The sequence below is a fragment of the Chanodichthys erythropterus genome, chromosome 13 (genome assembly GCF_024489055.1).
Source record: "Chanodichthys erythropterus isolate Z2021 chromosome 13, ASM2448905v1, whole genome shotgun sequence".
NCBI classification, from domain to species: Eukaryota; Metazoa; Chordata; class Actinopteri; order Cypriniformes; family Xenocyprididae; genus Chanodichthys; species Chanodichthys erythropterus.
The window spans coordinates 18,804,701-18,876,789 of NC_090233.1; the positions used below are offsets into that span (position 1 = coordinate 18,804,701).

The 72,089-nt window shown below is 37.4% G+C and overlaps 3 protein-coding genes across 4 annotated transcripts; 2 read left to right on the forward strand and 1 right to left on the reverse strand.

Moving 5' to 3' along the window:
- Positions 1 to 655: 655 nt before the first annotated feature.
- Positions 656 to 45,003, reverse strand: adamts12 (ADAM metallopeptidase with thrombospondin type 1 motif, 12). The gene is made up of 24 exons (XM_067407235.1): positions 44,892 to 45,003; positions 43,950 to 44,308; positions 32,535 to 32,715; positions 32,158 to 32,405; positions 31,982 to 32,065; positions 31,662 to 31,786; positions 30,146 to 30,295; positions 28,355 to 28,498; positions 28,077 to 28,221; positions 25,067 to 25,159; positions 24,836 to 24,981; positions 23,113 to 23,282; positions 21,101 to 21,234; positions 18,181 to 18,301; positions 17,759 to 18,003; positions 16,832 to 16,973; positions 16,524 to 16,650; positions 14,795 to 15,005; positions 13,278 to 14,192; positions 11,569 to 11,721; positions 11,321 to 11,494; positions 8,155 to 8,301; positions 3,702 to 3,855; positions 656 to 771 (listed from the first exon to the last, which is right to left on the reverse strand). Exons 1-24 carry the CDS (start codon positions 45,001 to 45,003, stop codon positions 656 to 658), a joined length of 4,596 nt encoding a protein of 1,531 aa, XP_067263336.1.
- Positions 45,004 to 48,865: 3,862 nt separating this feature from the next.
- Positions 48,866 to 62,151, forward strand: agpat9l (1-acylglycerol-3-phosphate O-acyltransferase 9, like). 2 transcript variants are annotated; one of them, XM_067407686.1, is made up of 13 exons: positions 48,866 to 49,000; positions 49,249 to 49,430; positions 50,643 to 50,709; positions 53,614 to 53,908; positions 55,300 to 55,374; positions 56,217 to 56,306; positions 57,152 to 57,245; positions 58,783 to 58,898; positions 59,612 to 59,667; positions 59,801 to 59,886; positions 60,756 to 60,884; positions 61,017 to 61,096; positions 61,686 to 62,149. In XM_067407686.1, the coding sequence occupies exons 2-13, from the start codon at positions 49,287 to 49,289 to the stop codon at positions 61,783 to 61,785; spliced, it is 1,332 nt and encodes a 443-aa protein (XP_067263787.1). In that variant the 5' UTR covers positions 48,866 to 49,000; positions 49,249 to 49,286; the 3' UTR covers positions 61,786 to 62,149. The 2 variants fall into 2 exon arrangements, with proteins under 2 accessions (XP_067263787.1, XP_067263788.1); XM_067407687.1 differs by lacking the exon at positions 55,300 to 55,374 and having other exon boundaries at positions 61,686 to 62,151.
- Positions 62,152 to 64,944: 2,793 nt separating this feature from the next.
- Positions 64,945 to 70,748, forward strand: pimr123 (Pim proto-oncogene, serine/threonine kinase, related 123). The gene is made up of 13 exons (XM_067408190.1): positions 64,945 to 65,074; positions 65,575 to 66,327; positions 66,669 to 66,763; positions 67,033 to 67,080; positions 67,256 to 67,631; positions 67,775 to 67,951; positions 68,134 to 68,222; positions 68,491 to 68,527; positions 68,904 to 68,998; positions 69,513 to 69,891; positions 70,023 to 70,202; positions 70,368 to 70,456; positions 70,731 to 70,748. The coding sequence occupies exons 1-13, from the start codon at positions 64,945 to 64,947 to the stop codon at positions 70,746 to 70,748; spliced, it is 2,466 nt and encodes an 821-aa protein (XP_067264291.1).
- The last annotated feature ends 1,341 nt before the right edge of the window (positions 70,749 to 72,089 follow it).

A 72,089-nucleotide genomic window follows, 5' to 3' on the forward strand; every position in this document is an offset into this window, starting at 1 on the left:
CTACTTTTAACTTAGGTGGTGTATTTTTAGAATGGCGTGTCATGCACGAGATGCTGCAAAAAGATGAGATGCGAGCGCAAAGGTTGAACGCATCGTTCTAGCACGCGTTTACATAGAAAAACAACAGAAAATCGGTGTTCCCTTTCCAGTGGTCACATGACACATCAGATAATAACTACTGTTTTTAATGAATAACCTGAATCTGTACGTGCAAAAGTTTTGCTCCCTTCATGGCAGTTTCCAAATGATCCATGATTTTAAAATAATGGTTCCGTAAAAACAGGTGTCTTTCTATGTTTTCAACCAGTTCTTGACAGGTAAACCTGTCAAAACACACCTTTTTTGGTAAAAAAAAAAAAAAAAAAAAAAAAAGACAAAATTTTCCAAAATGAGTGCAAAAATTAACGTATAGATTAATTGTTTAACTGATGATAAATCCTGTAACAAAAGCTTGATGTGTCCGGATGCATTTCATGATGCACTTGGAGGGAAAATGGAGGGAAACATTTCCAGGATTCTTAGTTCAAGTAAAATCCTCATGTTTTCATATATTTCAGAGGGATGTCTGCGTTTCTAGAGCACCATGAACCTTGCCTGCAGCATGTCCAGTAGTTTGCGCTTTTGGTCGATGACCCAAGCCTGACCTCTGCAAGTGTTACATCATACAAGTGACACAACACTGCTTGCGGATGGAGCGCAGGGAGCAGCGACCCAGCAGCTTGAGTTTCTCACAGAAAAGTGTTGACATGCTGTTTTTCTTGCAAACCAGACCTGCAAAGAAGAGAATCAAAAGCCCCTTAAATATTTTTTGTTGTTTAACATTAAAAATAAACTATAAAGACATGGAACGGCACATTAAAATAAGTGATCTACAATATGTTTTCCAGAATGTCTTTTTGTATACGTATATCTAGGGAAAAACAGATCCATTTTTGGTGTCTTACACAAAAAAAGATTTCATACAATGGCACACGTAAGCCATGCTTAAAAACGTATAAACTGTCATTGCATTAGAGAGCAAAACATTAAATCAAATAATTTATTTTGTAGAAAGACAGCTCAAGCACACTTTTCAAGCAAAACATTTTACAAAAAGAAGTTATAACTAAAATAACATGTTGACCGGAGTTTCAACCGCATTTAAAGGGATAGTCCACCCAAAATGATCCCATAATTTATGAAATGAAAATTATACCATAATTTACTCACCCTCCAGCCATTCTAGGTGTATATAACAAACACAACTGGAGTTATCTTGAAAAATATCCAGGCTCCTCCAAGCTTTATAATGGTAATGAATGGTGCCATTTTTTGAAGCCCAAAAAAGTGCACCCATCCATCATAAAAGTAATCCATACGGCTCCAGGCGGTTAATAAAGGCCTTCTTAAGTGAAGCAAAGGGCTTTTGTAAGAAAAATATCTGTAATTATATATTTATAAACTATAATCACTGGCTTCTGGCAAACAAATAGAGCTGGGCAACACTCAAGCTCCTCTTCTCTTATTTTGAACTCCTCCGACATTTCCCTCTAAAACTTCTTGTTTTAGACTTTCAGTTCATGATCAGTGTTTTGTTTTGCTCTATCCTCTGAGCTTTCGCATTCGTCAATACGTCATGCATCAGTCAGGGGTCACTCTTCAGCCGGAACTAGACTCAGTCGTTGCCGGAAGCTAGTGATTATAGTTTATAAAGTTATAAATACGGATATTTTTCTTACAAAAATGCATCGCTTCACTTCAGAAGGCCATTATTAAGCCCCTGGAACCATATGGATTACTTTTATAGATAGGTGGATGCACTTTTTTGGGGCTTTAAATAAATAAATAACTAAATAAAGGCACAATTCATTCCCATGCTTGGTTTATAATGGGAAGAGCCCAGATAACTCCGATTGTGTTCGGCTGAAAAAAGAAAGTCCTATACCCCTAGGATAGCTTGAGGGTGAGTAAATCATGGAAAAATTTTAATTTTGGGGTGAACTATCCCTTTAATAGAAGAGTGAATCTTCTCAATTACATTCACTCTTGAAATTGTAGCTATTGACAGTGTGGTCACCATAGCAGTGTTCTGGCGTCTCGCTTGTTTGGTATCAGCAATTTTTGACAAAAGTAACATTACAGCAACTAAAGACTCGTTATGTTCTTCAATTTTAACTAAACCACCTACAGAGGCATCGTGTTTTGTTCATGATTGTAGGGCTGCTACGCAGAGAGCGCACTTGAAGTGTTGCCATGTCCACTTATTATACACGTTTTACGACTTGTTAGTGCTTGGCTCATAAAGCAATCCAGTTTATGGAGTTAATAAAGTAGGCAGATGCAGGTTGCAATATTTAAGCATTTGGATTTATCTAAAAATATCAATTATCTTTTTTCTAGCAAGATCTGGCAAAACGAATGCAAGGCTCATACCTCGTTCCCTGTGGTTTTTTTACACAGTGCATACAGAAGAGAGACATCCCTGATGTGCGTTTAAATACGTTATTAACATCTTTTTGTTCACTTTTTTGTAAATGCTGTTGTCACTGCCTGCATTTTTCGGGAGTTAATTCGGTTGTCACTCCCGTAAATTACACAACGTTTTGTGTACAGAACAGGATTAAGCACTAAAAGTAGAGCTGCACGATTCTGGACAAATTGAGAATCGCGTTTTTTTGTTTGTTTGTTTGTTTGTTTCAAATAGAGATAATGATTCTCCCATGATTCTGAACAGACAGGTAAACAAAATAAATAACATGTAATCTACTAGGGGTTCTGACAACAACAACAAACAGTTGGTTTGAATGAATGATTCAATGACTCACTCATAAATACTTCACTTGTTCCATTACTGGATGAATCAGAATTTCTGAACGAATCTCTTGAATTAATGATTCCATGACAAATACATTTTTAGCAGTCACTTGTCGCCACCTGGTGCCATAAGAATGTAATTGATACAACTGTTATTTGAAGCATCAAGCAGTGTTGCCAAGTCCATGCTTTTCCCGCGGAATTGGGCTACTTTAACACTGTTGCTGCAGGTTGTTTTTCATGTCCAACGGTTGAAGCGACCCCAAATAACATGATATTTAGCCTCTGGAATGCTAATTTTACCAGTTGAACAAACACAGATTTACATGATTTTTACCGGGGGACCCCCAAAACACAATTGGGCTAGTTTTGAGTAGAAATTGGGCAGGTTTTGTTGCGAAAACCTGGCAACATTGGCATCAAGTTACTTTCAAAAGGTGATTCACTCAATTTTAATCGCTTCTGTAGACATCAGTGTTTATATCTGAACTATGAACTTGTATGGCAGTACTTCTGTGATAATTTGAATATTTGTAACATGGATGGAAATAATGATACTGTGCAGTTGAAAAGATTGTTTATGAAGCTGTTTCATAGCCTAAATGCTCTCTGTGGGTCTGTGACAGTGCAAACGCAGATTTGAATGTTCCTGTGTGATTTGGTCAAAGGTTTAATAGACATGGCCAATGTCATTTAAGAATGAGATCATGTGGGTGTTTACGATTAAAAGATCCTGAGCAAAAATAATGAAGAAAGTTTAAGAGTGAAGAGAAAAGATCTTGCAGTATTTGTCTCATATTTTGTTATCTAATGCAATGACATTAAGGGACTATTAAGTGTCCAAAAACATTTAGGGGCCACTGTATGTTTATCATATATTATGAAACAAACAGGACAGGATACTTTACCTAAATCAGATTTACACTCCTCTGGGTTGCAGTTCTGCACACTGTCAGGTTTATTGTAATTTCCACACAGTGACGTCTTTTCATCCTTGCCGGATTCCTGGTTTACGCACCTCACTACTCTCTTCTGAACTCCTCCACCACAACTTCTGGAGCACTGTCAATCAATAAAAACCTTGATAACATCATGGATGCTCAGGGAGGGAATTATACCAATTTTTGTCCAAAAAAATGCTCTCTGGATTTGGAACGTCCTGTCCACGTGATTATAAATACCACATACTTCAGACTAGCAAGTTGCAAATCATGGATTTTAAATGAAACCTGATTTGGCTTTACAAAAGGACAAGCTCTTTTTATACATCATGCCCCAACTTCCTGTTTAAATAGGAAATAAACTACTGTTCAAAAGATTGGGGTCAGTTAAATTAAATATTTTTTAATGAAAGAAGATTCTGTAACACTTTATAATAAGGTCCCATTTATAGGTGACAATATAGCAATATATTTGTTACAGTTTTTATTATAAAATTAAAATATAAATTAACATTAACTGAGGTTCATAAATGCTTTAGAAATATTTTTTATTGTTAGTTCATGTTAACTAATGTTAACAAATGGAAACTTATTGTTAAGTGTTACTGAAAGTGTTACTTTATTTAATCACTTACAGTAAAAACAGTAATATTGTGAAATATTATTACAATTTCAAATAATAATTGTAATATATTTTAAAATGTAATTAATTCTTTGATCAAAGCTGAATTTTCAGCATCATCACTTCAGTCTTCAGGTCACATGATCCTTCAGAAATCATTCTAGTATGCTGATTTGCTGCTCAAGAAACATTTCTTATCATTATCAATGTTGAAAACAGTTGTGCAGATTCATATTTTTGTGGAAACAGTAATACATATTTTTCATGATTCTTTGATTAATAGAAAGTTCAAAAGAATAGTATTTATTTATAAAAATGTATGCAACATCATGTTGTTACAGATCCCTTGTTTCCCTGGACTCCATTTCCCAGAATCCTCCTGTTCTCCACACCTGCACTCACTTCCCTCGTCAGCTCCTCATCGTCACTCATCACCTGCACCTGGACTCTATTGTCAGCACTCCCCATATATTGCACGCACTCCCTTCACTCCTCGTCCGTTCTCTGTTTTGTTAAGATGTATGTTTGGTGTTCCCTGCTTTTTGTTGAATAAACGTATCATTCGTATTGTGGAAATCCGTATCAGCCTCATCTCTACCAGCATCCGTAACAGAAGAACGGACCATATACGACCGGATTTTCCACAAAAAAAAATATGGAGACTTCCACCAGCTCCCTGGCTCCTGCTCCTCCAGCGCCTCTCACTCTCCTGACAACCGGCGATCGCCTCATCGGGCTCCTACAGGTGGGTCGTTCGCTGGAGAGGTATGTGGAGGAGTTCGTGGAGCTTGCTTTCTTGTCTGACTGGCCTGATGCTCAGTTGATCTCCTTGTTTTTGGATGGATTGGATGACGACACTATCCGTTTTGATGAACCTGTTTTTTGTTTCTCCTTAAGCGATACTATCAATTTAATTTTGTGGTTGAATGGCTCCAAATTCTTGGTAGAAGAGGTTCAGGATCAGTGTTGTCGTCCGGTCCATCCAGAAACACGGTTGGCCGGGCCAGTCAGTCAACCTCCGGCTTCCTCCGCATACCCCTCCAGCGAACTCCCTGCCTGCCCCAGGCTGGACCCATATTCCGCTACTGGGCCCAGTAAGCGGAGGAGGAGGAAGAAAGCGGCCCCAGTGTCTCCAGAGCCCGCTCCAGTGTCTCCAGAGCCCGCTCCAGTATCTCCAGAGCCCGCTCCAGTATCTCCAGAGCCCGCTCCAGTATCGCCAGAGCCCGCTCCAGTGTCTCCAGAGCCCGCTCCAGTGTCTCCAGAGCCCGCTCCAGTGTCTCCAGAGCCCGCTCCAGTGTCTCCAGAGCCCGCTCCAGTGTCTCCAGAGCCCGCTCCAGTGTCTCCAGAGCCCGCTCCAGTATCTCCAGAGCCCGCTCCAGTATCTCCAGAGCCCGCTCCAGTATCTCCAGAGCCAGCTCCAGTATCTCCAGAGCCAGCTCCAGTCCCCACAGAGCCAGCTCCAGTGCCTGTGGGGATTTTAATTGTATTTGAGGGGATGAAATGGCCCTCAACCCCAGGCTCCTCCGAGCCAAGTTCTCCAGTCTCCGCCGAGCAAGCAGCGCCAGTCTCCGCCGAGCAAGCAGCGCCAGTCTCCGCCGAGCAAGCAGCGCCAGTCTCCGCCGCCGAGCAAGCAGCGCCAGTCTCCGCCGCCGAGCAAGCAGCGCCAGTCTCCGCCGCCGAGCAAGCAGCGCCAGTCTCCGCCGCCGAGCAAGCAGCGCCAGTCTCCGCCGCCGAGCAAGCAGCGCCAGTCTCCGCCGCCGAGCAAGCAGCGCCAGTCTCCGCCGCCGAGCAAAGTTCTCCAGTCTCCGCCGCCGAGCAAAGTTCTCCAGTCTCCGCCGCCGAGCAAAGTTCTCCAGTCTCCGCCGCCGAGCAAAGTTCTCCAGTCTCCGCCGCCGAGCAAAGTTCTCCAGTCTCCGCCGCCGAGCAAAGTTCTCCAGTCTCCGCCGCCGAGCAAAGTTCTCCAGTCTCCGCCGCCGAGCAAAGTTCTCCAGTCTCCGCCGCCGAGCAAAGTTCTCCAGTCTCCGCCGCCGAGCAAAGTTCTCCAGTCTCCGCCGCCGAGCAAAGTTCTCCAGTCTCCGCCGCCGAGCAAAGTTCTCCAGTCTCCGCCGCCGAGCAAAGTTCTCCAGTCTCCGGCCGAGCAAAGTTCTCCGGTCTCCGACGCCTACGAGCCCTCAGCTCCAGCCGCCGCCTACGAGCCCTCAGCTCCAGCCGCCGCCTACGAGCCCTCAGCTCCAGCCGCCGCCTACGAGCCCTCAGCACCAGCCGCCGCCTACGAGCCCTCAGCTCCAGCCGCCGCCTACGAGCCCTCAGCTCCAGCCGCCGCCTACGAGCCCTCAGCTCCAGCCGCCGCCTACGAGCCCTCAGCTCCAGCCGCCGCCTACGAGCCCTCAGCTCCAGCCGCCGCCTACGAGCCCTCAGCTCCAGCCGCCGCCTACGAGCCCTCAGCTCCAGCCGCCGCCTACGAGCCCTCAGCTCCAGCCGCCGCCTACGAGCCCTCAGCTCCAGCCGCCGCCTACGAGCCCTCAGCTCCAGCCGCCGCCTACGAGCCCTCAGCTCCAGCCGCCGCCTACGAGCCCTCAGCTCCAGCCGCCGCCTACGAGCCCTCAGCTCCAGCCGCCGCCTACGAGCCCTCAGCTCCAGCAGTTACCCATCAGTCCACCAGCGTCACCAGTATCCATCCTGCCTCCACTCACACCTTGTGCACTCGTCAGCCTGCCCTTCCCTCTGGACTACACTCCTCCGTCTCCGCTCCGTCACTCCGTCCCTCAGTTTCAGTTGGCTTCCTCACTCCCCCCGGTGTTCTTTTTGTTGGCTGTCCTACTGCTTCTACTGCGGCCTTCTGGAGTCCCGGCTGCGCTTCGGTCGGCAGAGCCTTCGGTTCCGCCATCACCCGCCAGTCCTTCAGCGACGCCTGGGCTCAACGCCTCGAAGGCTTCGGCTCCTGACCCGCCATGGCTGCCCGCTGCACCTGACCCGCCATGGCTGCCCGCTGCACCTGACCCGCCATGGCTGCCCGCTGCACCTGACCCGCCATGTATGCCCGCTGCATGTCTGCCCGCTGCACCTGACCCGCCATGGCTGCCCGCTGCACCTGACCCTCCATGGCTGCCTTCGGCCCCTGACCCTCCATGGCTGCCTTCGGCCCCTGACCCTCCATGGCTGCCTTCGGCCCCTGACCCTCCATGGCTGCCTTCGGCCCCTGACCCTCCATGGCTGCCTTCGGCCCCTGACCCGCCATGGCTTTTGAGCCCGCCCTGGAGACCTCCACTCCAGTCTACTCATCCCCCTGCTCCGGTTTGAGGTCTCCAGGGCGCCCGCCCCCCTCCCGGTTGTTACATCTACGGCGCGAGGACGCGCCTACCGGGAGGGGGAGGTACTGTTACAGATCCCTTGTTTCCCTGGACTCCATTTCCCAGAATCCTCCTGTTCTCCACACCTGCACTCACTTCCCTCGTCAGCTCCTCATCGTCACTCATCACCTGCACCTGGACTCTATTGTCAGCACTCCCCATATATTGCACTCACTCCCTTCACTCCTCGTCCGTTCTCTGTTTTGTTAAGATGTATGTTTGGTGTTCCCTGCTTTTTGTTGAATAAACGTATCATTCGTATTGTGGAAATCCGTATCAGCCTCATCTCTACCAGCATCCGTAACACATGTCTCTTTTGATTAGTTTAATGCATCCTTGCTAATCTTACTAATAGTGTGTCAACACATTGCATTCATCATGATCTCAAGCCAAATACTACACTGACTCCTTTCTATAAATGAACAGTGAGGTTTGTGCAGTGTTTTACCTGACTCCAGGCTTCAGCCGCCCAGCTGGTGCAGGGCTGCAGATGGCAGGACTCAGTGCTGCTGGGTTTGAGCGTGACATTGCAGCGCTGATACTCGGGGCAGTAAACAAGCCTCTCCTTCACTCCCTGCCCACAGCTTTTAGAGCACTGTCAATCACAGATGAAAAACATTGATCTTGATTAGACATGTGTTTATGTACAGTAATATGATATATCATAATAACAACGTTTATGAACATACACAGTATTGTTATTGTGGGCACTTCAAAATTCAATGAAAACTTCAAGGAAAGCAGCGCATTAATAAAGAATGGTAATTAAACTGACTAGAACTCCCTGTGCATTAAGTGTACAGTTTTAATGCACACCTTCTAGCCATCCAGAATCGAGTATTTAGACAGACAATGGTATAATACAAATTATTTAGAATTTTAGAATGCATTCAAATACTTTTCCATCATCCGGTTTAAAAACTCTGCATCTGTGCTGGTTCAAAGATATATGTGCGCACTCTGATGCAAGAGTTCATTGTTAGTCCAGACCGGCACACACACTCAAAACTGTCCCCTTACTATAGCTAACATTACAACAAAAGCATCTTGGTTCTGTGAAACAGAAAAACCAATGTTACTTAAGTATGGAGCAGAAACAACACAACATCGGTGTCTGTTTTCAGGTTTTCCAGTGCTGGAAAGCTTTTCTAATATTACCGCGGATACTAAAGCTCTTGTCTGATCATAACTCTTCTTTTTCCAGTGATATTCCTCTTACATTTTCTCTTTTGTAATGTCTCTCAGCCATCTCTTTTTCTACAGTCTTTCTTCAAGTCTCTCTCTCTCCTCCCCAATCATGAGTGGACACGCCCCCTACTGCTCATTGGCTACAAGTGTGATGTGCTGTTTGGTCCAATCAACTTTGAACAGTATTTTTCCAGAAATCGCTTACTGCACCTTTAAAGGGTTAAAGGGTTAGTTCACCCAAAAATGAAAATGCACCTTTAAAGGTTTAGTTCACCAAAAAATTCTGTCATTAATTATTCGCCCTCATGTCTTTTCACACCCGTAAGACCTTCGTTCATCTTCAGAACACAACTTGAGATAGTTTTGATGAAATCTGAGAGATATATGACTCGTCCATAGACAGCAATATAATATAATATAATAAACTTTCTGAACACTTTCCTGGTCCAGAAAGGTACTAAAGACATTGTTAAAAGTCGACGTGACCGCAGTGGTTCAACCTTAATTTTATCAAGTGACGAGAATACTTTTTGTGCCCAAAAACAAAACAAAAATAATTATATTAAAATTAAAAATAACTACTTTATTCAACAATATCTTCTCTTCCCTGTCATTACCCTTACGCAGGTGATGGAGTAAGCACAGTGAAGGCTTCCGTGTTTACGTCCGAATGCCGGCTCAGAATTGGCCAAAGCTGGACACGTGAGCACCTCGACGCATTCAAGTGATTCTGACGCAGTAGCCGGCCAATGAGTCGGCATTCTGACGTAGAACCTGGATGTGCTGAGCATAAACAGCGTAAGAGAATGACACAGAAGAGAAGGGATTGTTGAATAAAGTCATTATTTTTGTTTTGTTTTTGCGCACAAAAAAAAACTGTCGCCGGATAAAATTAAGGTTGAAACACTGTAGTCAGATCGACTGTTTTAACAATGTCTATATTTTTGAACCTTGAAAGTGTTGATTATATTGCCGTCTATATACGAGTCATATACCTCATTGATTTTATCAAAAATATCTTAATTTGTGTTCCGAAGAAGAACGAAGGTCTTACGGGTGTGGAACGACATCAGTGCGAGTAATTAATGACAGAAATTTAATTTTTGGGTGAACTAACCCTTTAAATGTTTTAAACAGTCATTCAGATTTTTGTATTCGCAACGGTGCTCATTGCAGCACCAAATACTTAATACTTAAAAATTTAATAGGCTATTTATTTGCAAACTTAAATTTGTACATTTTAATCTGGACTAAAACATTCCCTAGATAGGGACTGGAAATGTTCTGATTCTTTTTTTTATAAGAGAAACATAAATAAAAAGTTATTAAACCTGTTAAGAGGACAACACTAAAGTTTTTCTAACTTAAAGGTGCCATCGAACATTTTTTTTTAACAAGATGTAATATAAGTCTAAGGTGTCCCCTGAATGTGTCTGTGAAGTTTCAGCTCAAAATACCCCATAGATTTTTTTTAAATTAATTTTTTTAATTAATTAATTAATTAATTTTTCAGGCTGCGGCCCTTTAATTGCTCATGCTCTCCACCCCCTCGCGAGCTCTCGAATCTATCATTGCATAAACAAAGTTCACACAGCTAATATAACCCTCAAAATGAATCTTTACAAAGTGTTCGTCATGCATGCTGCATGCATACATCGGATCATGTGAGTAAAGTATTTATTTGGATGTTTACATTTGATTCTGAATGAGTTTGAGGCTATGCTCTGTGGCTAAAGCTAACATTACACACTGTTGGAGAGATTTATAAAGAATGAAGTTGTGTTTATGAATTATACATAAGTGTTTAAAAAATAAAATAACGACGGCTCTCTTGTCTCCGTGAATACAGTAAGAAACGATGGTAATTTTAACCATATTTAACAGTACATTAGCAACATGCTAACAAAACATTTAGAAAGACAATTTACAAATATCACTAAAAATATCATGTTATCATGGATCATGTCAGTTATTATTGCTCCATCTGCCATTTTTCACTATTGTTCTTGCTTGCTTACCTAGTCTGATGATTCTGCTGTGCACAGATCCAGACGTTAATACTGCCTGCCCTTGTGTAATGCTTGAACATGAGCTGGCATATGCAAATGCTGGGGGCGTACATATTAATGATCCCGACTGTTACGTCACAGTCTGTGTTATGTTGAAATTTGGTCTTTTAAACAAATGAGATTTATATAAGAAGGAGAAAACAATGGTGTTTGAAACTCACTGTATGTCATTTCCATGTACTGAACTCTTGTTATTTAACTATGCCAAGGTAAATTCAATTTTTAATTCTAGGACACCTTTAATTCAATAAAAGCTTCAGCAATTATCATATGACAATTTCATACCGTCACATGCCTACTCTAGGCTAGACAATTTTCCATAATGCAACATTAGTATGTGTATCCTCAGTTCAGTACCTCTCCCCAGGGTGAGTACGTCCACTCCAGGCAGGGCCAGCTGTTGCAGGGCAGACTGCTGGGTGGTTTGTATGAAAGAGCCTGACAGTGAAACGGCCTCAATGGACGTCTGTTCTGAGTATCAATGCACTGCACTTCTCGATGCTTCATGTCAGTCACACAGCCTTCAGGACACTAAGCAGAGGGAGATCTCACAGTTCAGAGCAGCACACAGAAATTAAGGTTTCTTTTCTTTTTTGTGGCTTTACCTTGGTCCAGTTACCACTCTTCCAGATGGCACAGGGTCGCAGGTTGCAACGTTGGGCAGGTTCTGGCTTTTTCACACTGGTGCAATCTTCCTCACGCTCTGAGCTGCAGGTTACAGACCGCCACACTGCTCCAAGACCACACGTAGTAGAGCACTGGGACAAAGAATACACATTAGAGACTAGAGTGAGTGCATTGAATGCATTATTAGAACTGCATTTTATTACCTCAGATGTACATGGCTAACTCTAAGGCCCTGTTTACACCTGGTATTAAGTTGCGTTTTGGTCGATCGGATCACAAGTAGACGAGGGAGACACATTTTTGAACGCATTTGACCACATGAGCGTTTACACTATGAAAGCAATCTGCTCGTATACGTTTCCTACTACCTCTGGAAGTGGTCAAAAGTGGACAAGCTCAAACGTTTACACCTGTATTTAGCGTCGTCCACTTTTGATCCGATCGACCAAAATGCGTCTTAATACCAGGTGGAAACAGGGCCTAAGTGATTCAAGTGTAAATAAACAGGTACACTAGTTTGGGGTCAAAAAAAATTTATTTTAGTTTTTTGTAAAGATATTAATATTTTATTAATAAATTGATCAAATGTGACAGTGAAGACTTTTCTATTTATCAAAAAATCCTGAAAAAAATCTTGTTTTCTGAGAAATGTATCAAAATTGTACGGAAGAGGATTAGGGCCAAGCAATAATAAAAAAATAAAACCATCTCGAGATTAAAGTTGTTAAATTTCGAGAAAAAAGTTGAAATAAAATGTTGAGAATAAACTCATTAAATTACGAGAAAAAACTCGTTAAATTACGAGAAAAACATTGAGATAAAATGTTGAGAATAAACTTGTTAAATTACATGAAAAAAGTCGTTAAATTACGAGAACAAATTTGTTAAATTATGAGAAAAATTTTGTTAAATTTCGAGAAAAAAGTCGAGATAAAATGTTGAGAATAAAGTCATTAAATTATGAGAAAAAAGTTGTTAAATTATGAGAACAAATTCGTAATTTAACGACTTTTTTCTCATAATTAATGAGTTTTATCTCGACCTTTTTCTCATAATTTAACAAGTTTATTCTCAACATTTTATTTCGACTTTTTTCTCGAAATTTAACAACTTTAATCACGAGATGGTTTATATTTTTTTTTATTATTGCTTGGCCCTAATCATCTTCCGTAAAATTGTGTTTGTGCTTAAAACAAGAAAAAATAATTGCCAATGGTGTAAGAAATATAAAATGTATTCAAAAAGAAAAAATAATTACCAATGGGATGAGAAAAACTTTACTTTATTCAAAAAATAAAATTTAAAAAGAAATTTTTTTTTTTAACCCAATGGCAGATATTTCTTTCTAATTTTAAGCAAAACTCTCTTATTTTTTTATATAGTTATGAGTAAACAAGACTTTTCTTTTTGCTCCTCATGTAAATATATCTTGATTCAAGAATATTTAGAAATTTGTACTGAAAAACAAGACAAAAATACTGATGAAGAAATTCATGACAACGTCAACAGCATCATGTCTTCCAAAGTCTAAAACTTAAAGTCACCTAAACCTTTAACACTATTCTTTTGCTGCCACACAAGCATTGCCATTTCCTTCTGGAAACGCACATCTAGTCATAATTCTTTACAGGTAATACAAAAACAGGCAGATGATCACATTAGACATTGACTAAGTTTGCATTCTTACATCACTCCAGTTGCCCACTTCCCAAAATGCACTCCTACTGACGGGATCTCGTGCATTCAGATTCCCATAGTCATCGGTGCTGGTTGCCGTCTCCGGCCTCTGCCTGACAGCTTTAGGCGTCTTGCCTTTGTTGGGACCTTTCGGTGTTTGTGAGGCCTTTCTCAGTATCTTCACTGTTGGCAAAGTTACTTGTGGACTTTGAGTATGTGGCACTTTTGGGTTCGGGGTGGTATTTAGTTTGTATGGGCTTGTTTTAGTGCATTGATGTGTTGTCAAATCAATGTATTGGGTTCTGCTGGTAGTGGTTGGTTTTATTGTGCCAGTGTTAGTATGCACTGGTGCTTGAGTTGTGGTTGGTCGGACAGTGGATGTAGGTGTGCTGGTATACATATTATCATCACGTGCCCTTTCTTCTCCAGTTGGATCTTCAACTATGTAATCATAACCCATTTGTGTAGTTTTATTTGGAGGCTGCAGGTCTGTGCTTCCCTCCTCATCCTCAAGAGCTCCAAGGACTTTAGTATTTGTGGGAACTGCTCCCTGACCACCATTGTCTTTGTTATCATCCTTCACCAAGATAAAGTCTCGGTCATCTTCATGGATGATGTCAGATGTTGTGGATGTTGGGGAAGTGTTGGTATGTTTTGGAATGGGAGTAGAGGTGTTTGGAGGAATGATTGTGGTGCTATATCCAGGTGTTTGGGTCCTGGGGGCCTGCGTTGGGATTTTAGGAGGAACCCTAGGTCGGAATCGTGGTCGGAACGGAGAACTCGTCCATCTGTTGCTGGACGAGCAGCTCTGGAGGTTACAGAGGATTGTGGAACGAGGTCGACTGGATGGGCTGCACAGGCTGGGTTGTTTTGCCACGCATTTGACGGTTCTGGACTTTATTCCTCCATCACAAGACAGAGAGCACTGCGGGATGACACAATCATATATTCCAACACAAAAATGAAATAATATGACAATGCAACTTATCCATCCATCTGTTTTATATTTTATGACTTACTGTGATCTCATATGGTTTGGAATAAAATGAGGGTGAGAAAATATTAACAGTATTTTAAATTTTTGGGGTGAAGTTTTCCTTTAAATCCTGAACAATTCCAAACAATCTACAAAACATGCATATGATACGAAGCCCCTAAAGGGACATGGTGAAGGAAAAAATAATTGAGATTGGGAGGAAAAATTATATATCAGTGCTATTGCGTTCACTCACAAAACTGTGAGTTCTCTTGCAAAAGAATTACATTCAACCAACAAACTTTGCATTTGCTCGCAAAAGCACTGAAATATAGTTTTTTCTCCCACCTCATTATTTCCATTTCAAAAGTTTTGCAAACGCAAAGTTTCTTGGGGGAAGGTGAACATTTTGCGAGCGAACACAAAAGCATTGATATATAATTTTCCCTACCATCTCCATCCTTTTCAATTCCCATGTTTCTTTAGGAGCTCTTTAAACTGATTATAGCTCTTAAAGAACATTATTCAGGTTAATTTGCAATAAAGCCCACCTCGCTCCAGTTCCCCACAGTCCATTCTGACCCACACGGTACATCTCTGTTGCAAGGTACCACAGGTTTGGGTTTGAGCAACTGCTTACAGTCCCCAGGGTGCAGAACCCGCTCCTCTCCGGCCACCGTACGCACACAGAGAATGGTGCGCTTTCTCACGCCGCTTGGACCGCATGTAGCCGAGCATGTTTGCCATCCTCCCACCCACCACCTGAAGTCAGCAAAGAGTTTAGGCCAGTATATCTCAAACTTTAATTGACTTCAAGGCCCCCCATAGACCTCACTCAGGTTAGACGCAATATTGAATTTAACACGGATGAAAATGAGGCTGTGAGGGATGGAGTTAATCTTTACAGGTGAATAAAGATCTTTACACTGACTGAATAAAAGTCCTAGGTTATGTAAGTTTTTACATCATTTTGTCCACAATAATATCCACTCACAATTTCTACCCAATAAAACATTTTAGATCTTGGCATACATAGAAAGATGCATATTCATTATAAAAATAACAATACTTATTATTTATTAATCTTGATTTTTAGTTGTTTTAGCTTATTTTAAGGCCTATATTTTAAGTGAAACAGTATGCAATATGCAAAGATGAAAGTTTCCCATTTAAAGGCACAATATGCATGATTTTTGGATTCAAATATCTAAAAACCACTACAACAATATTATATATTTTGTTGACTTGTGTACTTATACTATCCCAAACATTCCTACAATATTTAAATCCATAGAAATCAGCAATTTTAACCAGGACCGTGTAATTTCGTCGCATGTCAATGACGTCATACCCATGTTACCCTCGATGTCCAGTTTTACTTTCATAGAAACCATGGAAACACTAAAGATGCTTTAATATATTATGAGTTTTATTAGACAGGTGAGCAACTATTTGGATACATTTATCAACAGAAGTCTTATTGTTTGAATTGCTTGTTTTCTTAATTTACCACAAGCACCATGTTTTTACCATGCGTCAGAGGCAACACTATTTTGTCAAGTGGCTAACATAGCATAATCAGAGAGAACTTTTTCCATTTTTGACCAGCCACCGAGCAAACGCACAGAGTAACGTTATAACATAACTTTCAACACACTAAAATGCATTTAGTATGATTGTTTTAAAACAGCGTTGCTTTTCCCACAAATGCAACGAAAAGAGCGGAAGCAGCCCGATTGCAGCATAAGCATAATAAAAGCTCAGCTGAACTCCCATGGCTCTCGGCCCACCCTGCTTCATACCATAGTAATGTTAATAAAACTTTAATACATGATTTCTGCCCAAGTCAATCGGATTGCTTTCCATCGGCTGTGGAGATGAAGACGACAACTCCCATGATTCCACGTTCATTCACAGCGTCATCAAGCTACGCCTTTGTTTTGAATAAGCAACCTCTAATGGCGAAAATGACATATTGTGCCTCAGGAAATCAATTTAATCTTTGATTTAGGTTCAAGAAAGGATTTTAAAAACCTCGGTTGATATGATTTCTGGTTCTTTCATCACACTGGAAATGACATGCTGTATTATGAGATACAGTAATCAGCACAGTATGCTCTGTAATGCCATTTTTGCAAATGCTGTATGTCCTCTGGGTATTCAATGCATACAGTTGCATACTATGCACAGTACACATACCACACACTGAGGAAATAATACATAAGACTAGTATGGTGGTGTGCCATTCTGAACATAGCCATTATTTATACAGTACCGTACCTTGCAGGACAGTCCATGTTCTTGCACTTGCGATGCCTGTCATCAGGACGTGTACTGGGGTCACACAGTGTTTCTTCGACCACGCCAACCTCTGCCTCAAAACAGCGCACAGGCTGATGCTGCTCACCTATACAGAGAGAAAAAAGGTCAGGCCTACCAGTTATCAAAGATATCTAAATGATGGGAGAACATTTCAAACAACAACAAACCCAGTAACTACTGCAATTCAATTGACTGGAACCAAAAAAAGATTATAATGAGTCAATTTAACTATGGACTGTAATGAAAAGTGAAAAAAATCTCCATACCAAGTCCACAGGTAGTGCTGCAGTCAGTCCAGGCTCCATATTTCCAGATGTATTGTGGTTCCAGAATTTCGTTCCCCAGTGGGCGGCTCCTCTTAATGGTGTACTCGTACTTGACACCAGGATTCAGCTCTTGGAACAACAACTGAACATTTCACATTAAAACAAAAACATCCATCATTTAATGACAGTATTCAAGAAATCATCTGTGTCACCAGTCTAAGACTCAACAGCTTTATTTCTCAAGCTACTTTTCATGCTTTCTCACATAAATAATGTCAGAAGAAGAGTGATAAATCAAAACCACTCTTAGTGTCTGCTCTGCTACGATAATGAAATTATTTTTCACCAGAGTGAGTATTGAATTAAATCAAAATTTGGTATTCTAACAAAAATGCATTCTGGGAAAATTGTCCATTGGTACATTAAAGGAATATTTCAGGTTCAAAACAATGGGCTCTTTTTTGTGACATGTTGATTATCACAGTAAATAACACTGTGTATTTACTCATGGTGTTAATACAAACAAAAATTGCTTTTACGGTTATGCTTTTAAATGAAAGTCTATGGTGCAAAGAAAAAAATCGTAAAAGGCTTCATATTTTTATGTGTCAGTATGACAATGGTGTTATAAACTCATTTGCCAACATTTTCTGTTCTCAAAAGAAATGATATCTGTGCCAGAAAGGGATGTGGTGCAACTATGCATAAACACTATTTTAACTATTATCATTATTTTTTTAGTTATTGTTTTTTTAGCTTTTCTTTTCCTTACTATAACCATCAGAACTTCATGTATAGACTTTAATTGTAAGTGCACAATTTTCCTTTGTTTTTATAAACCTGATGGTGTCTATACAGTTTAAAAGATATTGAACCCAGAATATTCCTTTAATATTTGTGCACTTTTACGTGCGTGAGAATCAGTACCTGGATCATGACTGGTTCAGTTGTTGGTCCTGCAGAGGTGAGATTCTCCATATTACCGCTCCGCTCGTAGTAAAACTTCGTGCCACCTGCCTCATACTCTCCGTTCCACTGAATGATGTAATTCCCATTGAGGTAATACACATCTGAATCAGCCGCTCGGATCACAAGGAAATTCCCAGCCTCTTCTACTTCCTGTATGAAGATATCCCGAGCTCCCTCAGGGATCAAAACCATGTCCATGTAACCTAAATCACATGATCTCACTTATAAACCCTATAAGACATCAATCAAACACTGCAGTTTCAACACACATCTGGACATATATCATTTTATCCATCATTTTTTAAATCTAATTCAATCAATAATATATGTAAATATACATATATAATAAATATATACAGTAAGTCACGTGTGTTACACACCAAATCCTTCTTGCTTCACAAAGTTGTCCTTCACCGTCTCACAAGTGGATCCATCACCGAGACAAACGCCACAGCTGTCCTCTTTAGCATTAGAATTAATGCCAAAATCACAACCCACCTCCTGGAAAGAGATTACACATATTAAACGCATACAAAAACACCACCACACATTCATACACACAAAATATAATTGTTCTTTATGGCACAAAAACATAACTCAGAATTTACTTTTCTCATAAAAAAATGACAAAAGAGACAAAAATGCACCCTACATGTTGTTGACCAAACAATATATGTATTTGTAAAAACAAAGACATAATTCACTCAAAAAAGGAAAATAATGTCATAAATTTATGCTGTTCCAAACCTGCATTACTTGTTTTGTTTTTTTTTGTTAAGGCAGAACAGTGAGTATGAAGACAGATTTAAGGTTGATTTATCTGTAAATGGACCTATAGGTGACATATCTGTATAATATACACTACTGTTTGGGGTCAGTAAGATTTTTTATTGTAACATTTATATTGTTATAATAGATTTCTATTTCAAATAGATTCTGTTCTTTTGAACTTTCTGTTCATCAATGAATCTTGAAAAAAAATATCACGGTTGCCATTAAAGGAACAAATTATATTTTAAAATTATATTATATTTTTTAAATGTTTTTTTTTTATTATTTTAAACATTAAAATTACTACTAATAATATAGAAAATATATATTTCACAATATTACTGTTTTTACTGTATTTTTTATCAAATAATTGCAGCCTTGGTGAGCATAAGAGACTTTATTTTTTAAAATCTTACCGACCACAAACTTTTGAATGGAAGTGCATACAGTTCAAAATGAAGCTGAAAAGCATTGCGCCACTTTGCGTTTGTGAAACATTAGTGGAACATGTTTCTAGTTAGTGTGATGAACTAGACCTTTGGTTACTTGAGGAGAACTGACTTCATACATCCACTAAAAATCACCTAAACACCAGGTCCAGCTGATTCAAAGACATTGAACAAGAATAATGAAGAAAAATTATGTTAGTAAAGCTTGTGCAGCACAGATGCAGACACTCATTTGATATATTATGTGAAAGTGTCACTCAAGTGCACAAATACTTTGTTACACTTAGGGCGTTTTCACACCTAGCTCATTTGGAGCATTTGTTTCAGAACCTGGTACATAATCTCCCTTAGTTTGGTTAGTTTAGGCATATGTGACGCTGGACCACAAAAGTAGCACGGGTATATTTGTAGCAATAGCCAACAATACTGTACATTGTATGGGTCAAAATTATCGATTTTTCCTTTATGTCAAAAATCATTAGGATATTAAGTAAAGGTCATGTTCCATGAAGATATTTTGTAAATTTCCTACCGTAAATATATCAAAAATGTAATTTTGTGAGTGGCTATGCATAGCAAGGACTTCATTTGGACAACTTTAAAGGTGATTTGCTCAATATTTTGATTTTTTTACACCCTCAAATATTTATATTGAAAATTGATGTATAAACTCAATTAAAAAAAAAATGACTCTAATGGCTGTTTTTTGTGGTTCAGGGTCACATACAGTACAGTCCAAAAGTTTGGAACCACTAAGATTTTTAATGTTTTTAAAAGAAGTTTCGTCTGCTCACCAAGGCTACATTTATTTAATTAAAAATACAGTAAAAAACAGTAATATTGTGAAATATTATTACAATTTAAAATAACTGTGTACTATTTAAATATATTTGAAAAAAATAATTTATTCCTGTGATGCAAAGCTGAATTTTCATCATCGTTACTCCAGTCTTCAGTGTCACATGATCCTTCAGAAATCATTCTAATATGCTGATTTGCTGCTCAATAAACATTTATGATTATTTTCAATGTTGAAAACAGTTGTGTACTTTTTTTTTCAGGATTCCTTGATGAAAAGAAAGTTCAAAAGAACAGCATTTATCTGAAATACTAAGCTTCTGTAGCATTATACACTACCGTTCAAAAGTTTGGGGTCAGTAAGAATTTTTATTTTTATTTTTTGAAAAGAAATTAAAGAAATTAATACTTTTATTCAGCAAGGATGCATTAAATCAATCAAAAGTGGCAGTAAAGACATTTATAATGTTACAAAAGATTAGATTTCAGATAAACACTGTTCCTTTGAACTTTCTATTCATCAAATAATCCTGAAAAAAAATATTGTACACAAATATTTTGTACAATTGTACACATTAAATGTTTCTTGAGCAGCAGATCAGCATATTAGAATGATTTCTGAAGGATCATGTGACACTGAAGACTGGAGTAATGATGCTGAAAATTCAGCTTTGCATCACAGGAATAAATTACTTTGTGAAATATATTCAAATAGAAAACAGTTATTTTAAATTGTAATAATATTTCACAATATTACTGTTTTTACTGTACTTTTAATTAAATAAATGTAGCCTTGGTGAGCAGACGAAACTTCTTTTAAAAACATTAAAAATCTTAGTGGTTCCAAACTTTTGGACTGTACTGTATGTGAACATGGCAATCTGTCCAAAACTGTCCAAAACACATTAAAAAACAGACCAAGCCTTCATTCTTGCTAAAAATGATAAAGTAATATAATGACAGCTACAAAGTAAGCCACAATCAGCTCACAAAGCTGTTGTCTGTCCATCCTGACTGATGATTGACCACTATGAGCCGAATCCTGGAACACAAACAGTTGCACGCTGACCAATGTAATGGTCCATTTAGAACTGCTGCCTTGTGAAAGCGAACCGAACCAAGAAGAAACATTGTAATGATTTTAATCCTTGTTTCGGAACAAAGCAAATTATCTACAGGTGTGAAAACTCCCTTAGCGTACAACTGAACACAGCTAAACACCAATACATGGACGTACACACAAGCACAAATGGGTTGAGTAAGACATACCCAGCCATACTACCTTGCACACACCATTGACACAGATGTTCCTGCTGTTGTTGTTCATAAAGCAGGGCGTTCCATCTGTGACCGCATCCAACATCTTCTCAGAAAAGTCCTCATCCACAGGCTTGCAGTGTAACTCGCATGGATGCCCTGTAAGAGAGAGACAAAATGAAAGAGAGATGGGTCTGTTATTTACTGTATGATACAGTGAAGCATTTTACTATAGAGTTTGTAAAATCCTTTATAAAAATACATTTAATAGATTTCTTGGAATAATGGAAAGTACAAAAATGTACCATGGTATAACCTAGAACTATGTACTGTTCAAAAGTTTGAGGTCAGTGAATTTGAAAGTTGTCTCTGTTATATTCATTAAAGCTGAATTTATTTGATCAAAAATACAGTAAAAATTGTAATATTGTGAAATATTTTTACAATTTAAAATAAGAGCTTTACAAGTGAATACACTTTAAAACGTAATTTATTTCTGTGATCAAAGCTGAATTTTCAGCATCATTACTCCAGTCTTCAGGGTCACATGATCCTTCAGAAATCATTCTAATATGCTGATTTGATGCTCAAGAAACATTTCTTATTATTATCAATGTTGAAAACAGCTGTGCTGCTTTATATTTTTGTGATAACATATTTTCAGGATTCTTTGATGAACAGAAAGTTCAAAATAACCTAATTTATTTGAACTATAAATATTTTGTAATATTATACATTTCTTTACTGCCACTTTGGATCAATTTAATGTGTCCTTGCTGAATAAAAATATTCAATGCTATACCATGTGAATATAGATACTATACCATGGTACTACCACAGAACTTTTTTTTTAATCTGAGTTACCGAAAAACCCAGAAAAATCATAAGTTTATTATTAATAGATATTGTTACCATGCAAACATCAAATGATCTTTAGGCTATAATATACAATCCAAAATTCCTGCTGTGCTCCAACTGTTTAAACAGAGCAAACAACAATGACTAAACATTTGTGTCAGGAATCCACATGCCTCTAAAGCTGGCTAATAAAAGTGGGGCATTCTTGAAAGTGAACCAACAAACTCTATAAAACTGTAAGCAGCCACGTGTAAGAAGTTTCATGTTAATGTCAACAGGCCTCGACCCGCCGCAGCGTGCATTAACTCAGTTGGCTCAGCTGTTCAGTTGTAGAAAGCACATGTTTTCATTTCTCAAGTGTTCAGTGTAACAAACATTAAAAGCGCTACAGTTCTGTAGCCAGTGGTGTTTATTCAAACAGTTCTTGAGAATAAATATAATCAAAAAAGAAAACCATAGTGCTAGGGTGCTTACAGGCCCAAAAGAGTCAACTATGTGTGGCTTGCATGATATGGCTAACAGATTTAACACTGTACATAAATGACTAAAGGAAAAAAATATGCTATTTTTTTTTCTCAAACAGATCCTCATGACCCATGAAATTCTTTTAATCTTAGTATATTAGCTTTGATGCCAAAGTTAATGTACTAATGAAAGTTAAAATAGATCTACAATAGCAAAAATTTAGGGTCAGTAAGACTTTTAAAGACTTTGTTTCTTATATTCAGCCAGGATGCATTAAAAGTGACAGTAAAGAAGACATTTATAATGTTACAAAAGATTTCTATTTCAAATAAATGCTGTTCTTTTGAACTTTGTATTCATTAAAGAATTCTGAACAAATGTATCTTGGTTTTCACAAAAATATTAATCAGCACAACTGTTTTAAACATTGATAATAAGCAGAAATGTTTCTTGAGCAGCAAATCAGCCTATTAAAATGATTTCTGAAGGATCATGTGACACTGAAGACTATAAAATATATATTCAATTAAAAAACAGTTACTTTAAATTGTAATAATATGCAGCCTTGGTGAGCAGAAGAGACTTCCTTCAAAAACCTTTAAAAAATCTCACCAACCCCAAATTTCCGAACAGTACAAATAGACCACAGATATTGATCTTGTACCATGCATATATAAATTTGAGTTTGAATATTTTGATGCAAAGTGATCTTACAGGTGCTCACAACAGGTATCCAGTCGTAGAGTTCATTGTGGTAGGGCACGGTGTTAAATTCACTGCACTGCATCTCTCTAAAGGAGGGCTGTTTTCTGGCACACGGCTTTGTGTTGCAAATCCTGTAGCGCTTTCGCTCACCCATACAATATTTCCCTCCAAACTCAGGTCTGTACATAGAAACAAAAATCACGCTACAGATCATATGTTCAGCAAAATGTACAAGAAAAGACTGAGAAGGGGGAAGAATTGAAAAAAAGAGACAATGGTTAATTAAAGACTCAAAAAATGTTGTGGTTTAAGATGCAAGTCAATTTATGACAGCACTAAAGGGAGCCATTTGCAAAATAGGTACAGGTATGCCCTCTAGTGTATTCCGCTGGTAGTACAGATGGTAATATGCAGAAATACATGAGTAGGCTGTCAGAGTACCATATTTGCTATTGTATGTTTATTGCGGCAAGTATGTACATTCTCTGTATGCATAGAATATCCACCCATTAATGGCTCAATACATTTGCAAAAATGTGCAGGATATAACAAGCACACTGCACACAGAATACTATATCTATATAAATACTATATCTGCACACAGAATAATATATAATGTATATATATAAGATTGGGATCTGTAAGATTTTTTAATGTTTTTGAAAGTCTCTTAAGCTCACCGATGATTTGATCAAACACACTAAAAACAGTAATAATGTGAAATATTGCAATTTAAAAAAAAAATTCAAAATATAATTTATTCCTGTGATCAAAGCTGAATTTTCAGCATCATTACTCCAGTCTCCAGTGTCACATGATCGTTCAGAAATCATTCTAAAGGGTTAGTTTAACCAAAATGAAAATAATGTCATTAATTACTCTCCCTCATGTCGTTCTACACCTGTAAGACCTTCGTTCATCTTTGGAACACAAATTAAGATATTTTTGATGAAATCCGATGGCTCAGTGAGGCCAGTATTGAGAGGAAAGCCATTCAAACTCTCAAGATCCAGAAAGGTACTAAAAACATATTTAAAACAGAAAAAAACAAAACAACAACTTTTCAAAAATATCCCGTGATGGCCGATTTCAAAACACTGCTTCTGAGTTTTTGTTTCACATTAGTTATTCAGATCTCCTATCAAATGGCTAACTGCTGAAATCACGTGACTTTGGTGCTCTGAACCACTGATTCGATTCATAAAGCTCTGAAGCAGTGTTTTGAAATAGGCCATCACTAGATATTGTTGAAAAGTCATTATTTTGTGTTTTTTTGGCGCACAAAAAGTATTCTCATCACTTTATAATATTAAGGTTTAACCACTGTAGTCACATGACCTCTTTTAAATATGTTTTTAGTACCTTTATGGATCTCGAGAGGTTCAGTGGCTTTGCTCTCAATAGTGGCCTCACTGAGCCATCGGATTTCATCAAAAATATCTTTTTTTGTGTTCCAAAGATGAACGAAGGTCTTACGGGTGTAGAACGACATGAGGGCGAGTAATTAATCACATAATTTTCAATTTTGGGTGAACTAACCCTTTAATATGCTGATCTGGTCACTTTTAATCAACTTCTGATACTGTCACTTTTGATCAAGGTAATGCATCCTTGCTGAATAAAAGTATGAATTTATTTTTTTAAATCTTACTGACCCCAAACTGACAACAAAACATGAATGAATAAAAGAAAAGAACTGAGGAATAATGAAGAGAAGAAGTGGCTGTGGTACTTGGGCTGGTTGCATTCCCTGTCAGCCGACTGGACGCCGGCTCCGCAGGTACGAGAGCAGTGAGTCCAGGTGCTCCAGGGACCCCAGCCTCCATGCACTGTTTCCGGTAACTTTCCTACGATGACACACTCACCAGAGATACACCACTGACACACACAGATACACGATTAAATATATAGCGATACAAAAAAATACTTTGTGTTCTTCTCTCTACATGTAAATCTCTCCTACCTTCTCAGGTCCACACCTGGTTCCGTCGATTGGCGAGTCCAGTTTGGAGCGGCATGAACCATTTACAGAGCACCACAGAATTTGACACACATTCTGGAACCAAAAGGGCCAGCATTAATTACTTGACAACCTGAAGAACCCCATCATTATTTGAGACAAGAAAATACATTATATTTTAGAAGAAAATCTAAGTAATCTTTTGCCATAGAGATATTTTTATTATTATCTCATAATTTGGCAACAGGTATATTAAGACCTGACACACGGATCCACTATACTGTTACACATGCATTTTCTTTCTAAACTGTTTACATTCACTTAAAACATAACTGACTGTGAATACTCACCAAGACCGACATTTTGACATTATTTTGTGTGTATTTGACTGTTTGAAAAAGAACTCAATTTAGTACTGAGAGGCGGCTTTATGTGCACATACTTCAGGTGTGAGCACAAAATCTGCAGAAATTAGTAAAATTATGCGCAATATGTACAATCCCACACTGAAATTCAAGCCCTGTAACATTAACAATATTCATCCAGAGAAAATGAAAGGAGTCAGTGAGGGCAGGAGGGTTTGTGTGTTGATTCGCTGTTGGAGAGATGAAAAAGAGAGAAAGCGCAGCTGGTATCATGTATCTATTCTGTGGGAAATGAATATTAGAAGCGTTTCAGATATTTCAGTTATCAGTATCAAAACATGCACTTTGATTATTATTTCAGATGCCTTTTTAAGACTACAATTGAAAAATGTATACAGTGGCATGAAAAAGTATGTGAACCCCTTGCAGAATCTCTGAAAATGAGAATTATTTTAATAAAATAAGAGGGATAATAAAAAAATGCATGTTATTTTTGTTTAGTACTGTCCTGAGTAAGATATTTTACATAAAAGATGTTTACATTTAGTTCAAAAGACAAAACAATAGCTGGATTTATTAAAATAACCCCATTCATAAGTATGTGAACCATTGATTCTCAATACTGTGTGTGGTTACCTGATGATCCACGACTGTTTTTATGTTTTGTGATGGTTGTTCATGAGTCTCTTGTTTGTCCTGAGTAGTTAAACTGATCTCTGTTCTTCAGAAAAATTCTCCAGGTCCTGCAGATTCATCAGTTTTCAAGAAAACTTTTGAATAGGATGAAGATGTCACAATTTTTCTTATTTTGTTTAAATATCATTGTTTTTCATTAATTACTGCCCTTCGGAAGCAACAGAAGATACTTGCATGTTTCCCGGCAGAAAAATTAAGTACAATTTACCTTGATATTTGAATTCAAAAGTTTTCACTCCCCGACTCTTAATGCATCGTGTTTCCTTCTGGAGCATCAGTGAATGTTTGAACCTTTTTTAACAGTTGAGTTTGAATTCCCCAATTGTCCTCAGTGTGAAAAGATGAATCTCAAAATCATTCAGTCACTGCTGGAAAGGATTCAAATATGCAAAAATGCTTGAAAACTGATTAATCTGCAGGACCTGGAGGATTTTTCTGAAGAACAGAGCTCAGTTTAACTGCTCAGGACAAACAAGAGACTCATGAACAACCATCACAAAACATAAAAACAGTCGTGGATCATCAGGTAACCACACACAGTACTGAGAATCAATAGTTCACATACTCATGAATGGGGTTATTTTAATAAATTCAGCTATTGTTTTGTCTTGTGAACTAAATGCAAACATCTTTTATGTAAAATATCTTACTCAGGACAGTACTAAACAAAAAATAACATGCATTTTTTTATTATCCCTCTTATTTTATTAAAATAATTCTCATTTTCACAGATTCTGTAAGGGGTTCACATACTTTTTCATGCCACTGTAATTATATTTAAATTTCAACTCACCAAAGTGGCTAGTTGGCGGGTGTTAATGTCAAGCCCTGCCTGTGTCTATTACCACAAAAAAGAATTTCAACATTTTGAACAAACACCTAAATCATAAAACTCTGATGTATAAGCACCAAATCACAGTTTATTGAAGAGAGTCATGAAATAATTTTATTATATTTAAGTGATTTGATGTTTTGTTTTTTTTTTCTGAAAATCTGACAATGTTTTGATTGGACAATTTTTGCCTGGGAGAAAATGAAATGGCCAAAAAAATTAATCACTAATAAACAACCACCAGGAACAGTCGCTCTGAAACTGCATAGCAATCCACTAAAATCCGCCTAGCATCCGCATTGCAACGCCCTGGCATCCACCTAGAACATGTTATTATCATGGTGGTGACTTTTGCATGGGTAGATAACCCTCTTTTTTTAAAAATGAAGCAATTTTTTAAATGTATGTAGCACTTTTTCACAACGCACATTGTTTCAAAGCAGCTTTACAGAAAATCACAATGTTAATGTTTATAATATCTTCAGATTTTTATGCCTTGTAGTTGCATTTAACTGATTAGAGCTGGGGATAATAATTGCTGCGTCTGAAAAAAAGTTGGATTTTTTTTAAAAACTAAAAAAGTACGTACTATATAGTATGACTTTGTGTAGTATGATTGAAATTTGGACATGTTGTCATTGTCATGTGACCCACACCATCAGTCACGTTGCTTCACTTCCATTCACAACTCCTCACCTGTGACCTCATGGGATAGTAAAGTGCCCATCGAATGCACACTTCAGAATCTCACCGGACGTAGTAGGTCAACCGGATACTTTTCGCCTGCTGTTTTATGAATACTATGAATTTGGACATAATACTACACTCACATACTATACTATATAATATAGAAGTAAGCATATTCGGACGCAGTGATAGTTTACATTTTGCAACGATACAGGCAATCAAACTTGCTATATAGCATATATCGCCCTACGTGAGTATACTGTATGTTTGCGGATAAAGTTGGACATACTTATATATTCAACTTTATATAAAGAGTTGGGTGACAATATAGTTTGCAGTGAATGACTATTTATTTATTTAGATATTTAACTTGATTTGAACCTGGATCTTGCCCTTTCTATTTATCTTTTTTTTTGAACAATATACTCCTTACATCCACTTCTGAGCAGAAGGTGGCGTTGGGTCCGTACTGAAGCTGGCACTGGTGCTGGGGGGTGTATCGCACTCCAGGTGCCGCCACCGGGGTGCTGAGGTCCCTCTTAGATGGACGGTCATCCAGACAGAAACCCCAACCTCGACTGAGCAGATGAGAGGAAGATAGCAGAGCTTTATGAATGAAGATCATAGCCTGGAATATTCAAAAATTAGTGGCAAGACTTAAGATATAAAGCATGCAATTACATGTTCCTGTACATGAGTGCGTGTTCTCACTCGAGAAAGCGTGTTATGTACTCCTTGCTGCAGGAGGACCAGGTGAGAGGAGAGGAGTCGTAGTGGAGCTGGCGGGACATGATGAAGGGATGTCTCCCCACTAACTCACAGTCATTCCCTTGACCGTCATGATGGATTCCGAAACTACAACACAAAACAAGCTGAATCACTCCTTAAGTCACTCAACACCTTTTTTTTTCTTTCAAATTTTCTTCCAGAACTTCCTTTCAAACTGCAGTTTTTAATGTTTTTGAAAGAAGTCTCCTCTGCTCACCAAGGCTGCATATATTTGATCGAATACACAGTAAAGAAATATTATTGCAAATTAACTGTTAACCAATTTCTTTTTGAATATGATTTAAAATGTAATTTATTCCTGTGATGATAAGCTGTATTCAGCATCATTACTCTGCTCTTCAGTGTCACAAGATCCTTCAGAAATCATTCTAATATGATGATTTGCTGCTCAAATTTATTATTATCAATGTTGAAAACAGTTGTGCTGCTCAATATTTTTGTGGAAAATATAATTTTTTTCAGGATACTGATGAATAGGAGGTTCAAAAGAACATAATTTATTTTAAATAGAATTTTTTTGTAACATCACAGATGCTTTTACTGTCACTTTTGATCTATTTAATGCGTCTTTGATAAATATACATTTTAATTTCTTAAAAGAAATACAACCCCAAACTTTTGAACAGCAGTGTATTTCAAGGAAAAAAATATAGAGAGGGATTAATTGGATCAGGAATTGTAAAAAGTTTTGTGACATCAGTTGAAAAGAAAAGTCATTTCAGAGGCTAAGCAAGTTATAATATTCTGATGAAAGATTATGAAAATAAAACTTTATTTTCTTTGGAATAACATGCATGAATGAATAGTGACATATAACACCATGCAGAAATGTATATTAATTTAGTCACATTATTTTATATAACACTTTTGATGTGCAATATAAAACAATTTTATTTTATAAAGATGCACTAAATTTGCATGAATTCATTATAGTATAATTAGTTAATATTTATGCAATAATTAGTTTTTTTTCTAATTAAAAATAATAAAAAAAAAAAAACTTAAAATCAATTCAAAACAATTAAACTAGTTGTTTTTTCGATACATAAATACTTATTTTATTAGGTTGTGGTTTTGGATATATATTTAGACATCCTCAAAGACAACTTTTTGTAAAGGTTTAGATTTATTTGTTGTTGTTGTTGTTGAAATATTGGTTTGAATTGTCAGTTTTTGCATTAATTTTACTGCAGTCAAACCTGAACACAGAGAAAGACATTGTGTTATGCATAACATCAAAATGCAACAAAAATGAAAACAAATGCTTAATCGGAGGTTAATCAACCTGATTTCAACCTCTAATTTGAGTCTTCTGGCCATATTGTTCATTTGTGTGTGTATAATAGTGTGTTGTGTGTGAGTCTGTGAGTGTGTGTTTGAGTGGGTGTGTCTTTTGTATACTCTCGATGTTTTAGAGTGTAACCCCTTCCTTGGTGTCTGTGTTTTTATTGCATTGTGGCTAAATTATTGATTTTATTTCACGCATTTGCAAAAACTTGCTTTGTGTTGTGAAATGTGTCTGTTTTGCACTCTTGATATTTTAGAGTGTCACCCCTTTATTGCTGTGCACTTTTTTTCTGCATCGTGGCAGATTTGTAGATTGTACACACAATAAAATTCTCTGTATTTTGGCGTATTTTCCATTCATAATCAGTGACCTTTTCAAATGATGGATGAAAATGACACCAATGACACCATCTCATACAAACGTACCTGTGTCCAAGCTCATGAGCGATGGTGAAAGCGACCGGTAGCCCTGAGTCCTCGTTGATATTGCAGGAGCGATGCGGCTGGCACATGCCTGAAAGGTGAGACAAGCCTAGCGTCTCACACGGCTGATTCATGCCTGCGCAGATATCCTTCCTGAGAGGAGAGATCACATCAGGTCAGACACAACAGAGCACAACAGCTGCTTTGATTCATTTTATAGGCTACTAAAGTTGTGCTGCAGGGGTAAAACTGCTGAACAAGAGTTATGGCCATGGGTTGAATTCTTTGCCATTTATGCAAAACTGTGTTCAGCTCTAGACAATCTCAAAGCTTTGGATCAGAACATGATGAGGTAATTCAATCTGTGGAGCTCTGGGTTGAAAAGAGAGCGTTTAGGGGCTGTTAAAGGCTCAGAGAAAGAAAGACTCCATTACTGTAACCAAGAAACTGACATTTATGATAATGAATGAGAGTGAGCGAGTTCATGTGTGTGTTTGACAGCACTTTATCCCCTCGTAATGGTATTATTAAGTTCTTTACTAGGTAGCTGAATATGTGCAATTGTTTCAGAGGTGCATTCCACTGTATTTAGGTCTATTCAGCAATTTTAAATAATTTCATGCTCTTGAATAAATACAGTTAATTTAGATAAAGATATTTAGATATTATTTGGATCATTTAGATACTGACAACTGGCAACAATACATTTTACAGGTTTACGAATTAATCTTTGAATATATACTGTTCATATGTACATATTTATATATGCATCTTATGTATTTTTAATTTCATATATATATATATATATATATATATATATATATATATATATATATATATATATGTGTGTGTATTGTTTTTATCTGAACAAAAATAAAATGAAATACAGTAAAAATTAGTATTAAATGAATTATTATGTCTTCAGTCACAAGATCCTTCAGAAATTGTTTCATTAAATGAAATAAAGCTGAAATAAAATAAAATATAAATATTAAATAAAAAACTAAATGAAAATGTGAAATTTAGCTAAAATTAAAATTAAGATTGGTATTATTTATATACCATTATAGATTTTATTAATATTTTGATTTAGCTTTTATTTTTATAGCATTGTTGATGTCTTTAACAACTGATGTCTTTATTGTCTTTATTATACTATTGTAAAAGCATCATTTATTTATTACTATTATTATTTATGCAATTGTTTTTTTTTACTAATGTATTCAGTTGTTGATTGTCTTTGCTGTCTGAGATTTCAGGTACCATTCAACTGGAAAGAAATGTTGAATTTACTGCAATAAAAACCTAAATTAAAAAAAAATTAAATATAAAAGATATATATATATATATATATATATATATATATATATATATATATATATATATATATATATATATATATATATATATATATATATATATAAAAAGATAATAAATAAAAAAATATTTACATATAAAAGATATTACAATATATGTATGTATTGTGCATGTGCGCATGTACGGGCCGCAGTCTTTTTACCGTGTGATGAGTATAGCGACATCGTGGTGTGCAGGATGAGTGTCACTTTGAGGATTGAGGTTTTTCTGCCAGGTACAGAAGCTGGTGAGAGTCGTATCAGCATGGTGAATAATCTTCAGCCCTTTCTGAAAGCACACAAAAGTCCAAACTAATTTTATTTATATGGTGTCCAGTAACCCTGCTAAAAACAGCAAATGTTATTTTGTGCATATGTTTAGACTTCTTAAGCATTGATGTCCATGTTCAACCAGCCTCATCAGTTAGTCCAGTGGAAAAATAAATCTATAAATCTATAAATATCAAAACAAATTCATATGTACTTCCTCTCTCTGTAGCAGAATGAGCCGGACCAATACGATATGGATTGCATTACCGATGCTGGCATCATGAAAAATTCCTGCCACCTACAAAATATTTACATAAGAAGGTCAGAGCTGCAAGTAACAGCTGCTCTTTTCTATACAATGAAAGTCTTAGCTGAAACCGAATCACTTGCCATGTTCATGATGGTAAAGATGTAGGACTCAACGTTTCCACTTCCGTGGTAGTCCACGAGTTTGGAGTCGCCCACCACCATGGTCTCCACCCAGCGCTCTTTGCTGATGGAGCGAGGGGAGATCCTCCGAGGTCGTTCCCACTCTTGACTCCATTCCCGATTTGGATCGTGATTATGATCCCCACCCTGTTGTTCCTGCTCCCAGCGCTCTCTCTCTTGCTCCACCTTTTGGGAATACTTAGAACCATCTGCACAAACACACATAAATTCTGCTCATGCACCACAGCTTACAATGATTAAAAAATGTAGTTTCCCAAAGTATCCTTTTAATACCATGTAAAGATTATGCATCTAACATATTTTCTTTATTATCTGACCTTTGACCCCACATGGACTATTGTGAACGCTGTGCGCATCTGTGCTGCGTCGCCGCCTTAGGCCGCTCCAGGTTAAACTCCGGTAGATCACATGCGGGTGTCGTGGATGAGTGACATTTGGGGTGTGGCCACGGACTGGCTCGATCAATAACGGCCCCTCTGGTAAATTTAACAGCCCTCTCTATAAGTAAAAAACAAGACAGTCATGAATCATAACAGATGTCATTTACATTACCGTTTAAATGTTTGGGGGCAGCACAATTTTTTTAAATACTTTTATTTATGGAAGCTTGTTTCAGCCACTGAAAAAAAATATACAAAGGGTAATTGCCACTTTTTATCTCACAATTAGGACTTTTTTCAGAGTATTGTGAGTTATGAAGTCAGAATTGCGAGATATAAACTTGTAGTTGTGTTATAAAAAAGTCAGAATTGCAAGTTTATGTCGGCGCCGAGAGCCTAGTGGTTAGCGCGCCGACATATGGCACAAATGCGTTCATGGCGACCTGAGTTTGATTCCCGTCTTGAGGTCCTTTGCCGATTCTGCCCCCCTCTCTCTGCCCAATGCTTTCCTGTCTGCTCTCTACTGTCCTCTCCAAATAAAGGCACAAAAAGCCCATAAATATAATTTAAAAAAAAAATTGCAAGTTTATATCCTGCAATTCTGAAAAAAAGTCAGAATTGCAAGATAAAAATTGGTGAAAAACAGCTTTCATATTTATTCACCAAGTATGAATTAAATTAATCAAAAGTGGCAGAAAAGACATTTATCATGTTGCAAAATATTTGTATTTCAAACAAATATTTGTTTCGAATTTCAAAAAATTAAGCAGCACAATTGTTTTCAATATTGATAATAATTAGAAATGTTTTAATCAGCATAGAAGGATTTCTGAAGGATCATGTGACACTGAAGAGTAATGATACTTAAAATTCAGCTTCGATCACAGGAGTAAATTACATTTATATATTTAATATAATAAATTAATAACAGTTATTTTAATCTGTAATATTTCACAATATTACTGTTTTTACAGCCTTGGTGAGCATAAAGGCCCATTCACACCGAGCACTATACAAATAATGATGATGATGAAATATAGTTCTAAAAATGTTTAAAAATATAAAAGAACAGCAGAGTTCATATCACAACTATAACGATAACAGCAAAGAGAAATTACATCATTGGAATCACTTTCAAAATTATATTTCCAGCTGATGAGCGATACAACATCGATAGCCAATCAGAATCCATTCTGCTTTTTAAAGGAACACTCCACTTTTTTTGAAAATAGGCTAATTTTCCAACTCCCCTAGAGTTAAACAGTTGAGTTTTACCGTTTTCGAATCCATTCAGCCGATCTCCGGTTCTGGCGGCAACAAAGTTCCTTGATTATTACGCCTGAATGATAGTATAGTTCCTAGCCATATCAGCCTAGAAAATCACAACTTTTTATTTTCTGTCGGTCTTAGTACACGATTTAACTACAGAAGAGTCAAGTTTTAAATAGGAAAAATATCAAAACTCTTTGGTCATTTTTAAGCGCGATGCTAACGGTCTAATCAGATTCAATGAACTATGCTAAGCTATGCTAAAAGTGGTACCACCAGAACCGGAGATCGGCTGAATGGATTCGAAAACGGTAAAACTCAATTGTTTAACTCTAGGGGAGTTAGCCTGAAAATTAGCCTATTTTCAAAAAAAGTGGAGTGTTCCTTTAAAGAGTTTGAAAACTGCAGCATGCTTAAAATAAATATAATGATAGTTAGATAATATAGTTGTCCTTATCTTTATAGTTATCGTTCTTGATGTAAACAGGCCCTAAGAGGCATCTTTTAAAAACATTTAAAAATCATACCAACCTCCAATTTTTGAACGCTCTTGTGTTTTGAGCCTCAAAACTCGCCATCCTTGTTGTAGGAGTAACATTATTACAGTTTATGATTGTCTCTGTGAAATAGGGTGTGTGTACATTGCTCAAAAGCAGAAGAGCCTACCATCCTGTATTTATAATTTAGGGATCCCATGGGTTCACACTTTGTCAGTGTACATCTATGGTCACTGTTTTAACATCCACCAGTTGAAAATGGCACACCCAACTAATTTACAGCCCAACTCTCCTCAACAAGCCACTCAGTTTGAGGTGTCATTCATGTCTGTAGCCCAAACAGTTTGGGACGCGTTACGCATTAATGGTTTGTTCAAATCGTTTAAAGTAGTTTGCACTTTAATGACACTACAGGTGTCAGGCCTCATTATTTAGATCTGTTGGAATTCCACTGAATGCAGGGAAGGTATTTTCCCTGTCACACTCGCTCTGTTTGTTAATTTCCCTTGCAAGTTCTTGCCAGTCCTGGCATTTTCTCCACACTGCGGGGGCTTTAGTAAGATTACCCACCAGGTGTGCTCAAACGTGTCACGTGCACATGCTAAAACATAAAACAATCACATTATAACACATTCAATGGATTCGTTAAATGTCACACATCCATGCAGTTTGACATGATAGTGTTAAAAGGAATTCAATCCTATTTGCACCTTTAAAGGGTTAGTTCATCCAAAACTGAAAATTCAGAAATATAAAGCGATTTGTTCATATAAAGCAACTGTTCATCATATAAAGCGATTTGGACTAAATCACCAAAAAACTAAATCACCCAATTCATATTGATTCGTTTTACGATCTCTTCATGAACATTTTGAAGCGTCAAAGTTTCAGTTGCGTAGCTGTCAATGGAGGGACAGAAAGCGCTCAGATTTTATCAAAAATGTCTTCATTTGTGTTCTGAAGATGAATGAAAGTCTTTCGGGTTTGGAAAGACATGAGGGTGAGTAATTAATGACAGAATTTTCATTTTTGGGTGAACTAACTTTTTAAGGTTAGAGACTTTTGAACAAACTCATAACCCCAACTGTTAAACTCACATTTTAAGGGTCAGATCAGGTTGCATGTCCACTTTTTACATTGTTCTTAAAGTGTGTTTCTCTGTATGTCTTGGACTCTGAACACTTCAACCTGTGAGATTTAATTTGGCCAAAAACACCTCTGAAAGGTGCCATTTTTCTCTTATCACCATTCATTCTTGGAACTGCTGTGAAATCCCAGCAACTTCACTGCACTCATGCACTGATTCACCGCCATGCTGAATGAATCAGTCCCACAGGCCAAAAACAGGTGTGTATGTGTGTGTGTGTGTTCAGTACAAACTAAATAAACTGTGACCAGAAAAACATTCCAAATGTTTCGAAACTGGGCTGTGCGTAATGCAAAACAGATACTAGGATTTGTGGAAAGACAGAGGAATACACCATGAATTCTCCAGGGGGCCGGAGACACAGTCATAATATTGACACAGCCACGTCGATCATCCACAGAGTCTAAACAATACTAACCACTGCAACACTAACAACTGTGTTGTATGGGTATGGCGTGCGACTCTAAAAGCAAATATCTCCTCAAATGAAAGAAAAATCACAACTTAGATCTGTTTAGTGTCTCAATTGCTTCGCCTAGACAAAAAAATGGAGAGTAAACATAGATTTGTATATGTCTCCTGCCTCTCCGATTTTTCTCCTGAGAAAAGAACCCAGTAATCTCATGTGTCTCCTCTAGAGTTTCAGAAGAGATCTCAAACTATGCTTAGATTTGCCAAAATAGCAAAGTCTTCCAAAACCAAATAATCTAGTCAACAAGTGTCTCATTTGTATGTGTGTGTGTGTGTGTGTGTGTATATATATATATATATATATATATATATATATATATATATATATATATATATATATATATATATATATATATATATGTGACGAGCAGGGCGGGCGAGAGCCGTGAGGGAACGGCGCGAGGCCGGTGACACGAGTGATAACGAGCATCACCTGCGAGGCGTGCCGGCCTCGAGTCTCTCACGGAGGAGCTCCGGAAGCATAAAAGGAGGAGTGACATCAGTGAAGAGACTCGAGGCCGGCACGCCTCGCAGGTGATGCTCGTTATCACTCGTGTCACCGGCCTCGCGCCGTTCCCTCACGGCTCTCGCCCGCCCTGCTCGTCACAATATATATATATATATAATTTTTATTTCTCTTAATATCTGAGCAAAGTCAAAGTTAAAACATTATTTATGTAGAAAGAGCAATACAGGTTTCTTATAGTCAAGAGTCAAATAATAGAGTCCTATAGTCAAAGCAAATCATTATTTTAAATCTTCATGCTATAAAGTATCTGGATTTTAGACATGTACCATGGAAATACCATATTTTTGGGCATTTATAATGAAAATACTAGTATCAGATGATGATACAGTATAATTGATACAGTAAAATTATCATATGATACAGTAGTATAACACTACAATATTCTTTGAAGTATATTGGTACTATGGTATATGAATATGGAAAGTTACGACTCTCAAAGTTTAATGCAAAGGGAGATATTTTCTTTCACAAAAAACGCTTTTTAAGGACTACAACAAATGGCTGGTAGGGACTACAACAAGCTTCTTTTCAGGTTGGTGACATCACAATCCCCACAATTTACATAAACCCCGCCCCTGAGAGCACACAACAAAGGGGGTGAGGCCATGTTGGGCTGATTTAGAGAAGAGGAAGAGTTGTTGTAGTAGGGTGTTGTTGTCATGCCGTCATTTTACGCCGGACTGCTTCACAAACGAGGGTCAATTCAACACTGGATTTGCACAAAAGATGAACATGACGGCACATGCTAAAGGATGAGTTGAATCAACTCCACGGCTACTGCATAAATTTATCCACTAACCATTCAGAAACGTCCAGTTTCATTCTAAAAGTTGTAACTTCTTCCTGAGTCTCTCCATCAGTGTCGACTTCGGTTTGAACAATGTAAGGCTGAACACCGTTACTGACAATCCTCATTTCGGCTGTGTGAGATTCTCCAGCTTTGTTGTTGTTGAGCAACTGAAGCGTGAGCTGTTAAAGCTCCGCCCTCTTCTGGAAAGGGGGCTGGGAGCAGCAGCTCATTTGCATTTAAAGGGACAAACACAAAATTGGCATGTTTTTGCTCAAACCCAAATAGTAGCAAATTTGACAAGCTATAATAAATGATCTGTGGGATATTTTGAGCTGAAACTTCACAGACACATTCTTGGGACACCAGAGACTTATATTACATCTTGTGAAAATGGGGATAATTGGTCCTATTTAAAGTACTGTGGTATCATCTGATGCTATAACTGCAACATAGTGACAAAATACCATGATATGTATATGAGCATATGAGTATGTGTGTGTGTGTGTGTGTGTGTGTGTATATATATACACACAGCAAAATACAATACAATTGCTGTGTCATTTTACTGTAAGGTAGTTTAAACAAGCCCATAAGACATTTAAGTCCATCTCTGTTTTTTGTGGGCCAGTCTTCTATTTCTCTCTCCTCATCTGCTCCTCACAGCAGAAACGTGAGCTTTGGTGTCAGGGGGCATTGTGAAAACAAAAGCTGAACTGCTAAATACAGAAGCCATGTGTGTGTTGCTTGGCTTCCAGAGTTCCTGCAGGTTTTGGTAGGACTTCAAACAGGATACTATATAGGTCTTCCATCTTATGTAAAGGACTTCAAACTAATAGTATAGAACTTCAAAACCAGCCATACGTCCTCTGGAGGGCAGGAAGCATGTATGGATCTGATGACTACTGCAGAGCGGGTCAGTGACGGGTAGTTTTCTTTATCTGTAACTGCTCTGGTTTGAAATAAAAATTGAGGAAAAAACGGAGTCAACAGAGTTCAGAGCTGTGGGTTTTTCACAAGGACCATAAACCAAACAGTAAACAGTCTTAAAAGCCAGTTTATCGTGCAAATGAAATACACCACATTACTAAAATACTTTGTCCCATCCTAGATTAATGTGTGAGATGACCATAATTATAAACACTTTGGCTCTGGACTGCTTTCAAGATACACTACTGTTCAAAAGTTTGGAGTCAGTACGATTTTTTTATTCAGCAAGGACAAATTAAATTGGTCAAATGTGACAATAAAGACATTTATGATGTTACAAAAGATTTCTATTTCAAATAATTGCTGTTCTTTTGAACTTTAAATTCATCAAAGAATCATAATTAAAAAAAAAAAAAAAAAAATCTGGTTTCCACAGAAAAATTAACTGTTTTCAACATTGATAATAATAAGTAATGTTTCTTGAGCAGCAAATATTGGAATGATTTCTGAAGGATCATGTGACACTGAAGACTGGAGTAATGATGCTGAAAATTCAGCTTTGCATTGCATAAATTACATTTTAAAAAATATTAACATAACATTTTTACATTTTAAATTGATTAAACTTTATAATTAAACTTTTGAACACTAGAGTATTGTTTGAGCGGTCCGAAATGTCAACTTCTGGCTTAACCAATGGCGTGAGTTTGGAGTGGGACTACCTGTTTGGACAAACAATAACAGTTTCTGCCAATCTCATGGTAATCCTGAGTACCTATAGAGTATTAGTGCATCCTTCATATCTCCGAAAAGTCTTTAGCTTTATCATATTTATAAAAGATACACATGCTGTACTGAGTCTTTCCGAAAACAGCCGAGATATTCTCCATTCACTTTAACCAATAAAAAGTGATTGCAACTATCAGTTTCTATGGTTATTTTAATAACAAATATCGAGAGTGCATCACTGTAATGCGTGAGCACAAAACTCTCAGCTCTACTTAATGCTGGGTTCTTTGGGAAGCAAGGTTTTCTCTCCCTCACAACCAAATCACACTTCTTTGGTGACATTGTTGATTTCGTGGTCTAAAAACAAAGTGACAAATCTTTCTTGAGCAATTCCTGTGAAGGGCTGCCAACAACTTCCGTAAAGCTGAATGAAGCACGTTGATGGGTGTGCTCTTGCTCTCTCTCACTCTGGTCGATGTGTGCACGCGCGCTCTTCCGGGAGAAGTGCCCGTATAAGGAATTGCGTCCTTTATTACATAATAAAGGGCCATACTCAAAAAAAACTGTCCAAAATATTTTTGGCATGTTTTGGCCATGTTTAACATGAGAATCCAAGTCTTTAACAGTGTAAATAAGTCAGAATGCATGAAATAGCATGTTTTTACAAACATGTTTGGTGACACTAGTGGTGATCACTATAAATTTGCCTTTTATGAAAAAATATTTAATAAAATTAAAAACTCTTTTTGTGTTCCACACAAAAATTACAGAATGATGACAGAATATTTATTTTTGGTTAAACTATTCCTTCAAAAACTCTCCACAAGCTCTGCAGCATTGAACATGTGTAGTTTTTGGCCTCTGCTCCACCACCAATTGCATTGCACAAAACATTAGCACATTGTTTTTTATCGTTTGTGCGTGGCTGTAGTGCACAAACACTCTGTACTGACCATTTGCAACTCATTATATTTTAGTTTGGTCACAAAGAATCCTGACTTTGTCCGCTTTAAAAGCAAAAGCTCCTGGAATCATCTGTCTTATTTTCTGCTTCTCTCATTCTTACATTAAACACTGGAGTTTCTGAGGAGTGAATGCATAAAAGTTAATGGAATGTGAATGTAATAGCACCCGAGACTGAGAGAGAATATTTGGAGGGGAAGATAACATGAGAACGGAATGAAGCGCCGTTGATTGACATAAACACGACCTTACAGGAGGGGCATGCATGCTCAGGCAGTGACTGACAGACAGAGAGAGCATTTAGTGCAAGTATTGCAGGCATACTTATGCAAATTATGCATGCACCTAATAAATCAAAGCTCATTTTCAAGTCCAGAACTCTTTCCTGTGCTTTCACCAACAACCGATTCCCTCGGCATCTCCTCTTTTCCCCGTTTGCAACTTCTTGTTCAATTGCCAAGTTAGAATGAGTCATGTTATGTGCTGACACACTGACCTGGTTACAGTTCTTCTCAAGTTCCCTGCTTTTTATGAGAATCCATTTCGAATAACAGGCTACTATTGGATCTTATTACATGGGTCTCTGGATCTGATTGATCAAAAGTGGCATTCTGCAGTGAAATATTGTTGTATAATGAACATTAAATCGTATAATTGACTGTTGTCCTGCAAAGCTCTCTTCCTTCCTAGATTATAAAATAATTTAAACTCAGAGCAATATTTCATGTGCATTTGTATATCCATTTGGTAAGTAGTCATGCAATAAGTGGGATGATTTACAGTCAGACGGTCATTGTCGGAAAATATAAACTCTTTCATATCTACTCTGCTGAGTAGACGGCCCACACGCTGCTGTTTCTTTGTAGAGTCACTCTGTGGGCCAAACACTGATTCTTTTTGCAAACAAAACAGGGGCCAAAGAGTTAAGTGTCTAACAGGCCAGTCGATGTCACTCCAGACAGGCATTTGTTCAGTCTGGGACCACCAGGTTTATAGGAGCACTTTACTAGCAGTGTGGTTATTGTTAACTAACACTATTAAAACTTTGGTAATTGAAATAATATAAATATTACATGAAACACTAAAACAACTAAAATACAATACAAATAAAATAACTGAAAATATATATAAAAAAAATCAAAATACAAAGTAATTCAAAATATGTTTACTAGTGTACTCAAAAACATGAAATGGCACTAGCAACCTATTTCACTTCAATAACATGGCCAATTTGAGATTGAAATGGAACATTCAAAATAAAAATGTAAGGCTGGACAAGAAGACAGAATTTTTTTTTTTTTTTTTTTCAAAATTTTATAAAACTATGACAATTTGAGAGTAGGATGACAGGTATGTCAGACTTAAGAGAGAGTTTGGGTTTCTTGCTACTGTCGCCTTTGACTTGCTTAGTTGGGGACACTTAATATTCATGACATCACTGTTTTCTCCAGAGCTGCTTTATCGATTAATTGAACTAATTTCATAATTGACTTTACACAGTTATTAAACCGAACTAAATTAACACTGAACTGAGTTCAACTGAATAATGACTGTCGTTTTAGAGCTGCTTTACTGCAGAATTGAAGTCTGTTTGCATTATTGAATCATTTCTTTCCTGTTTATCACCATAAAGCTGCTTTGAAACAATCTGTATTGTATAAAGCACTAATATATATATATATATATATATATATATATATATATATATATATATATATATATATATATATATAAAAAAAGGTGACTTGACTTGTTAAAAAAATGCTTTCTTTAAAAGGGAACCTATTATGTCCTTTTCCTAAGATGTAATATAAGTCTCTGGTGTCCCCAGAATGTGTCTGTGAAGTTTCAGCTCAAAATACCCCACAGATCATTTATTATAGCTTGTCAAATTTGGGTGTGAGCACAAACACGGCAATTTTTGTGTCCCTTTAAATGCAAATGAGCTGTTGAAAAGCGGGCGGAGCTTTAACAGCTCACGCTTCAGTTGCTCAACAACAACAAAGCTGGAGAATCTCATGCAGCCAAAATGAGGATTGTCAGTAACGGTGTTCAGCCATTGTTCAAACCGTGTGGACACTGATGGAGAGAAGTTACTTTTTAACTTTTAGAATGCAACTACACGTTTCTGAATGGTTAGTGGATAAATTTATGTAGTTGCTGTGGAGTTGATTAACCCATCAACTAGCATGTGCCATCATGTTAATCTTTTGTGCAAAACCCGTATGGACGCCTACTATACATAGCATAGCCATACACACCAGGCTAACGTTTATGATTGCTATCAAATTCTGTGAATGGCCTAATAGTTTTTTCCAAAATATCGCTCAGACAGAAACACTCCTTTTTTCTACCTGGTCTCATGGGAGAGATGACCCGTGGGAACGTTTTCGCGAGACACAAAATTACATACCGGCGCGTACGTCTGGCTGCAGTTTCCGACAGAAACGAACGCTAGAGGCCGGTAAAACGTCATGAGCGCTTTGGCTCGTTTTCACAGACGGTTTCGACTAAGGCCGGGGTCGGATTATGGATTCGTAAAGCCTCGTTTTGACGTCTCCTCACGCAATATCATGTCACGACTTCAAAACGCTTTTTACCGGAGTGCCCAATTTGTAAACGAACGTACTTTGGACTTTCCGGCTCTACGCGTTTAGCTTTTTCTGGTTGTAACCAAGCTTGCTCGTTAGCTCGGCTGATACGGAGTTGGATTTAGGACGAGGAGTCGACTCCCCCACTGCCTGGGTACGAATCCCGTGAAAGGCGACTGACTGGGGCAAAAAAAAAAAAAAAAAAAGAGAGATCTAAACGAGCTGAAAAACGGTACACGATCGCGGATGCTTCTTACGTCACGTTTGCTTTTGTTAATGCCATCAGGTTTAGGCATAGCGTCGGTGGGACGTTATTTTAAAACAAACGGAGCGCAAATGTCAAATCGAGAATAGCGGCGATTCGTCTAAAAAGCAACCTATTTCACCCTATCAAAATAAAAAATTCACCCTATTATCAAAAAAAAAAATCTAAATTCGCGCTATTATCTGCTCCGGCAAAAAAAAAAAAAAAAGGAACACGCTTTTAGCGCCGCTCAGTGGACATTTCGCAGCGAAACTGCAGCGATATGTACTCACTAGGGCTGGGCGATATATCGAATGCTTTTGTCACGCTCATTTCGTCAGTAAAGCCGGTTCCCTGATTACCGCTAAATCGCCATCACCTGCTTTCAAATGGAGCGGCATTTAATAGACAGAGCCGTAGTTCACTGACAAGCCACGCAATATCGCGTTCAATATCGACGGCGATTCATATCGATATTTAACGTGATATTGCGTGGCTTGTCAGTGAACTACGGCTCTGTCTATTAAATGTCGTTCCATTTGAAAGCAGGTGATGGCGATTTAGCGGTAATCAGGGAAACGGCTTTACTGACGAAATGCGCGTGACAAAAGAATTCGATATATCGCCCAGCCCTAGTACTCACTGGTACGTATTTCGCGACTTGCGAAAATGTGTCCACGGGTACGTTTTCGTCATGAGACCAATCGAGTTTGCCAGGGTCAACTTGCAGGCTAATCAAGCTAACAAGACTAAATAGTGTTCAGTGCTCGTCTGTGCAACCAACGACAAAACAGTTAGCATGCTTTGCTCGAACTTTTGCCATGGCATTAGAACTGATACACCGTGATCACTTGCGAAAACAAAATGACAGTGCCATGGGTGAAAACGTGCAGATTAAGGGGTGGTAATATTATAATAAGATCCCAAGTATGTACATTCACTCCACTGGCCAGTTGCATAAACTTAACCACTATGTTAAGACTGTGTCTTAAAAACTAATTTAGAGGTAATCAGTCTTTCTTTTTTTGATTCAAATTAGACTGATCTACCTTTTTGTGTAACTGCCTTTAAAAAGTTAGGACCAGTATTAAAGAAAGACATGTCTAAGTGTAGCAGTTTATGCAACCAGCAGCCCCAGAAATGAACTGCATGATATATATTAAACAACTGACAGATTAAGTCAAATATCTCTCACCAGTCCCTCACAGGTGCTGATGGCGGCGGTCCCGGATACGTTATCATCCATTACTGTGCCAAGAAGGTGACAGGCTCCGTTCCCAGATGTTTGTGGCCACTTTTCCATTAAACTCCCGTTGTGTCTCTCCAACACATATTCACTGGAGAGTAGGTTGTCATTGGTGGTTAGATTGAGAGCGAACTCCCGACCTTTGTAGTTGAGTTTGTAATACACCCTCCTCTCCACTGAATTCAGGTCCCTCTTATGTCGCCTGTCAGTGAAGTAATGTGATAAAGCGTATGAGATGAATTTCCCATCCCTGTCCACTTTTTCAGGATGATCTACGTGAAACTCAGAGTGCTGCTTGATGAAGAGGTCTAGGAATGAAAACAAGACAGTTCACTTTACATTTAAGTACATTATTACAACAGACAATCATTTCTGGAGCTACCAGAGAATAGTTTTATTTTTATAGGGTGAAATATAACCCAGGCATTGATTTATTCAAGCCATTTTAACCATTGAGAGCTATGTTACATCCAAACCACCATGATTACCTTTGATCCTCACCCATAATAACATATATCTGTCCTCTTCATGTCAGGTAACATAAAACAGACAAAATGACTCATGAAACTGTAGACCAATTACCCTTTATTCCAATGAACAGTTGTGGCAATTTCTCAAAATACATTTACAAGATTGAGAATGTTTCTACTTAAGTAACTGAACTGAATCATTCATGCATTAAAGGGTTAAATGTGCTTTTATAGATAGAATGAGATTTTGTAAAGTTCAGGGCTCCAGAAACAGACACATGGACTTTGCAGCAGCTGACCACTTGAAACACTTGACATATCAGAGGGACTTACCAGCCTTCTGTAGGTAAAACAGCCTAAAAGTCGCAAGTAAAATATACTTGAACACACTTGTATAATTCTTTTGCATGAAAACACAAACCTTGTTCTGTGTCTGGAAAGAGGTAGTCCGATTCAGAGCTCTTGACGTGGCTCGCAGCCAGAAAGAAAACACAATTGAACTGCAAAATCGCAACGCTGACCCGACTTGGCATGTTTCTGCAACGCAAAATTAAAACGGTAAATAAACGTTCTGCTGCATTGACGCCGAAGAACTGGTTAAAGTCAGTCCTGAGGGGAGTTTCTGGTGAAAGCAGGAGACCTCTGGGGTCAGCGAGTCGGAGAAAGAAAGTGAACGGAGAATGAAGGAATATGATGTGGAGTGGGAGGAGAGATTCCTGACTGACTTTCCTCCTGTTTCCACGCGCAGGAGGAGAGGAGATCAACTCAGGATTCTAAAAACAACGCGCCGAAGGGTACGCTCAAATGGCTCAAAAATAGACTGTAAGAGCTGCTTATCCATAAGAAAATGTTGGTGCAACCCAGAATTTGGGACGTGTCTTAAGTAAGGGATAATGTATGGTCATTATTCCTGAGGGGTTTATTTTGCAATCATAGGCATACATAATCCCGTTTACTCCATGGCTGCTCACCAAATTCGTTGATTTGAAATATTGATTTGATTATAAGTTTTTTTTTCTTTTTTTTTTTTATAATACATGTTTAAGTCTTAAAGGTACCACAATAAATAAAGCTATCTAAGTAAACGTGCACTAGGCGGACGTGTTTAACCGCCGAGCTCGCCGTTTTTTGTCGCGCTCGCAGACGCTTAAGTTAAAAAAATAATCTTGCGTTTTTTCTCTTTCAATTTTTCATTTTGTTTGTGAACGACCACCTTTGTGATAAAAACACAAGACGCAGGGCAGTGGGATGAAAAAAACCCCGCAAAGTCTAGACACTCATTGAGTTGTGTTATTTTGCTACCCGGATGAACGGTATACCGCGTTACCATGATAACAGCGAATATTAGGAAATATCTGACAGCTGGATGGTGCTTTTGACCAATCAGAATCAAGTTTTCCAGAGTAAATCGTGACAATTTATAGGTCCACTGAAGAGTGTTAGAACGTGCAGCAGTGTTGACGAAATTTCAAGTGATATATCGAACAGCCCCGCCCCTTTTTTTAAATAGCCAATACAGCTCGGCCAGAGCCGTTAGACTCTGTAAAACCTTTCCTTCTAATCTCTAACTGGATCCTCATAATTTCCTTTATATTGCTTATATACAGCATTTTGAACAGAATTCAAATGGTCCGATAACGTTTGTGGTCTGTGCCGACTCGCGGATGTGATTCGCTCTGTGCTTTCGTGTCCCTGGGCCAGAGCAGACTGTTCATGTGACACTAACGCGAAAACAGATTTCATTCGCATCAAAGGAAAGCATATTTACACTGTCTGAATTGTTCCCTATTCTCTATATAGTGCAATATGTGCCGTTCGCCATGTAGAAACTAGTAAATGTGTGAACAAATGACCGATTTCAGCTGCAGCTTCGGCGGAGGAGGCGGGACTTCAGATTCTAGAGAGCATTTGATTGGACCGAATATTTGATGAGAAACTGAAGTGTGATGTGATGTGAACATTTTCGTACTAAAAGCTAAAAAACTTCAATTTTGATTTCAGTGGGACTTTAAAAACTTCTAGCATTGCCAACCCAATCTCACAGCAATTCGTACGTATTTTATGAGGTGGCTAATTCGTATGAATTTATACGACCTTACTTGTACAAATTCATATGTTTTTTGCTAAATCGTATGTATTGCGAGTTGACAAATTCATACGAATTCATACGAATGACCTACCCCAAACCCCGCCCCTAAACCTAACCGCCACTGGGGTTTAGACAAATCTTACGCATTCGTACGAGTGAGGTCGTATGAATTCATACGAATTAGCCACCTCATAAAATAATACGTACAAATTGGTCGAGAGATAGCGTTGGCATTGCTATACTGTTCTACAGGAGAAGTCACATTTTGCTCATTAGGTAAATTTAAATTTGTAAATTTTTGGCACACTCAGTAATATTTTGACTTAGGGCTCATTCACACAGAACGCGTTTTTTGCTTTGAAAAACACAAGACGCTGGCAGTGGAATGGGGGGGGGAAACGCGAGGTCTCAAGACATGTTTTTTAAAAGTTTAACTGATTTTAACTTGAGCGCTGCTTTTAGAATGCCGTCATGCGCCGTCAAGACATGAGCGCAACGGTCATACATGTTCATCTAGTAAAGGGATGGGCAACTTCGGTCCTGAAGGGCTACTGTCCTGCAAGGTTTACCTCCAACCATGATAAAACTCACTTGCCTGTAGATTTCTAGTAATCCTAAGACGTTGATTAGCTTGTTCAGGTGTGTTTGATTAGGGTTGGAGCTAAACTCTTTAGGACAGTGGCCCTCCAGGACCGAAGTTGCCCATGCCTGATCTAGCATGTGTTGACACAGAAAAACAATGGAAAAGTAGCACACTGGAATGGAAAAAGCACCCTGTGTGAACAGCCCCTTAAATAGAATTAATATCCAAAGGCAAATCCCCTTCCTCTTGTTTTAATGCACATCCTTTTACGGGGAAGAAAACTATTTTGGGCTAGTTCCTTGTCTCATCTTGATATGGTTATTTAATTAAAGCCTAGTTATGGAGAAGCTTTCATATCTATATGGATCACACATCCTCTCACACCCTTGTACAGCCAAAATTGCTCTGTTGCAAGCAGATTTTATCAAGAGCACTAAGATGTTTTAACTTTATATACCCTTTAATTTCCTACATTACTTCTTATATTCTTCATTAATGTCATGAAAAACTGAGGAATTCACTGAATTCTTTCATTCATTCAACCAACCAAGTAGTTGTGATACTTTAAGCAGTAACAGAAGCCAGTGATTTATAGTTTATAAAGTTTTAAATATGGATATTTTTCTTACAAAAACCCATCGCTTTGCTTCAGACGGCCTTTATTAACCCACTGGACTGGAGTTATATGGATTACTTTTATGATGGATGGATGCGCTCTTTGGAGCTTCAAAAACTCAGGCACTATTCAATGCCATTACCAAGCTGAGAAGAGCCAGGATATTATTTAATATAACTCAGATTGTGTTTGGCTGAAAGAACAAAGTCATATATACCTAGGGTGGCTTGAGGGTGATTCATTTCATTCATTTTTGGGTGAACTATTTATAACACAGTTCGTAAATGTGGGAAGAAGAAGGCGGGAACCGGCGAACGTTCAACAAAAGTTTTAATTCCAAAAATAAACAAAGAACAAAACGAAAGTAATGCCGGCAGACCCTCGCGGATGTCTGCCGGCCACACAAACATAATAAAACATAACAAAATAATAAAACATAACGTAAAGTCCAGGCCTGGTCCTCTCTCTCCTATGTATTCGCTCCTCCTTTTATGCTCCCAGAGCTCCTCCGTGAGGGACTCAAGGCTGGTGCGCCTCCCAGGTGAAGCTCATTAACACTCGCGCCACCGGCCTCGCGCCGTTCCCTCACGGCTCTCGCCCGCCCTGGTCGCCACACTATTGCTTTAAGGTGACTAGTTAGATCCCCTAAAATGTAGACTTTCCCTTACAGTGAACATTTGGAAATTTGGGATTCAAAATATGAAGTTTTGGGATTCTGAAAAATGAAAAACAGAGATGCTTTATTATTGCTTCTATTATTCTTTATTTATTATTAATTAAAAATAATAATTATTATACTTATATTCCTCTATTGTAAGCTGATTACAAAAGTGTCTGCTAAATGTAAATGCGCATGTTATACATGAGTTACATGTTAAATATTAAAACATTCATGATAAACATAATATATTCTAACCTGTTGATGTTGAGAAAAGGTCATGCCCCTGTCTACTACCTTTGTTTGTAACCCATCTCTATGCACAAATGCACTACACAACATTTCCTCACGGTGGCGCAGTTTTCTATTGTTGCTTTTGAACTTTGTTCTACATTTTACAGGTCTAGGACGTCTTCCAGCATTGCTATTTCCCAATCACTCTGTGTAAAGGCTGCAGAAGTTCCTCAAACGGACTTTTAAACACCTACAGTTACAGTCGCCATCATGTTAAGGGCCAGAGGAGTATGACAGCAAGGAACATTCTCTTTCTGTCCTGTAGAGTTGCTGCAATTGCATGAAACCAGGTGAGTTTGAGCTTAATTAATTGAGAAAACAAAAGCTAATCTGACTGATTTGTTAGGGTTATATTGCTTTATGGCTTAAACTCCATGTTGTCTCGACTGATAGAAGCTTAAAAGTGAAATACAGATTTTTAAGACTTTCAGGGCTGTATCATAACATCAAAAGTCTGTTCCAATCAAGTTCTGTTATTATCATAAATGTCTATGCTTCAACAGTGCTTCTAAATGCGTTTAATTTCATTTTCCCCCAGTGTTGTAGCTTAGTGAAAGTGGTCTAGTACGTGTGGTTATGGAGGGGTTTTGGGCTGTGGTGTTCCCTGTGCTGAGGATCTGGTTCACCAGCGTGGTGGTCCTGATCATGCTGCCTGCCATGTTTGGCATCTCTCTCGGCATCACAGAGACCTACATGAAGCTCCTTATCAAATCCTTAGAGGTGTGTATTCTGTGTAAGACCTGTGTTGCTATTGTTAACTATTAAAATCACTTTTGTTAATTGTAATTAAAGCTGAAATAAAATATACTGTAAATATTACATGAAAACTTAAAAGAGATGTTGACTTGGAAAATAACTGAATTAAGTTTAAGTTAAAGTACTAAAATTACTAAAAGTAAAACTAAATAAAACTAAAACTGAAAAAAATGACTAAATATTAAACTAAAAATAAAAAAATAAAATGAAAACTAAAAATATAAATATAAAAGTTACTTCAAAATATTAATAAAAGCTATAATAGTATATAAACAATAGTAAAATAACACTGTAAGACCTACATATTTATATATTAGGGCTATATTATATCCATGACCTTAAGATTTATATATATATATCATATAACCATCCTTATTTTTTTTCTTAAAACATGGAACGTCTTAATGTGAACTATTGATTGTGCACAACTGCTCATAATTCCAAAAAAAAAAAAAATTCATGTAATCCTTAATCAAAATGTTGTAACTTCCTCCACCACTGAGACATCTTTCCTTTTTCTCACTGATGCAAGTTAATCTGTACTGATAGTCAAATTGCTATTTCACATTCTTTCTGGCTCCGTTCTAGAATGTAACACCCAATTTCCCCCTATCAGCTCCCAAAAGATAAAATCAAGTCATGCCCTACATTTTTTTGTACAGTAAAAGGGTTACGAAGCCATTCAATTCACGCTGACTCTGTGTTTGTCACCATTTTTTAACACTCTTTAGATTTTCAAATGGTAGTAATTGGTATAATCCTGTAATAGTCCTGCATTAAAAACAAAGTTCTGCAGTGACAAATTATTTTTTAAAAGCACTACATCTCTCTGTTGGTATGAGCTTATAAAAACTGCATATATGTTAATTATACACAACTTAGACAAATGTTTGGATAAACTTTAAGATGTACAGCATGACAAAATCTAGGATAGTCCTACCAGGACACTAGGCTATTGCACATACTCACCAAGGGGAAATTAAACGGTTTTGTTGACCAATGAACACTGTGGCATAATCAGATGGTATTATATTTCTTAAACTGAAATGTGCTGTATCATCACAATGATAAGTGCCCTTTGGTCTTAATTGTGATTCATTATGCAAGTTTAAAGCCTATGTCAGTAGCAAATGGAATCACACAAAATGTATTAAGCTTTACTCTGTGTTTTTACAGTGGGCAACACACCGAATACAAAGAGCGAGTAGAGCAGAGGAAATACTGAAACATTCTGCATCAAATGGTGAGTTTACACACATAAGGGCTTAAAGGATTAGTTCACTTTAAAATGAAAATTACCCCAAGATTTACTCACACTCAAGCCATCCTAGGTGTATATGACTTTCTTCTTTCTGCTGAACACAATCTAAGTTATATTAATAAATATCCTGACGTGTCCTAAAATATCTAGCTTTCGCCAGACCGCCTTCCATATTCAAATTACGAAAAACTGGCGTCACGTCAGTTACGTTTTTTCATAAGTTGAATACGGAAGGTGTAGGTTGAATACAGGTGTGTCCAAACTCAGTCCTGGAGGGCACTGTCCTGAAGAGTTTAGCTCTAACTTGCCTCAACACGCCTGCCTGGAAGTGCATAGTGAGACCTTGATTAGCTGTTTCAGGTGTGTTTAATTGGGGTTGGAGCTAAACTTTGCAGGACAGTGGCCTTCCAGGAACAGGACTGGGTACCCCTGGTGTAGGACGTAGTGTAAGCATTTTGAACTGTGAGAGGCGTTACACTTTCTTCTTAAAGACATATATAACTTGTTAAATATCAATATTTTTCTTACACAAATGCATCGATTCGCTTTAGAAGGCCTTTATTAACCCCCTGGAGCCGTGTGGAGTATGTTTATGATGGATGGATGCGCTTTCTTGAGCTTTAAACTCAGGATATTTATTAATATAACTCTAATTGTGTTCAGCAGAAAGAAGAAAGTCATATACACCTAGGATGGCTTGAGGGTGAGTAAATCTTGGGGTAATTTTCATTTGAAAGTGAACTAATCCTTTAACCCCGGGTTATCGTCTTTCTAAACCCCAGGTGGGTTTCCTCCAGGTGTGCCAGTTTCTCCCACGCAGTCCAAAGACATACAGTTTAGGTGAATTGGATATGCCAATTGGTCATAGGAGTGTGTGCAGTGTGTCTCAGTACTCTCAGTGCTGGGTTGCAACAGGAAGGGCATCCGGCGTAAAACCTGTGTTTCTGAAAGAAGTCTCTTAATATTGTGAAATATTATTACAATTCAAAATAACTGTTTTCTATTTTAGTATATTTTATTTAAAATTTAATTATTCTTGTGATCAAAGCTGAATTTTCAGCATCATTACTCCAGTCTTCAGTGTCACATGATTTTTCAGAAATCATTCTAATATGCTGATTTGCTGCTCAAAAAAATATTTCTTATTAATATCAATGTTGTGCTGTGTAATAATTTTGTGGAAACTGTGATACATTTCTTTTCAGGATTCTTTGATGAATAGAAGGTTCAAAAGAACAGTATTTATTTGAAATAGAAATCTTTTGTCACATTATAAATGGCTTTATTGTCACCTTTTACCCATTTTTTTATTATTAACTTTTTTTTTTTTAATTACTGACCCCAAACTTTTGAACAGTAGTGTATATTACACAATGGAACATAATGACAGTCACTGTCAAGCTTCAAAAAGGACAAAACAAAACACAATACTGTAAAAGCACAATAAAAGTGGTCCATATGACTATATTCCAACTCAAAGAAGTATTCGACAACAACTTTGTATGAGAAACAAGCTGAAATGTAAATTCAACGATAGGGCTGCAACGATTAATCGCGATTAATCGTTTGCAAAATAAAAGTCTTTGTTTACGTAATATATATGTGTGTGTTCTGTGTATAATAATTATGTATATATAAATACACACACATACAGGTATAGAGTTTAGAAATATATGCATGTATTATAAATATATATATTTATATACATTTTATATTACATATAAACAAATATTTTATAAATATAAATATAAAATTTTTCTTAAATATATACATGAATGTGTGTGTATTTATATATACATAATTATTATACACAGAACACACACATATATATTACGTAAACACAGACTTTTATTTTGCAAACGATTAATCGCGATTAATCGTTGCAGCCCTATTCAACGATGTCAAAGTTGTTGACAGGACATCACTGAAACACAATGCAAATGAATAATGTCTTAAATATTAGTCTGTTTGTCATTGTATAAGGATTGAGTATTTCTGCCTTTCTTTCAATGAATCATTCCTCAGGTTCTTGTAAATGTGGATATCCTTTTTGCCTTTTAGATTAGCTGCATGATGATGATTTCTCAAGACACAAGCAGAGCTCTAAGATCTCTTGGGCTCTTAGCTTATCTGTCTACTCAAGCAATCACGTGTTACAGTTGCTCTTGCCGTCACACATTCATGGTGGACTTTAGTCTGCCTTTATCAGTTCCACCTTCCATTAGATTTATAAATGCTCTTTATCAATACCTCACTGATCTTCACTGATTAATCTACATCTTATCTGATGATAGTCTTACTGATTATACCTGGTTATAAAGTGTCTTACTGTGTCTTTGTTTGAATGTGTTTTGGCACCGAACTGTGTTCGCTTTTTTTACATCAAAGGAAAAAGTCAAATGTCATCATTAACTCTCATTCTGATACAAACATGTGACTTTGTTTCTTCCCTTGAATATAAAAAAGAGATGTTCTTATTGTTCTTTTCCACATAAGGAAAGTGAATGGACACAAACAGTAAAGCCATTTATAATGTTACAAAAGATTTCTATTTCAAATAAATGCTGTTCTTTTGACCTTTCTATGCATCTAAATAAAACACAAAAGTATTTAGCAGCATTTAGCAGCATTTTGACATTGATACTAATAATAATAATAATAAATGTTTTTTGAGCAGCAAATCAGCATATTAGAATGATTACTGAAGGATCATGTGACAGTGAAGACTGGAGTAATGATGCTGAAAATTCAGCTTTGATCACAGCAATAATTGAAACCAGTTATTTTAAATAGTTCACAATAATACTGTTATTTTAACCAAATAAATACAGTCTTGCTGTGCATGTCATTATAATGTTAACCAAGACGTTTGTCTGTGTGACCTAGGTTTAATTCAGCGGGATAATTCCTCTTTGGAGCAGGAGATTGAGGAGTTGCGTCGGAACAGGCCAAAGTCGGCCGAGCGTGGAGACTTCACTCTGAGCGACGTCCTGTACTTCACCAGGAAAGGCATTGAGAGCATAGTGGAAGACGATGTCACGCAGAGATTCACCTCAGAGGAGCTGGTGTCCTGGAACCTCCTCACCCGAACCAACTACAACTTCCAGTATATCTCTCTCAGGCTCACTGTACTGTGGGTGGTTGGCGTGGTTGTGAGATACAGCATATTGCTTCCTCTACGGTAGTGTACCAGTTCAGTAATACTTTATACCTAGTACATTAAAGTCCCCATGAAATCAAAATGTAAATTTTTTTAGCTTTTAGTATGAATACGTTAGCCTTAAGGTTATGAATAAGCTGGTGTGCTCCAAAACAATGACAAAATTTGCATTTAGGAGATATATGCATTCAAAACCTACAGTCTCTCACTTCCGCTAAAATGGATGGATCATGTATTTTCATGACATCACAGTGGACTTCTCAACAGATCTTCTGTCCAATCAAAAGCTCTTTAGAATCTAAAGTGTCCCGCTGCAGCCCCCTACATTATAAATAGACGCTGAAGCTGCGGCTGAAATTGCTCACTTGTTCACACATAGTGCACTATATAGGGGATAGGGAACGATTCAGACAGTGTAAATATGCTTTCCATTGACGCGAATGAAGTCTGGTCTCATGTCAGTGTCATGCGAACCGCAGCGCACACAGTCTGCTCCAGTCCAGAGACACGAGAGCACAGAGCGGATCATATCCGCGAGTCTATGCAGACCACAACACGTATCTGACCCTTTTAAATTCGGCGCAAAATGCTATATTTTGAAGCGAAATGGAGGAGATTAGGAGGAAACTGAGGTTTTACCAACCTCAACGGCTCTGGCCGAGCTTTGATATAAGCGATTAAGGCTATTTTAAAAAAGGGGAGGAGCTGTTTGATATGTCCTGCCTTGTCTTCCTGTTTCAGTTGAAATTACTTCAACACATTGAATTATGCTGCATGTTCCAAGACACTTCAGCGGTCCTTTAACATTCAAAAGTTTGGGGTCAGTAAGATTTTTCAAAGAAATTAATACTTTTATTCAGCAAGGAAAATTATTTTCAAATGCTGTTCTTTTGAACTTCCTATTCATCAAAGAATCCTGAAAAAAAAAAAAAAAAAAAATTAAGCAGCACAGCAGTTTTCAACATTGATAATATTAAGAAAAGTTTCTTGAGCAGTGAATCAGCATATTAGAATGATTTCTGAAGGATCTTGTGACACTGAAGACTGGAGTAATGATGCTGAAATAATCACAGAAATAAATTACATTTTAAAATGTACTAAAATAGAAAGCAGTTATTTTAAACTGTAATAATATTTCACAATATTTCTTTACAATATTTCTGTTTTTACTGTATTTTTGATTAAAGAAATACAGCCTTGATGAGCAGAATATACTTTAAAAAAACTTAAATTGTAGTGTATGTTAGTTAGATTCAGTGTTTTGCTCTTTTGTTGGCAGTATATTTGTTCAAAAAGGTAATTTTTTTATTTAATTTCAATTCAATTTGAATCAATTATAGGTCCAAGAACAGTATATATAAATAGTATAGTAGCATTTTTTTCATGCATCTGTCCTCCTGTTATTGTCTCAGGATTACGCTGGCAGCTATAGGGCTGAGCTGGTTGGTAATTGGCACAACAATGGTGGGTTTCCTCCCTAATTTCAGGTAATGCTTTGGTTATGTAATCAGCTTTACAAATGTGTTAATTATTCATGATTGCGCTTAATCAAGTTGATCACACTTAATGGTGAAGAGACCAGCATTATATTATGACCGCCAGCCTATATTATGTTTTGTATACCGGTGTATCCAACATGAGATAATGGTGTGCTGGTCTCCACTAGGCTTCTTAACCACACAACTTATGATCAAATGTCTAAAACTACTTAGCCAAAAACCAGTTTAAAAGATTATTTCTCAATTATTCAACTCAAATCATAAGCTATAATTGAGGATGCAATTAAATCCATCATAACACATGGGATCATTTTAAAGACGTTTTCAAAGTCAAGCACATTTCTTTAATGCAGTATAGTCTCAGTGGGCTTGATGAACAGATCAAATCAACTTCTCTCACAAAACAATTGATGAGTGGGTAATGATTATGGGTAAACAGTTGCGACATCCAATGCATTGATATCAATGATTTACACACACACACACACACACACACACACACACACACACACACACACACACACACACACACACACACACACACACAAAAAACAAATTTTGAAATGTATTAAATAAATTTAGATATATAAACATGACAGTTATCGCTAATCACATTACCACAGTTTTATTCCAAGTAATACTATTAAAAATGATTAATAAAACAATTTACATCAAAACAAATGTGTTTATTTCCATGTAAATGACAAATGTCTATGCAGAATGATAAAAAAAATGCACTTTAACCATTTTAACAATGATGTCTTTTTCTGTGTGTGTCCATTAAAGTGTGATTTAATCCTAATTATATTCTTCACAATCTATTGTTTCAGAGTGAAGGGTTGGTTGAGTGAACTAGTCCACGTCATGTGCTACAGGATCTGTGCAAGAGGTCTTTCAGCTACAATTCACTACCACAACAAGTGAGTTCAAGGCTTCGTTTAATGACAACCAGTCTTATCAAGTAACAATAATATGGTTTAGACTTGTACAGAGGCACCGTGGCTCTCTTCTAAAACCTTTCTACATAGGCAGCTGCCTTCTAAAGGGGCGGTCACACTACACTTTTCATTCCATTGACTTCTATTCATACGGATACGAATGCTGGAGACAGGAAACACAAGCTCATGCAAAGAAGTTTCTCATTTTGCTGCATTTCAAAGTTGAACTCCGACCTGTGAATTTGTATCACTTGAAGAGGTCTGACCAATAGAAGATTGAAACGCAACAGCATGACCCCAATTCAGAAACCCTTGTTATTAGTGACACCGGTGGCCGTTAAGTGAACTGCAGCCAGCACTTGCACTGTGATTCAATGCCTCGATGTACAAAGTTCTTTTTCGTTCTTTGCTTAGAAGTAAAAAAAGAAGTAAAAAAATACCTTTGCAGCGATATATGGTTAACGAACATCCAGATGCCGTCCATGCATGGTTGTTGTTCAGACAGCACATGTACACAGAGAAATTTTTTAGCCAGTCATCTGAGCTGTAAATGTCATGTGGCTGATCACTCTATTTGAACTCCTTGTAGATGTCATTACATCTAGAAACCTATAATATTATGTAGTAGTTTTTATGTTACTTACCTTTTTATATTTTGTAAAAGTACAATGACTACTTTGTAATGGCTGTCAGTGGAGAAAACTGCTTTTTTGCCCATAATGGTGAAGTTGCAGCATCTTCCACCAGGACCTAGACGAACACCTGTATCAAATGTGTAAATTGTGTAAATGTAATGAATCTGTGTAATGCTAATTCTTTTTTTCCAGACAGAACAGACCTAAGAGAGGAGGCATTTGTGTTGCTAATCACACTTCCCCAATTGATGTTGTTATTCTGGCTAATGACGGCTGTTATGCCATGGTGAGTGAGACAGAATTAAAGGATTAGTTCACTTCAGAATGAAATTTTTCTGATAATTTACTCACTCCCATGTCATCCAAGATGTTCATGTCTTTCTTTTTTCAGTCGAAAAGAAATTTTTTAGGAAAACATTACAGGATTTTTCTCCAAATAGTGGAATTCACTGGGGTTCAATGGGTTGAAGGTCCAAATGTCAGTTTCAGTGCAGCTTCAAAGAGTTTTACATGATCCCAGGCGAGGAATAAGGGTCTTATCTAGTGAAACAAATGTTCATTTTCTAAAAAAAAAATGTTTAATTAAATTAAACGCCACGCATTATGTAATCACATTGGAAAGGTCACGCATGACGTAGGTGAAAGAACCGACCCAGTGTTTCCAAAGCGAACGTGCAAAGACTAATGTCACACATGACCTTTCCAACGTGATTACATAATGTGCATCACAGAGCAGTGCAAGATGAGCATTTGTGGTTAAAAAATATATATATTTTTAGAAAATGACCAATAGTTGTTCAATAGATAAGACTCTTATTCCTCGTCTGGGATCATGTAGAGCTCTTTGAAGCTGCATTGAAACTGACATTTGGACCTTCAACCCGTTGAACCCCACTGAAGTCCACTATATGGAGAAAAATCCTGGAATGTTTTCCTCAAAATCCTTAATTTATTTTCGACTGAAGAAAGACATAAACATCTTGAATGACATGGCTGTGAGTAAATTATTAGGAAATTTTAATTCTGAAGTGAATTAATCCTTTAAAACTTTAGTCCAGTGGTTCTTAAATCTTGTTTCACTTTTTATGTTCACGTTGAAATGCACTGTCATCTTTTAATTGTATATAGAGCTCAGTATGGGGAATTCGAATGGGGTAGAAAACAATTTTGAGTGAATATGATTTATGAATTTGACTTTATTTATATGAATTTGACTTTGATTTTCACATTAAGCAGACTGTGCTTTTTGGAGCTTGACATTTTGAGTCACCAACCTCTCATTCTTGTGTACAACAAATAAAAAAGTCATAGAAGTTTTGAGAGACACGAAAACTTTTGGGCGTTTCATTTTGCTTCTGCAAAGCAGCCAATATAACTTATTTATTTTTGAGGAATTGTAAAAGCCATTTTAGAATACTTAAATCATTTTTGTTGAAAACAAAATACAGAACAAAACATTTTATCCAGTATTTTTCATAATTCATCATATGAATATTTGATCAGTATTTTCCTGTTTATCACTGTGAAGCTGCTTTGAACCAATCTATATTGAATAAAGCACTATATAAATAAAGTTGCCTTGACTTGATTAAAAATATATAAAGAAAATACAGAAAATGAATGCTTTTCGATAATAACATAACTGTTATTATGAACATGTTATTAACTGTTTTTGTTTCATTTGTAAGTATTTGCTTTTTTGGTGTCACCCAAATAATTTTAGCACCTCTCCTTTAGTCAAAGAGGAATTAATTCTCTGCATGATTAGTTCTTTGTTCCAAAAGTAAAATGTTGTGAACAAACAACATTTTTTTTCTAAACAGGTTGGACAGGTTCATGGTGGTTTAATGGGAGTTGTCCAGCGCGCCATGGAGCGATCTTGCCCTCATATCTGGTTTGAGAGAGCAGAGATGAGAGACCGCCACCTAGTGACACAAAGGTAAAACAACAAAAATGGTGTTCTATTATTGTTAATAAAGTACAAATCTCTACAAAAAATATATTTTCATGATTTTCGAACATTCTATGTCTATTTCACTTCATCTTTCGTCTTCATAAAGCTGCAAATATGCATAAACAAATGTTTATTATTTCTCTACATACTCTTAGACAAAATACCTCCCTGTTTCATGCTGGGTCATGTCTCTGAGTCAGCTGCTATGTGCCTCACAGCACTACAGAAACACGTTTATTTAAAAACAACACAAAATGTTCTGACATGCATTGAGGACTCAAGCAGTATTGGAAATTACAGGCACACACAAATATATTTTCATACATAGTGATGGTGTCAATGTAGGTCACAATTTAATATTATTTCATGCACAAATGACCTCCTCAGTGATCTCATTGGGGTATTTTGTCAGTCTGTTTGCTTTTTTAAAGCAAGTAAGTTCAGTCCATGGCCATTTCAGTGTCGCCCCAGGCAGCTATTTTACAGTCGTGTCAGTACAGCTCCTGTTTCTTGAATGAGAATTTCCAAAACTTTTGGACTGACTATATAACAAATTATATAGTCAGTCCAAATAACAAAATATAACAGATTTTAAATGGTCAATCAAATCTGACAGCAATGGAATGGAATAGATAGATGGTATTGTCTCTGTTAACATCATAATCTGCTCATCTTTCTTGTTTTCTCATCCTTCACAGGTTAAAAGATCACATAAATGACAAAACAAAGCTGCCAATACTCATCTTCCCTGAGGGTAAGTGCATAATAATAGTGAGAAACGCAATTTCAGAGACACAATTTCAGTCGTATTTCAGGTCCTGCTATGCAACATTGTTTCTAAAGCTCAATGGTTGAAGTCTAATGCTTGCACCTGGTTGCCCCTGCAGGAACTTGCATCAATAATACATCAGTAATGATGTTTAAAAAGGGAAGTTTTGAAATTGGAGGAACTATTTACCCCGTGGCTATAAAGGTAATATATCAGTACTTGTCTTTTATGCGCATTACCCATTATTAAGTGAATTATAATTTCATGGGGTTATACTGTATAATCCCAGCAAACATTGGTCCGATGGCAACGTTGTGTCCCTGGCCAAAAATAGTTGTGGTAAAAATATGTAAAACAGAACATTTCCTAAAAATACACTCAGATACGTTTGTACATGTCTACAATTCTCTGAGGTTGCATGCATAATTGTTACTTTGACTTTTAGCTAAGTGCAGTTCAGTATATAATTAAGATAACGTCAGACGTCCATTCAAATTTAATTTTGGAACCATTTTTCAACCATGACGGAACTTGTCGGAGGGACGTCTTTGCACCGGTCATTAAACCTCCAAATGTTTGCTGGGATGTTATTGTTATTTCGTATTATTAAGATATTATTATAGTTTTTATTAATATTTTGAATTTGTTTTTATTTTTATATTTTCCGGTACTGTTGTGTGTGTGTTTTTGTTTTTATATATATATATATATATATGTATATGTGTGTGTGTGTGTGTGTGTGTGTGTGTGTGTATATATATATATATATATATATATATATATATATATATATATATATATATATATATATATATATATATATATATATATATATATAATTTCATTTATTTTGTATATACAATATTTCCTGTAGCATAATTAATTAATAAAAATAATTACATTTAATAAAAAAATGTTTTATCATTAAATTAACACCTACAGTTTCACATACAATTTCAAATAAATTGGTAGTATAAAGCTTTAATTCTGTGTTGCAGTAATCTTCATACTGTGTGTGTTTGTACATTGGCCTACTGTGACCCTCATTCAATGTCTGTGTGTGTTATATATAGTACGACCCTCAGTTTGGAGATGCATTTTGGAACAGTAGCAAATATAGCATGGTGAGCTATTTGCTGCGGATGATGACGAGCTGGGCGATCGTGTGCAACGTCTGGTATCTGCCTCCAATGACACAGAAGGTGAGAGATCAAGTAGAAAATTAAGTAAAATTGCTGTCATCAGCTCCAAAACTTAGTGATCTGCAGCATTTTTGTGCCAAGATGTTGATGTAATTGATTACACCCTCACTGACTCATTTCCTGTGTGCACAGGAAGGAGAGGATGCTGTGCAGTTTGCCAACAGGGTGAAATCAACCATTGCACAACAAGGAGGTTTAGTGGACTTGGCCTGGTGTGTAAATGAGTTTTTCTTCAGCTGCCTTCCTAAATTGATTGAATTTAAGTTAAGGAGGCTATATTATGTCTTAATTAATTATTGATTTTGTGGTCTACTAGAATAGGTTTTCATGCTTTAATTATTATTGTTTTTTTGTTTTTTGTTTTTTTTACATATTGTACATTTTAACAGCACCTCTCTTTCCAGTCTGTCAGTAACACTCTGTTTATTTAGTCCCTGTCTCTATGAAGCCCTTCCTTCCTAAAAGCACAGTGTGCTCTGATTGGTGGCTGGATCAGTGTGTTGCCAGCGGTTAACTGCGAGCTTCAACACACTACTAACGCAACTTATCCAGACCTTGACCCTTATTTTGTTTATGCCTAAGGCGGGATAATTATTTAAATGAGGAATATTATGACGTGTTTGTTTCTGGAAGTAAACTCAAGACTACAGTTCAGAGAGTTCAGAAACAGTGCTTTGAAACTTTGCAGACCTTTTTCATGCTCAGACAGCAACATTACACACTAAAGAATGCTGAAAATGTAAAAAAGCATAATTTAAAGGTTCATGACTTTGTGTGTTTTTGTGTGTGTGTGTTTCACAGGGATGGAGGTCTGAAGAGGGCAAAGGTGAAGGATTCGCTCAAGGAACAACAGCAGAAGAAGTACAGTCACATGGTGGTGGGCGATGACAGCAGTGATTGAACACTAATGACTGAAGAGCTTGATATTCACCAATCACTGGAAATATGTCAACTTGTTGACAAACGTACAGGAGGGATTATTTATACTACTGCTGCTATAATACAGTTTAAAGATGTTTATAAATGGGATTAAAAATAAATAGAAATGAAACAATAATTGTATTGCAAATGCTATAGATACCAGTGTCATATGGGCTGCACTGCTTTTCTGTGAAGAGTTTTATTTGAGTGAAAAAGCTTTTCTGTTTTATTGATACCACTTTGTGAGAGTTCATTTTTGAAATTCAGAATATGTAAAACGGACAAAATTGTAAATGCATGATTAGGGTTAATATTCAGTGCAGTGTATGCTAATTTATTTCTCAAATAAACTTTTGTGCTTTTTTAAGTTTTGTTCTTGTCAGATATGTCTACTATCATGATTATTACTTGCTAAAAAAAAATGCTTCTTGTTTAAAACTCAGGGTCCCCACACAGTCATGCTGGAAATATCAGTGATGAAGGTAAAATTGTAAAATATATTTTTATTATATAATAAAAAATTCTAGTTATGCTGCTCAAAAGTTAAAAAAACAATAACAACTAAATAACAAATTCCTGGAAAATTAGGAAAATTCCTTTCTTAAAAGGTGTGGGCACTTGTGATTTTTTTCACATGTCTGTCACATCTATGTATACTTGAGCATACAGTAAATAAGTGTTTCATCTAAAGTTTAATTCACAGTAAATACCTTTCATAAAGCTCTTACTATTAAACTTTTTATTTGCATTTCTTTTCATTCAGTTTAATATATGTGTATTATTTATATATAATAATAATTTATATTATATAAAAGCTTTTTTTCAGTACAAAAAATGTAAAATTTTGACAAAAAGGAACTTATTGTTACAATTGTGATTTCATAATATTTAGATATGAATCCAACTGAAAAAAACTTGTGAAAAGATTTCATTCAGTCTGTCAAATAGCAAATAGTGGAGCTCTGCAGCCATCTACTGGTAAAAGTGATAGTTTTTTACTTTTAAAACTACATTTTCCAAAAGATGGGCAAAAGTCTTACACTAAACCATGTAAAATTATCCAGGTTATCCCCATGAATCAAAGTTTATAAATGAATTTTACATAAAAAGCTTTTTGTATAAAAACCTATTTAGAAAATATTTTTTAATTTATATGAATTTAAAGATTATTATAAATTCTCCAAAAACTGCACAAATGTGGAAAAAAACATTAATAAACAGAGTAAAATTACATTTGTTTAAAAAGTATATATATTTTGTTACAAAATTACATACTGAGTGTGACTTTTTTTTTAAACTAAAACATAAAAACAAGATATCACTCCATTTTGTTTTTCATTTGTAGATCTAGAAAGTGTTAACGACTGTACAAAGTTTTATGTCATTTGGACAAAGAGAATTTTTTATTTTAGCAAATGTCATTTGGGGTCAAAAAGACCCCGAAGACCCTATAAAGGTTAATCCAACTGAACTTCATGGTTAATCAATGAATCATTTAGTACACCTATAGAATTCTACATTGATACTAGACAGTTTCGATAGAACATGTTTGCAATTTCCGATATGGATAACCAAATGTAATTAATTCTTTTTACATAAGTGATTTATCTTAGATGATAACCATTATGTTCAAAGTGTGTGCACATTTTAAAGTGCGTTCCTCTTTAAAAGAAGTCAGCTGTACCCACATAACTCACATTTGGTTTTTGACCTCTGAAAATGTATACAATTGACCAATTTACTCATGGAGCCACATTAGCATGTCAGTATCTCTGGGACTGAACGACCAAGGGCCTTTAAAGGGAAAGGAAAGTTTGTTAAGAACCAGAATCTAAAAGGATATTAGGATATCTTACAGGCATGCAAACTAGAGGCTGAACTGTCACTGAAACAAATATTGGTAAAGTCAACAGATTTTACTAATAGACCCACCAATATCTGTGTAAAAATTAAATAATGATGCTGCCATCTTTCTAAAGTTCTTTTACACCCCTCTAGTTTGGCTCCAAATCTCAGGTGAAAATTGTCATTTTGACAATTTTTTTTTTTTTTTGTAATCTGCAGCAAAGATAATATAATATAAAGTATAGTATTATAAATGTACGTATTTTTTAATGGAAATATAAAAGTTAAGAAAAACTGCAGGATTTACGATACTGATAACCGTTAAAACGCGTCACAGTTTGTCAAAAGGGTCCATGTCAAAATATTTGGGATGACCAATCAAATCAAAGTAACGTTATGCGGGCTTTACGTTCACAGGAGCCCGGTTGCACGCTTCAACGGTCATAAAGTGCGAGATATATGTAAGTACAGCTAAATTAAACATTTCATATTTGATAGGACATAACGTAAATGTTAAACAACCGACAAAAATAATCTAGCAAACTAAACTCTTTGTCCAATTTCGCCATTTTGAATTGAAATTTACGTGATTTCGGCCTGCCCTAAAACGTTTATAGTTTTTGTCTGTTTATTTAAAAACACCCAATTATGCAGAATATAAGGTGGTAAATATTTAATTGATGAGTTGTCAATACAATATATAACAATACGGCCAAAATCCAACATTTTGACACAAAATGCTAACTGCAAATCCACGTTTCTCTGCCTGTAGCTTTCGGCAATCTGTAAAAATATACTTCAGATTTCATATTAAAACTATTTTGTACAGTCAATCGAAAAACTCTTTCCCGTTTTGGATGTGTTTTGTGTGTTTTTCGCTGCACTCAGTGGCCATAACCGCAGCAGTCACAACGGTTGACTGTGACGTCATGTACATACTATAGCGTGTACGCTGAAATCCCGCCCACAGCGCAGAATGGACCAATCACGTCTCTGCGGCTTTGGAACGCAATTAGACCGTGACGTCACAGCAGCCAGGTATAAATTTGCTTGCTTTGCTCAGTTTGCTTATTGCTGTCAGTTGTTCATTCGCGTGTTTCTTGTGTTTCTCACTTGATTCCTGCTTGAGTCTACAACTTGCTTGCACTCTATTTACATCATTTATTGCGCAATATATTTGCCAATATTACACAGTTTTTTATCTGTACACGATTTATATCTGCACAGATAAATAACAAACCGTTGACCTGATTTTACATCTTGCAGTCTACGGTTACCTAGTAAAGCCAGCAAAATGCTATTCACTTTACTAGGTTTAGCTGCCTTATTCCTGCGAGACAGGAATAACGACAACAATGACCACCCTGGTCAAGATGACATCGTGGACCGGGGTGATGATCTTCCACCTCTGGAGAATAATGATGGTAAATAAGATTTTCATGTTATGAGAATATGTACAGTCAAACCAAAAATTATTCGGACACTAGATATAATTTTTTTATATTTTTTACTACACTATAGTTCATTTATGTAAGTGAGGATAGCAGAATAAAGTTAACTGTGACATATTATTCCCAAAAATTCTTCATACAGTGGACTACCAGTAAAATTGATAAAATTATTCAGACACTTTGACCTGAAAATGTTATCTGACATAATTATTAAGATTGTTTTTTTCTCACACTGAGATCTTGACATATTTTATTACCATTTTTTAAACTATAGTGAATAAACTGTAATAATGAATGAAATGTTCAAGGTGTCTGAATAAATTTTGGTTTGACTGTAACTCTTTTTGTTTATTGGAGTCTGCACTGGCTTTACACTTATTTTTTATGTTTAAAAGTCAAAAATTTAGAGGCTCAGCTCAAGTAATACGAGTATTTTATTAATATGGTAATATTGATGTAATTACCTTCTTTAGGTCAGACTTCTCAGGAGATCCCCAGTGACCCTGTAGTTCTTCCTACTGCGGAAGAACCTATCACTGGTGGTGACCCTTATGTTGAAGAGGACCATTTATTAGAGGAACCAATGATTGGTGAACCTCAATTTGATGAGGACTGTAGTGAGTACCAGTCATTGGAGGAACCAACTGTTGGTGACCATCAAGTTGATGAGGACTGTAGTGAGCACCCGTCATTGGTGGAACCAACTGTTAGCGACCCTCAAGTCAATGAACGGAGTCAAGAACAGTCCATAGAGGAACCAATCATTGGTGAACCTGAAGGCGATGATGACTACCAGTCATTGGATGTACTTGTCATTCATGACCCTCAAGATGATGATGACTGGAGTGACTACCAATCATCGGATGATCCTGTCTCTGAGGCCTCTCAGGTCGATGATGACTGGAGTGACCACCAGTCATCGGATGATCCTGTCTCTGAGGCCTCTCAGGTCGATGATGACTGGAGTGACCACCAATCATCGGATGATCCTGTCTCTGAGGCCTCTCAGGTCGATGATGACTGGAGTGACCACCAATCATCGGATGATCCTGTCTCTGAGGCCTCTCAGGTCGATGATGACTGGAGTGACCACCAGTCATTGGATGAATTTGTCTCTGGTGACTCTCAAGTTGATGATGACCTGAGTGAAGACATCTACTACAGTCTACCAGAGTACAGTTTGTCATCTCAGTTGAACCCGCTGCAGGATAAGGAAGAAATTATCGGTCAGTTTGTTAAAAAAAAACCTAACATAACCCAACACACACACTCTCTTTAATCAGCTTTTCAATAGGTTATAATTTAAATGGACTCTATAACATACTTTGTTTAAGGGTAGTTGACAAATAACACAGAAATAAACATTTTTTTAACATTCAACAAGATTTAAATGTGTGTATATGGATGGGAGGAGTTGTATATTTTGACTATTACAGTTCACTTAAATAGTATTCAATTTAGTAACTCAATTTATATATGAGTCAGACAAATCTAATATTTTTAGATAAAGTAGATGCTGTCACTGCTTGACATTTCATGTCAACACCTCTTTCTTTTCTTTTAACAGAAATCAATTCCTACAACTATAAAATTGGCGATCAACTGGGTGAAGGAGGCTTTGGAGCCGTGTTTGAAGCGACCCGTTTGGAAGATGACGTTCAGGTATCAATTTTCATTACTTACAGTGTCTATCTAGATAATTATTCTTGTATTATTCTTGTCCGACTCTCTTATCCAGGCAATCTTAGTGTGTCTTATATACACTATTTATTGCACTTGACCTGTCAAACCTGTTTAAATAGTGAGACAAGCTCTACGTTTTTAAAATTTAATTAATGTTCGTTCCGGTTTAATGATTGAAATATGTGAACAAATGAATTGTAAATAATTCTAACACATTTTCTGTTTTGTTTTTTGTTTTTTTTCATCAGGTGGCGGTCAAATTTACCTCCAAAGCGTGCGCAGAATATGTCAGAGTTGTAAGTAGTCTGTGCTCTCTCTGTTTTTCCTGTTTCTGTTATCAATTTCATACATCTCATATTAACAAATAATTACAGACTATAAATTGTTTTTCAATAGACAAATTACAACTGTCAACTGTTTGGTCTAAATCCTATATCCATCTACTCCTCATAACACCTGTTTGTTTTCTAGGATGATTTCAATCCCACTCCACTGGAGGTTGCGCTGCAAATCGTAGCAAATCAGGAGCCCAGGTGTCCGCAGATCGTCCAGCTTCTGGACTGGAAGGACGAGGCTGACTGTTACATCATGGTGTTAGAACGGCCCATGCCCTCTCAGTCCTTGGATGATTTTTTGCGGAACTACACAGGCGTCATAGATGAGGATTTGGCTAGGGTTATAATGCGACAGGCAGTTTTCGCGGCTCAAACATGCTGCCAGCGTGGAGTGTTTCATCGTGATATAAAGCCCGAAAACCTGCTAATAAACCTGGACACCCTCCAAGTCAAATTAATTGACTTTGGTTGTGGTGCATTCCTCAACAGCGAGGGATACACATACTTTTCTGGTATATATGATGTCTCTAAGTCAAAAATTGGATCCACTGCTGTGAATCAATTAGCATCAAGTTATTTCTTGCATAGTAATGAATATTCTAGTCAAAATGCTGTATTAATGGAAACTTACGAATCGGATGTCTTTTTCCTCCAGGTACACGAAATTACTGCCCCCCAGAGTACAAGACAGATCGCAGGTATCACGGGGAGCCAGCAACCGTATGGTCCCTCGGGGTACTGTTATTTGAAATGCTCTGCTGCGGTTTTCCTAAGTGTGCAGACCTGGACCTCATCAAAGATAAATTATGGAGCAAAGATGAATTGTCGCCAGGTGAGATCTTCATTTCAGCAAAGGACAATTTTAATTCTGAATCTTACTAGATAGAACAAAGCAACAAAGCAACAATGCAGGAAGTGGAATATCTGAGCCTAGTGGCTTAATAAATAATGGTCTTGTTGATATTTGTGAAGTTTATGGTAATAATCAGACATCTCACCCATCTTTCTCCACAGAATGCTGCGATTTTATTTGCAGTTGTCTGCAGCTCAACCCAGAGAAGCGGATTGAACTCAACGATGTCCTTCTCCACGACTGGTTTAAGGTATGAATTTTGAAGTCTTTTTGATTTGGTTTAATTATCAGACTGTAAATATTAGCTTTCTTATGCTACCTTTCAATGTGTGCTGCAACTGTCATGGTCAATCCTCATAATTATGATAAGTATGTGTAGACCTTCTGAATTATTTTTAATTGCATTCTTAAATTTCCATTTTTTTAAAGAATGTTGCCTCTCTTAGTTGCACATTTGTTTTCTGTGCAGTTTGTGTAATGTTTTTAGACAGTAAACCTAATTTCTGTTTGTATTTCAGACTGACGACGTGGAGAATGACAACGAATCAGTTATGGGTAAGTCTGGTACCATCAGCTCAACACACACACACACACAAACTTTTGAAACAATGTCTGTTCTTATTCAGGCATGAAGCAGTCTTTAATCAGTAGTTTAGTGTTGTTTTGCTTTACAATGACTTTAATATGCACTTTAAGTATAATTCATTTTCAACATTCAACAAGATTTCATTTACAGTACTTTTGTATATGTTTGTAAGGTGAAGGTGTGTAAAAAATGTATGACCACTAGTCTTGTAGTGCGACTTGAATTTTTAAAAGCAACTATATTCAGTTAATATGAATCACAAATCTGGTTGAAATAGTTTAAGATAAATTAGATGCTGTCACTGCTTGACATTTCATGCCAACATCTCTTTTTTTCTTTTAACAGAAATCAATTCCTACAACTATAAAATGGGCGATCAACTGGGTGAAGGAGGCTTTGGAGCCGTCTTTGAAGCGACCCGTTTGGAAGATGACATTCAGGTATCAATTTTCATTACTTACAATATCTATCTAGATAATTATTCTTGTATTATACTCGTCTGACTATCTCTTATTCAAGCACTCTTAGTGTGTCTTATATTCACTATTTAGTGCACTTGACCTGTCAGGCCTGTTTAATTAGTCAGACATGTTCTACATGTTTAAAATTTAATTCATGAAACTGTACATGTCTGTTCAGGTTTAATGATTGAAATTTGTGAACTTTGAACAAATTAATTGTAAATCATTCTAATGCACATCCATTTTCTGTTTTTTTTTTTCATCAGGTGGCGATAAAATTTGTCCCCAGAGAAAATGCAGAATATGTCAGAGTTGTAAGTAGTCTGTGCTCTCTCTGTTTTTCCCTCTCAGTCTCTGTTTTCAATTTCATACATCTCATATTAACATTAATCACAGACTATAAATTGTTTTTCAATAGACAAATTACCACTGTCAACAGTTTGGTCTAAATCCTATATCCATCTACTCCTCATAACACCTGTTTGTATTCTAGGATGGTTATTCCAGACCAATTCCACTGGAGGTCGTGCTGCATATTCATGCAGCTGAGTCCAGGGTTCCGGAAATCGTCCAGCTTCTGGACTGGAAGGAAGAGGCTGACTGTTACATCATGGTGTTAGAGCGGCCCATGCCCTGTCAGTCCGTGGATGATTTTTTACAGAGCTACAGGGGTCCTATGGGTGAGGAGGACATGGCACGGGTTATAATGAGGCAGGCAGTACTTGCAGCCCAAGCATGCTGCCAGCATGGAGTTTTTCATCGGGATATTAAAATGGAAAACCTCCTAATTAACCCCAACACCCTCCAAGTCAAATTAATTGACTTTGGATGTGGCACATTCCTCAACAGCGAGGGATACAAGTACTTTGATGGTATATATGATTTCTCAAAGTCAAAAATGGGATCCACTGTAGCATCAAATAATTTTTTGCTTAGTAATGAATAGTCTAGTCAAAATGCTGTGTTAACAGAAACTAATGAATCAGATATCTTTTTCTTCCAGGCACAGAAGGGTACTGCCCCCTGGAGTACAAAATAGATGGCATTTATCATGGGGAGCCAGCAACCGTATGGTCCCTTGGGGTGCTGTTGTTCGTAATGTTGTGTTGGGACTTTCCGCAGAGCTCTGACCTGGACAAAATCTTTAAGGACAATATTGTTAACAAAAATGACTTGTCACAAGGTGAGATCTTCATTTCAGCCAAGGATCATTTTAATTCTGAATATTAGTAGATAGAACAAAGCAACAATGCAGGAAAAGGAACATCTGAGCCTAGTGGCTTAATAAATAATGATATTTGTGACGTTTAAGGTAGTAATCAGACGTCTCTCCCATCTTTCTCCACAGAATGCTGTGATTTTATTGGCTGTTGCCTGCGTCTGGACCCAAAAAAGCGGATAAAACTGGACGATGTCCTTCTCCACGATTGGTTTAAGGTATTAATTACATTTTGAAGTCTTTTTGATTTGGTTTAATTATCAGACTGTAGATATTAGCTTTCTTATGCTAACTTTCAATGTGTGCTGCAACTGTCATGGTCAATCCTCATAATTATGACAAGTATGTGTAGATCTTCTGAAATATTTTTGCCTGCGATCTTAAATTTCCATTTTTTTTAAAGAATGTTGCCTCTCTTTGTTGTGCATTTGTTTTCTGTGCAGTTTGTGTAATGTTTTTAGACAATAAACCTGATTTCTGTTTGTATTTCAGATGGATGATGTGGCATGAATGACAACTAAACAATGGGGTCAGTCTGATACCATCAGCAGATTAACCATGACAGGAACTTGACGCAGCAGCTCTAAGCCGGCACCCCATGCTGAACCGGCAAACCAGCACCCCATGCTGAACCGGCAAACCAGCACCCCATGCTGGACCGGCAAACCAGCACCCCATGCTGAACTGGCAAACCAGCACCCCATGCTGGACCGGCAAACCAGCACCCCATGCTGAACCGGCAAACCAGCACCCCATGCTGGACCGGCAAACCAGCACCCCATGCTGAACCGGCAAACCAGCACCCCATGCTGAAACGGCAAACCAGCACCCCATTCTGAACCGGCAAACCAGCACCCCATTCTGAACCGGCAAACCAGCACCCCATGCTGAACCGGCAAACCAGCACCCCATGCTGAACCGGCAAACCAGCACGCCATGCTGGACCGGCAAACCAGCACCCCATGCTGAACCGGCAAACCAGCACCCCATGCTGAACCGGCAAACCAGCACCCCATGCTGGACCGGCAAACCAGCACCCCATGCTGAACCGGCAAACCAGCACCCCATGCTGAACCGGCAAACCAGCACCCCATGCTGAACCGGCAAACCAGCACCCCATGCTGAACCGGCAAACCAGCACCCCATGCTGAACCGGCAAACCAGCACCCCATGCTGGACCGGCAAACCAGCACCCCATGCTGAAACGGCAAACCAGCACCCCATGCTGAACCGGCAAACCAGCACCCCATGCTGAACCGGCAAACCAGCACCCCATGCTGAACCGGCAAACCAGCACCCCATGCTGAACCGGCAAACCAGCACCCCATGCTGAACCGGCAAACCAGCACCCCTTGCTGGACCAGCATGCATACCTTATGCTGGTGACCAGTGATGCTGGATTTTTTTGCAGGGGACACTCAGACATTTTTTCAGTGGTTTGAGGTAATAGATTTTTTTAATATTTTGATTCTGTCTTTAGTGAAAATCAAGGAAGTTGCCAAGTCAAATCTGTTTTATGTGTATTGTATTTAAACATTAATCTGAGTTCTGTGTTGTTTCATTGCAGAAGTGGAGAAATGAACCCTGATGGAAAATTCATGGGCACCTACAGCCCCCCCATACACAACCAACCAGCAGCAGCTTTCACCCTGTAGCCCAAGATTGGTTGCCCACTAAAGATAAGCAGGGTTGAGCCTGGTCAATAGTACCTGGATGGGAGACCTCCTGGGAAAAGTAGGTTGCTGCTGGAAAGAGGTGTTAGTGAGGCCAGCAGGGGGTGCTCACCCTGTGGTCTGTGTGGGTCCTAATGCCCCAGTATAGTGATGGGGACATTATACTTTTAAAAAAAAG

Excerpts from the sequence above, each read along its gene's own strand:
- adamts12 (XM_067407235.1), bottom strand. The coding sequence starts at position 45,003 with ATGCCAAGTCGGGTCAGCGTTGCGATTTTGCAGTTCAATTGTGTTTTC. Across the intron at positions 32,066-32,157 it reads TCTTTACCATCATGAACATG|GTGGCAGGAATTTTTCATGA; the intron begins GCAAGTGATTCG and ends AATATTTTGTAG. Across the intron at positions 8,302-11,320 it reads CGTACTCACCCTGGGGAGAG|TGCTCTAAAAGCTGTGGGCA; the intron begins GTACTGAACTGA and ends TGTGATTGACAG.
- agpat9l (XM_067407686.1), top strand. The coding sequence starts at position 49,287 with ATGGAGGGGTTTTGGGCTGTGGTGTTCCCTGTGCTGAGGATCTGGTTC. Across the intron at positions 49,431-50,642 it reads TCCTTATCAAATCCTTAGAG|TGGGCAACACACCGAATACA; the intron begins GTGTGTATTCTG and ends GTGTTTTTACAG. Across the intron at positions 60,885-61,016 it reads TGCCTCCAATGACACAGAAG|GAAGGAGAGGATGCTGTGCA; the intron begins GTGAGAGATCAA and ends CTGTGTGCACAG.
- pimr123 (XM_067408190.1), top strand. The coding sequence starts at position 64,945 with ATGCTATTCACTTTACTAGGTTTAGCTGCCTTATTCCTGCGAGACAGG. Across the intron at positions 66,764-67,032 it reads GTTTGGAAGATGACGTTCAG|GTGGCGGTCAAATTTACCTC; the intron begins GTATCAATTTTC and ends TTTTTTCATCAG. Across the intron at positions 69,892-70,022 it reads GGGATACAAGTACTTTGATG|GCACAGAAGGGTACTGCCCC; the intron begins GTATATATGATT and ends TTTTTCTTCCAG.